At 34.4% G+C, this 72,089-nt stretch overlaps 1 long non-coding RNA gene across 2 annotated transcripts; it reads left to right on the top strand.

The window, feature by feature from the left end:
* Window positions 1-12,241: 12,241 nt before the first annotated feature.
* Window positions 12,242-61,538, top strand: LOC109613609 (uncharacterized). Of its 2 annotated transcripts, none has more exons than XR_002195101.2 (3): window positions 12,242-12,327; window positions 12,420-12,542; window positions 61,369-61,538. It is a non-coding gene; the product is annotated as an uncharacterized LOC109613609 (long non-coding RNA). The 2 variants fall into 2 exon arrangements; XR_002195100.2 differs by lacking the exon at window positions 61,369-61,538 and adding an exon at window positions 27,665-27,808.
* The last annotated feature ends 10,551 nt before the right edge of the window (window positions 61,539-72,089 follow it).

Genomic DNA, 72,089 nt, shown 5'->3' with positions numbered 1-72,089 from the left:
TTCTAAAATACTCCAGACACAAAAGTCCAACGAATTGGTATCCGGAGATTTTGGTGGCCATTGTGCGCTGCAAACGAAGCGAGGAACCTCATTTTGTAACTATTCTTTTGTGGCGCGTGCTGATTGCGATGGTGCTGAGTCCTGCTGGAATGTCCAAGGTCTGTGGCCAAAATATTTGCGTGCCCAAGTCTTTAATACATCCTCCAGAATATTTTCGCGATAACATTCGGCATTTATGATACGAGCGGAGAGCGACCATCGACTGTTATGGGGGCCCACACCATCACCATGGCCAGCGCTTGAGTTCTGGTGGTCAACCGAAGGTAAACATTTTCAGCTGACCTCTTTGGCAAATAAACACGATCATTTTGTTTGTTTACAAACTGCTGGACAACGAATGTTTTCTCATCCAAATTCAACAGTTCTCCACTTTCGGCCAAGCGAAGCAACTCTTTAGCCTTTTTGAGTCTATTTTCTTTTTGTTGCGGTGTAAGTTCTTGCTCTTTTTGGAATTTCAATGGCTTTACCCCGGGCTCATTTTTCAATATTTGCTGAATGGAATATAGTGATATGTTCAGCTCACGAGTCATTTTTCGGCCACTGCGACGCGGGTTTCGATTAAGTCGCTTATTTACTTTTCGATCCATTTCTGCTGATCTATTCACATTTAAATACTGTAGTGCTCTAATGATAGCCACTTGTGGTTTTCCAGCCAAATATAAAGAAATCACACTATCACGCTTCAATTCCATCACGAATAACTTTTTTTCTGGAAATTTCTCAACAAAATGCTTTTGTACGCTTGTAAATAATATAATTAGCTGTCACTGAAATAATTTTAACAGTTGTCGGACGAGTGGCTTAGAAATGACGCAGTCTGAAGTTGGTTGCAGAATTTTCAACTCACCCTGCATGTTTCATCCGATTTGATGTTTTAGTTCCTCATATTCGTAATATGCACTGCACAACAATGTCTGTCTATCTGTCCTTCTGTTGAAATCGCGATACAGCCCACATTATTTGACCTAGAGATTCAAAATTCGGCAAAACAATTTATATTGTGTCTATTGAAAACGAGATATATCGGTCAACGTTTTGCTATAACCGCCATATATCGGTTCCATCCAATATTCGCTATTTTGATTATTTTCGCCAATTTTTTCACGGATTTGTTCAAAAATTGGTATTTGTAGTTCATAATGGGCGGAACATAGTATGTATAAGTTCACGTTTTTGTATAGCCCCATCATAATGGTACATCCCTATATTCGGTATTTTAATGATATTAGCCACATTTTTCCCAGGAATATGTCTAAAAAATAAAGTCTTGATCGACCCGATGGCGGAATAACACTTTAAAACACTTGTTTTACGTAATTTCACTTTCGTTAAGTTAAATAAAATTGGAGCTGCTTCCAAATTATTTTTGTTTAGTACATTGATATTTCACAAACGATATATCAACTTTTTTTAGGCATACCTTAAATATGCAGAGTCAAATTAAATAATAATTTCATGCGTGCTTATGGCAGCATTTGATGTGTATCTGTTGAAGAACATCCTGTTTATCATTTCTTTGAAAAAAATTATGGATGTTTTTTCAACAGCAGTCCATTCATTGTTTGGCAGTATGTTAGGTCATTGAGTCTACTTAATGTGCTTGACGTCAGCTGTCGCCATTTTTTTTTTTTTGGTTCTTTTTTTTGCCGGATGTCCGAGCATGTGTCGCAATTACAAAGCTAACATATTACAATATATAACAGTAGTTTATATTTTTTTGTTCCAAATCCAATATAGAAGGATAATAATGAAAATGATATCGTTGTGTATGTGTTTGATACATCTTTTACGTCATTTTATAAGTTCGATAGCCTTTATAATTGGACATCATAAAGTGTCCAGTAGCGACGTCTTCTACACACTTCTTCCAGAGGGCAATGTGATCTTCTTGGATAACTTGGATTCGATGCAAGAGAGCGAAGTTTCTAGTTTTTTTTTTTTTTTTTTTTTTTTTTTTCAAATAATACATTACGACTTAATTTGAAAAGGTATATAGATGTTACATTTCATTACCAAAAAAATTGTCAATAGATGGATTGCAGCTACAACATAATAATGATGAGTAGTGTTAAATGTCGAGCCAATATCATTTTACCACGACACTTTTATGTAATCTTATTTTTGCTCCGATTTTTTAACATACTGTTTATAGTTTTAGATTTTGACATTCATAAGGAAAAAATGTTTGTGGAAATATAGCACCAGCAGACTTCACTCTGCTTAACTTTATTTTTTGACCAATCTGGCTTAAAGTTTATAATTAACCAATCACAGTAAATTTGACTGTGGAAAAAATACCATCAATTTTGTTGTGATTGGTCAGTTATCAAGGTTAATCCGGATACAAATTCTGTATGCAAATGTAATTTTAACATATTTGTACTCGGTTAAATTTGTCCAGTAAACAGCTTTTAACCTATACCACTACGCATATTTAGTAGAGCTCCTGTAACAAAAGAATTTATTTGAATTAGGCTTTAGAACAGTTATAGTTTGGTTTCTGAGGAAACTAATATACATATATTAGGGATATCCAATTCTGAATCGATTTTATACCAAATAACATTGCTATAGAGTGCAGGATATCACTTCGAGAGGGATTATATTAAAAAAAAAATATATCGGAGCTGAGTTCCACAAAATGGAAACGTAAGCCCCGAAATTCACTCCAATTGCACAATAAACCTGAAATCGTATTAAGGATATATATGGTAGCTATATTCAGATCTTAGCCGTTCTCTGTAAAATTTAGCAAAGGTATTACTGAGCTATATAAGATATATGGTACCAAATATCATTGTTGTCGAATAAATATTACGAAGAAGAGGGACTTAAACAACAAAAACATATATATGGATGCTATAGCTATGTCTGAATCGATTTTGATGTAATTGCTTCTGGACTGGACTGAATATTCGACCGAATGCACCAAAATTAAGGTCCTTTGGACTTATATTGGACATTTATGCACAATTAACCCGAAATCGGTTGAAAATATATGTGGGAGCTATATCCAAATCAGAACCGATCTTGATAAAATTTGCTGTGCCGTTTCTGATATCCAGTACCAAACATTACTTTTTGTCGAATGTATATTACGAACGTGAGGGCTTGAACACCAAATCACCGATCTTCTCCAAATTTGATGTATTTGCGTCTAGACTGAATTCAGTGGGATGTACCAAAATTCAGGACATTTGGACTCGGCAATTTGGTGCACAATTAACCCGAAATCGGTTGAAGATATATGGGATTTATATCTTGATCTGATTCTGACTAATTTCAATATGGTTCGTCCTTGGGCCGAACAAATATTGTTTGCAAAATTTCATCTCAATCGGATAATAAATGCGACCTGCATTTTGTTCACAAGAATACATGGACGGACGGACTGACATGCATAAATCGACTCAGAAGGTGGTTCTATGAATATCCTCAAAAGTAACTATGGTCTGTCTCGCTTCCTTTTCCCTGTTACAAACAAATGCACAAAGACATAATATCCTAACCACTATGTGGTGTAGGATATAAAGGGTAGGGTGTCATTTCTGGTACACGTATGGAGCCTACATAAACTGGTTTCGCGCAAAAAGTTAAAAACTTATAAATTTTTGCACATTCTGGAAAGGAGTATACTTAAAGTAAAATCCCAGCTGATTTTACTTTACTGTAATATTAATGTCAAATTCGGTACATTAGGAATATAATTATTTTATAAGAAAATTCACGTAATTGTAATAACAATTTTTCGTTAATTAAGAAGAACGCTTCTTTACCCAACATCACCACCAAAACTAATTCACGATAAAAACGAGGCCGCATTTCTTAATAAGTCATACATTTTCATGTTTTCTATAATTGCAAAATGTTATATACCAATGTAAATTAGCATTTTTCTTGATTTTGCACGAATAAAAAAATACCGAGTGTAGCCGTTATATTTGGGTCTATACGACAACGTAGACCTCCATACGCAACTTTTGTCATAAGCCATTACAATATATTTAAATGCGAAAAATTAAAAAAATCGGCGAATAATGTAGCTGAAATCATCAAAATACCAACTATAGGGAGGTACCGTTATATGGGGGCTATACGAGGACGTGGACCTGCCAAATTTGAAACAATTTCGGCGAATAATGTCGCTAAAATCATCAAAATACTGAATATCGGGAGGTACCGTTATATGGGGGTTATACGAAGACGTGGACCGGCACAGACAATTTTCTATCATAGGCTGCAGTACCCACTACGAACAAACAAACTTCATAGAATTCCGGTTAATAATGTCGCTAAAATCAACAAAGAACCGAATATGGGGACGTACCGTTATATGGTGGCTACACGAAGACGTGGACCTGCACAGACAATTTTCTGTCTTAAGCTGTAGTATTCATTGCGAACTTCAAATAACAATTCCGGTGAATGATGGTTATGAAATCACCAAAATATCGAAAATTGGGAGGTACCGTTATATGAGGGCTATACGAAGGCGTGGACCTGCACAGACAATTTTTGCAATAAGCTGTAGTTTTCATTCCAAACTTCATATACCATATTTGAAACAATTCCGGTTAATAATGTCGCTAAAATCATCAAAATACCGAATATAGGGAGGTACAGTTACATGAGGGCTGTGCGAAGACGTGGAACTGCAAAGACAATTTTTGTCGTAGGCTCTAGTATCCATTACGAACTTCAAATACCAAATTTAAAGCATTTCCGGTGAATAATGTTCCTTAAATCTCCAAAATACCGAATATCGGGATGTACCATTAAATGGGGGCTATACCAAAACGTGGACCAACATCGCCCATTTTCAATAACAAAAGTCCTGCAGACATAATATACATTTGAGTAAAAATTTATCAACATACTTCATTTCGTTCGGAAGCTAGAGTGATTTCCACAGACGTATGGACATCGCTAAATACTTTGTGGGGTCTAAAATGTATGTTTCGAACGGTTACAAACGGAATGAAATACTTAATATATCCTCCATACTATGGTGAGTTTATAAAAAAATGATTTTACTTTGACACAACCAAATGTGTAACTTTTAAAGGTTAGCTTTTTGTTTGGGAAAAGAAAGAAAGTTCGCTTGAATTTGAAATGTATAGTTACTTCTTGTAAGTATTACGGAAAAATGACCGCATATTGTTCATAGCAGTTCTCGATACACTCACAATTTCATCACAATCAGCCCTAATTTAGTGAAGTTCTATGTAGTGTGTTTCTTCATTTAAATGACTATTGCCGATGTACTGTTTTCGCTTAATCATCCTTTTCCCATTTGCTCTAGACTACCGATATTTCTAAAACACAAATAATTTTTGATTCCGGCAATTACTTTGAGTTCCATTCTAATCACTACGCTTTTTTTTAACAAGATGTCAGCGATTTCAATTCGAATTAAATTCTAAATTCTAAGCATTTGCTGCTACACATATACATCAGCAGTCCGATTTTATCTGTTGAATCTGATTATAAAAACAAGTAGCTTTTCGGTAAAACAGTCGGTTTTCAAATTGAAACTAATTTGTTCATGTTTTTCGTAATATCGTAAATATTTAATGATTTCTGACAATTAAATAAAATATGTAGCCCGCAATTATTACATTTGTTATGTTCAGCTTATTATGTTCGTATTTTTTGCAGACATCCATATACATACAGACGTATGCATGTACATATATCCTGTGTGAATTATATTATCCTTTTGGAATGAGTAATTTTGGTGGGAAAGGTAATAAATATTCTTGGCGCTGCGTTGTTTTTAATGGTTGCTAATGAAAATATGGAGGCAGATTATTTAAATGTATACGTACATATGTTATGGATGATTAATGAATATTCAAGGGAAGTGAAATGTTGAGGAAATTATGTGGGTGGTGCTGGGTGATAAGAATCAATCATTAGTGAGATTATTCATTAATTTAGTCAATTTCAATGTTACATTAGTATACTTTAATAAATTTTAAAATCATTTGTGTTTGCTTTGGACGAAAGTAGAGGTGTAATGTATTTACAGTGCAATTTGTACATTTTATATTATTTTCCGCAGCATTTCCTTTTTGAGCCAAATAGTATACGCAAAGCCTCAAACGCATGCATCTTATTTTATCTTTACATTTTTATACCCTTCACCACATAGTGGTAAGGGTATTATGTCTTTGTACATTTTTTTGTAAATGGAGAAGGAAGCGAAATATAGAATCTTCATAGAATCATTATACCCTACACCACATGGTAGTAAGGGTATCATGTCTTTGTGCATTTGTTTGTAACATGGAGAAGGAAGCGAGATAGACCCATAGTTACTTTTGAGAATCTCCATAGAATCACTTTCTGAGTTGATTTATGGATGTCAGTTCGTCTGTCCGTCCGTCTGTTCATGAATTCTTGTGAACAAAATGCAGGTCGCATTTATTATTCGATTGAGATGAACCCTATTGAAATTGGTGAGAATCAGTTCACATTTAGATATCGCTTCCATATATATCTTCAACCGATTTCGTGTTAATTGTGCACCAAATGGCCAATATCAGTCCAAATTACCTGAATTTAAGCACATTCAAGTGAATTCAGTACTTGCACTTGCATTAAATTTGATGAAAATCGGTTCAGATATAATTGTAGCTCCCATACATATGTTTCATCCGATTTGATGTCTGAGTGCCTCACATTCGTAAAACACACCCCACAATAATTGATATTTTGTAACAGATATCAAATGCAGCCCAGAAATACCTCTGACAAATTTTATCAAGATCGGTTCAGATTTGAATATAGCTTTCATATATATTTTAAACCGATTTCGGATTAATTGTACACCAAATACTCCAAAATCGGTTCAGCTATAGCTATAGCTCCCATATATATGTTTCATTCGATTTGGTCTTTAAGTGCCTCACATTCGTAATATGTACTCCACAACAATGACCTCCACTTCCGACGGAATTCAGCCCAAAAGCAAGCACTTCAAATTTTTGTGAAAATGGGTTCATATATTGTTATACCTCCCATATATATGTTTTATTCGTTATGTTATTAAACTCCTTCAAATGCATAATATGCACTAAACAACAATGATATTTAATAGCCTCTGTGGTAAATTTTATCGAGACCGGTTCAGATTTTTTAATTTCTTTGTTATACATCTTCATCCAATTTTACGGTTATTGTCCACAATGTATTTAATATCAGCAAAATTGGATAGTTTTTTTTATATTCAACCGGATTTTTCTATGTGGTGAAACTTGGTCCGGTATGTATATTACTCCAACAAATATTTATACCCTACACCACATAACGATATTTGGTACCAGATAACAGATACTGCTCTGAAATATATGTATCAAATTTTGTGAAGATCGGTTCAGATTTGGATATAGCTCCCATATATATCCTCAACCGATTTGAGGTTAATTGTGCACCAAATGGCCAATATCAGTCCAAAAATTCTGAAGTTTGGTACATCCGACCGAATCAGTCTAGAGGCAAGTAATTCAAATTTTATCGAGAACGGCTGAGATTTGGATATAGCTTCCATATATACCCTTAATCCGATTTCAGGTTTATTGTTTTGCTTATTGTGCAATAATGGCTAATATCAGCCCAAATTGAGTGAATTTTGGGACGTACGTTTCCATTTTGTGCAATTTGCAATATAATCCTTCTCCAAGCGATATCATGCACTAGAAAATTATAACTGCTCTACAGCTAAATGTTGATGGGTGGTATGATCTATTTGAAATATTACGGTAGCTATTCTTTTGTTAAGGGAGCTCCACTTAATATGCAAAGTTATGTAGGGTGTCACATATTCGGCCCCACCCGACTTTTGATTTTCCTTACTGATTTTTAATATAATTCTTATCATAGTCATATCATGCACTACACTGCAAAGTAATTTTGTAAGCCTCAGTCACATTTGTTGAAAATTGATTCAGAGTTGGATATAGTTCCCAAATTTTGACTACTCTGAAGCCTCGATACGCATTCAAACAAGTTTCTTAGTATGATCTACTTCACACAAATTCCCAATATAAACTTTTTCTGTTACGGGAGGTCTAGATATAGTCGGCCCTGCTCGATTTTTGACCTTTCCTTACTGGTTAAGTTTGGCATTATTTATTCGTTTCCATTCCAAAGGTATTTATTCAGTACATCTTGAAGCTTTTCATTGTTTCTAAATAATTGATTGCCTACTGTGATGCCATTTACATCATTCTTGTGGTACCACAAAATTAAATGTTGACAATACTTTTTTGTTCCGAAAAATTAACAATTTCCATTATCGACAAAATCTTTATTTTAATTTGAATACTTAAATAGAATAATAAATCAGACGCAAATGTAATCAGTGAGAGGTTATGTAATCAGTGAGATCAAAAACCAAATTACAGGCAAATGTAGAAGAAAATGCGGTCATGTCCTTGAATATCGTGTTTAACCACAATCAAATACCAAATTTTTAAAAATGTAGTGAAAACCTGCAAAATGTGGATCCATCTATCCAATTTCTTGAAAAAAGTTCTCGGATCACTATAAACCCGAAATTTTAAATGTCACCTCACCTGTTGGAGAATGTTGCAAAAATCACTATTTTTAGCCTTCACCCTTGATTGTAAAAATAAAACAACAATCCTGTGTAAAATCAGTAAAAGTGCAATGTTAAAAAAGTTTAATACGAAGATAGCCATGTTACTTTAGTTAGTTACAAACAAAATGACAAATATAATAGGCCCCAGGACATAAAAAGAGATTTGAGTTTGTCATTTGGTAAGTATTATTTATATAAAAATTACGATTAAAACTAATTTGCCACTTTATTTATTTAATATTTATTGTGTTTGCTTGTATTGGTCATTGACAGAAAAATAGTGGCAAGTAATTATCTAATGATTTGATTTAATATTTGACAAATAATGGCTTGTAAATCCCTAGGTTGTATCGAATAAAATTAAAAAAAAAATAAATAAATTTTGGTCCAAGTTTTTAAGATTCAAAAATTATAGCTTCGTGATAAAAAAAATCACCGAACTTTATAGTTCAAATACCGCTTTGAGCACATAAACTGAACTCGTATTCCATACGACCTATTGTCAGACCCCCGGCATTATTACGAACAGTTATTTACACAACATTATTTGTGGTATTTTATTCAGCTATTCAATTTCCACTCCAATACCACCCACCCAATATTTGATTGGTTGTCTAGCAAATGCGAATTTGTTTTTATCATTTAACCGCAACTGGAATACGAGTATGGCAGACAATAGAGAGAATGTTAATGTTGTGGTTTACTGCCATTAGGATGGGTTATTTTACTGTGAAATGGAAAAATAAATTAAACATATAAAATAATTATAATAAAATCAAATGTAAAATAAATATAATAATAATTAAATATGTTATTCTCATTCCCTCAGCATAATATCGTCTAAAATGTATATTTGTTTATTTCAACGAAACCCATTCCAGAGAGAATTTGCTTACGATATTGTTCATAGCTTAATATTTGCAGATTCAAAACAATATCGAAACAAGTAAGGAAAAGTCAAAAGTCGGGCGGGGCTGACTGTATGATACCCTACACTACTATGCATATTTAGTAGAGCTCCCGTAACAAAATAGCTTATTTCAAGTAGATCATACCACCTATCAACATTTGGCTTTAGTGCAGTTATAGTTTTGTATAGAGTGCATGATATCACTTGGAGAAGGATTATATTAAAAATATATGTAACGGAGCCGAGTTGCACCAAATGGAAACGGACGTCCATTCACTCCATTTGGACTGATATTAGATATTATTTGCACAATAAGCCTGAAATCGGATTAAGGATATATATTGGAGCTATTTCCTAATCAGAACCGTTCTCGATAAAATTTTGCAGAGGTAGTTTCAAGTAGTATCTGGTGTTCGATACCAAATATCATTCTTGTGGAGTGCATATTACGCATGTGAGGGTCTGTTGAACCGGATTTGATTTATTTGCTTCTAGACTGAATTCGGAGAGATGTACCAAAATACACGTCATTTGGACTTATAATAGCCATTTGGTGCACAATTAACCCGAAATCGGTTGAAGATATATCGGAGCTATATCCAAATCTGATCCGATTATCACCAATTTAAATACTCTTTATCCTTGGCCCATACAAATGTTGTCTGCAAAATTGCATCTAAATCCGATAATAAATGCGACCTGCATTTTGTTCACAAGAATACATGGACGTACGGACGGACTGACATGTATAAATCGACTCAGAATGTGATTCTTAGAAGATCCTCAACAGCAAATTTGTGTCTTCGCTTCCATTTTCATGTTAAAGCACAAAGACACAATACCCTTACCACTATGTTGTGAAGGGTATAAAAAACAATGTGTTGTCGGACAGCTGTCAACACTATTCCAGTGATAGCTCATTATATTGTTTGCAAGCGTACAAAAGCATTTTGGTGAGAATTTTCCAACAAAAAAAAAAGTTATTCGCGATGAAATTTAAGTCTGATAGTGTGATTTCCTTATATTTGGCCGGAAAACCACAAGTGGCTATGGTTTGAACACTCCAGCATTTAAATGTGAATGTGGATACCAATCCGTTGAACTATTGTGTCTGTAGTATTGTGAGGAAAGCAAAGTTGGCACTAAAAATACCAAAGTGCCACCTCAAGCAAGCGTTTCGCTGGGAATGGGTCAAAATACCGCAGAGTAACATTCGGGCAGCGTGTGACGGTTTCATTGGCTTTTTGAAGGCCATATATCATGCCATAATTCATGTTAAAAGCGACCAAATCTAAACTTATTCTAAAATTGATTCTATTTCCGACACCGTGTATAATTAAATTTTGTGTTTTAGAAAAATGAAAATATTGTAATTTATGTTCTTGGGCGGCGTCTGCCGGCATGCTGACGTTTTTACGCGGCTATAGCTAGTCGGATAGGGGGTGGTTCTTGCCACTTTCGAACTTTTCGAGATCACTACTCGCCATGACACCTCTGCTCTGTGGTGTTCCAATTCTGACCATTTACTTACCTCGGCTATACCATCACCACCCATCAAGAGGGTTCTAAGCCGCGGACATTCTGCTTTTAATTGTCTCATCTTGTTTCTCCCCTTAACAGTCTGTTTTAGCAAAAAAGTTACTTTCACTCGCATCGTTCGTTTTAATATGGGCAATGCCTATATAAGGTCGGCCAGGAAGCGATTTGGTAAAAAATACGGTTCTTTCTATTAAGTTCAATGTCAATATTTTTTTTAGGCGAAAAAAAATGTTTCGTCCTGATATGTAATAATCACGGCAAATTTCTTTATTGTCAAAAAAAAAAAAAAACAGTGGAAAGGAAAACAAGTTAGAATGTTGAACTTTTCTATGGGAATGATCCAAAAGGACGATAAATTCCAAATTCACAAAATTTGAAAAGAATCGTTGATTCGTATTTGTTATGAGAGATAAATATTGAAAATTGTGCCACAATGTGGTGGAGGTACTTGTTAGAGAAGGGCGTTATCGTTCATTTTCGTATCTGACCTAGCACTGGTACTTTTATTGGGATGTCAGAATTTGATGAATCGATTTTGTTGTATTAGGAAAATCTTAAGTTTTTCATCGATATCTTCCAGTGGAAGTTCCATTTGTGTGCAAAGCTATAGGCAGCAGTCTAAATATCTTACTAGATTTCACCACATGACCAACGTTGAAGTTTTGAGATCATTCAGAAGACGTTGGTTTAAACTCTACCTGCCAAACATTACTCCTGGCAAACAAAGGATGCCTTCTTGAAGCTCTTTCCTTCTGCATGTGTTGCAAATTCTCATTTTAAGTTAAAACTCGCACAATTTTTCCTTTTTTGTGATATTATTTATTTAGATTTACTTTCAAAATCTTTAAATTATTTCTAAATTTTCTTGACATGAACGTTACAAATGTGCTTTTGTATTTATAGGTCGAATTGGGCGAATTCAAAATATATTTTACAGAAATCTTGGTTGTCAGATGGTCTTCCTGGTCGACCTTATATAGGTCTTGAATAAGTTTTAAAAAAAAAATAAATTTAAAGCTTTCGTCCATTTCCGATAAGCTTTGATATGTCAGAGTTTCCATAACCATTATTTTGTTAATTTTTTATTTAATTTCATTATGAGTTGTGCTGATTGGGGTAAGCCCAATAAATTCAAATTTTGTCATAAATTTGTAAAATAAAATTGAAAATGTAGAGGACATTTGAAGAATATGGTCCTGCAAGATCCCAATACGTAAGTATTCGTCCTTTTGTTTATTTGTATTAGTGGGATAATTATATTTCGCGATATCGTCGAATTGAATATTGAATTGTTCTTTTTTTAAGAAATAAAAAAGACAAACAAATAAAAGGAATAGCCTTGTACGGCTAACACACGGAAAACTATGAGACTTCCAAACCCTGAACTGAGCTCAATGCGTGCTTTATGCCTGTACCTCAAAAAAGAAGGTAATCATATACATTACAATTTAAACCTAAATTGTTTGACCCTCTTTAATTCCACATTTTTTCTAAAAAAATAATTTCGGAGGGGGATGTTGTCGACAGTTCGTTTAATTTTATTGATGCTGATATTGCGTAACTCAACTTTTCAGGAAGTTAAACAAATAACTTTCATACCTCCAGGCTTTAGACCCACGAATTTTGGTCAATCATCGAAGAAAACGATCAAATTTAAATAGAGACGGAGACGCCTTATCTAGTTCCGCTACTCATATGGTGGAAAACTCCTGAACAATCAAGTTGAGTATCGCGGTTTCTTCTTTTGAGGTTTGACTTTTGGATGTCGATGTGTGCCGGGACGTTCGCTGAGAAAAGGTTTTTTTCTTAATTTCACTACCCACTATTATTCCGAGTTGTGTACGGGTTTTTGATTGTATCTTGATTTTTATGCCCTACACCACATTGTGAATTTGTTTGCAACGTGGAGAAAGAAACGAGATAGATTCATAGTTACTTTTGAGGATCCTCGTAGAATCACTTTCTGAATCGATTTATGGTCCATCCTATCCCTCAATCTGTCTGTCCATGTATTTTTGTGAACAAAGCTCAGGTCACATTAACTGCCGATTGAGATAAAATTTTGCATCAATCATTTGTTTGACTCAAGCATAAAAATGGAGATAATCGGCCAATATTTGGATAAAGTTTCTATGTATATCTTCGTCTGATTCGCCTTTTATTGCGCACCAAATACGTAATATTAGCCCAAATAGGATGGAATGTAGCACATAAGACCAAACCTAGAAACAAGTATGTCAAATATCCCATGTATTGTTCATCCGATATGTTATTATTGTTCCTCAGAGCCGTAATATGAACTCCATAAGTACGGTACTCGGGAAAAGCTATAAAATACAGCTCAAAAATACCTGGCCCAATTTTTTTCGAGATCGGTTCAGATATAGCTCCCTTATATATGTTTATCCGGTTTATCTGGTTGAAATATCATTTCCCAGAATGGAGGTGGATCCATTCTTCTCGTAAATTGGTCTAGATGGTTGATTTTCTGGTACAGTATTGCAGTGTACAGCTTTCGAGACGTAGAATGTCTAAGTTCTTAGAATACAGACAGATAGTCCATGGAAAATTCCGCCCTAATTCAATCCACAACATGCTGACATTTATACTACGCTTTGTTGGAGATGCCACAATATATTTGTTAACCAGGCGCACTACGCCAACCTAAAGGTTTTTATTTAGTTTGCCGGAAATTCAGTTGGCTACTATCCCGGTTTCTTTGCAAAATTAGAAAAAGTAGTTTCCACGACCGTAATCGTCTTTAAAGCCCCCTGCCTCTCTTTGTTATTTCTTGGCTATTGTAACAAAGATTTTTTGTTTTTTTGTGTTCAGTCTATGGCATTCATCAGATTCTCCAGAATTGGAACTTTAAAATCTATCCTCTCAGGAATAAAAAATGCCAAGAATTCAAAATAATAAAAAATCTCTAAGAATTGCGAATTTTACTAACGAATATTGTATTCTTGAAAGCTCTCAAATCTAATCCGAAGTGTTTATTTTGTCGTGAATTATGTTAATAATTTAAAATGTCCATTTGACCCACATCAAATAATTTCAAATAGTCTTAAAGTATGTGTGTTTGTGGACACAATTTTTCATCAACAATTCTTGGATTTTATCATTCCATGACCTGTTCCATGTAACACCAACAATATGACCACTTGTAACCCTGTCATTTTCATGAAATTTATGAGGCTTTTGTCGTTTTTAGATGGTGTCAAAGACTTTCACCAGAACTCTGTAGCGTTTAACTCACAAAGAATACAAAGGAAAGCTGGCAAAATTTTTTTTGTTCCATTACTATCCACTTCCTTGTTTCAGTTTCAGTTTCTGTTTTTTTTCTACAACCATAAATGTGGTATTTTATGAGGATTTATCGTCATTTATGGTTTCCCAAAATGTCCCCGACATTAAAAGTAAACATTAGAACGAAACATATTTGAGGTTTGTGTTTACAGTAATGCCATTGTGCCGCAAAAATGTTTGCTTAAGAATACACACAGACTGCCCAGACCAACACTTAGGCACGTTTTCGAGCGAAAAGGCATCCTAAATTCTTAAAATAGAAAAAAAAAAAAACTGCTGACTAAGCTGAAGGAGCAACGTCACGGTGAATGTCGTGATATTGCTTATTTTCTTGAGCTCGTATTTAATAAATCTTTACAGATTTATTTACAAACATCGAGTCCGCAGAAAAAAACACGTTAAAATAAAACCAACGACATACCTAACGATAAATAATATTGTACCGGACATGTTGTAAAAAACAGTGCTATATAAGTAATTACAATTGTTTACAAAAAAGCGGTTTGATTTTCAATGTTATCTTACTACGGCAACATGAAAAGATGGATTCAAGTTTAGCCAGGAAGAGCGAAATTCTTAAACTAAACAATAAACATTGTTTTATTTTTTTTTGCCCCAATAAGTGTGAAATGCCATTATGTGAGGGTAACTTCAAAATATGGTTCGATATTGTTGATATGTACGAGCTTGAATGTCATTCATTTTCAAAATATTTCACTCATGACAATTCCATTTGTAGAATAAGACTATACATTACATTCAATGCTTATTAGAAACAAGTAAAACGAGTAAGAAAGCAGCTAAGTTCGGCCGGGTCGAACTTTTAATACCCTCCACAATTTAGAAGGAACTTAAAAAAAATAAAAAAAAAAAAATCCGAAAATTACCACTTAAATAAAAACTATTATATGGGGACAATACGGAGACGTGGAACTGCATACGAAATTTACAATTACGGTGAATAATGTCGCAAAAATCATGGAAATACCGACTATCGGGAGGTACTGTTATATGGAGGCTATACAAATACGTGGACCGACATAGCCCTTTTACGAACTTAGCCTTCCTACTGGTAAACTATATGTGTGCAAAATTTTAGTCTTGTATCTCAATTTCTTCGAAAGATAGCGTGATGTCAACAGACGGAAAGATCATCTAAGAATTTTACGCTGATCCAGAATATATATACTTTGTAAGGTCTATTGTGAATATTTCGAGGATATACAAACGGAATGGCAAAGTTTATATACCCTTTATAGAATGGTGGAGGGTATAAAAACACCATTAGCTAAAGAAAACATTTTTATACAAAAGTATACGGATTCGAACGTATTTCACGTTAAACTACAATCTCCATAAATATCGGTAGAAATTGCAGTTAGAGTTTTTAAAAAACAATATATAGGTTGAAGCTGTTACATGGGACCATAAATAACGGGAGTCTATGTGGACAATTTTATACTACAAAAATTATAATCTGTTGCGACTCTTAAATTCCAAATTGGAAATAATTTCGTGGGTAAATGTGACTAGGATTATCAAAATATCGAATATCAGTCTATATATTAAATAGCAAACCGTTGTATAGAAACCGTTGACTAATAAGGACAATGTTTTGGCACCGGTTGTAGAACCCATTATAAACTACAAGTACCAAATTTCACTTAAATCTATTAGTAAATGTGGCTTAACTCGTCAAAATACATAATATCCGAAGGTACTAGATTTTTAATTTATTTATATTTTAGACAAATCCGTGGAAAATGTGGATAAAACTCTCAAAATACCGAATATCGGGAGGTATCGGGGGCTATGCGAAAACGTGAACCTACAATGTAAATGTGCAATGTCCCTCTATCGGAGCTAGAACCTATTACAAACTACATATACCAATTTTTAGACAAATCCGTGGAAAATGTGGGTAAAACCGTCAAAATACCGAATATCGGGAGGTACCGTTATACGGGGGCTATACAAAAACGTGAATGTACAATGTCCCTCTATCATAGCTGAAACCATTACATACTACAAATATCAATATTTAAACAAATCCCTGGAAAAATGTAGGTAAAACCGTCAAAATACCAAATATCGGGAAGTACCGTTACATGGGGGCTATTCGAACTCGTGGACCTATATAACAAATGTTTTGTCACCGAAGCTGGAACCTGTTATTAACAACAAATATCGTTTTTATACCCTCCGCCATACTAGGGAGGGTATATTAACTTTGACATTCCGTTTGCAACTCCTCGAAATACTCATGTCAGACCCAACAAAGTACATATTCTTAATCAGCGTAAAATTCTAAGTCGATTTAGCGATGTCCGTCTGTCTGTCTGCCTGTCTATCTGTTGTAATCACGCCATCATTCGATTGAGATAGAAGGCTAAAATTTTGCACACATGTTTATTTTGTCAGTAGGCAGATTAAGTTCGTAAATGGGTCATGTAGGTCCACGTTTTCATATAGCCCCCATATAAAGGTACCTCCCGATATTCGGTATTTTGATGATTTTAGCGACATTATTCACCGGAATTGTTTCATATTTGGCATTGGAAGTTCGAAATGGATGCTACAGCCCATGACAGAAAATTGTCTGTGCAGGTCCACGTCTTCGTATAGCCGTATATAGATAGAAAATTCGTATACGCCCATATATCAGTACTTCCCTGTATTCGGTTATTTGACGAGTTTAGGTACAATACCCGCCGATATTGTTTGATATGTCGTATTTAAACTTCGTAATGGATGCTACAGCCTCTGACAGAAAATTGTCTGGTTGGTCCAGGTCTTCACACAGCTCCGATATAACGGTACCTCCCTATATACGATATTTTGATGATTTTAGCTACATTATTCACCGTATATTTCAAGTTATCGAATTTGAATATGGTAATGGCTTATGACAAACAATGCCTTTGTAGGTTCACGTCATACAGACCCCAATAAAACGGCTATATTCGCTATTTTTAAAATTTAAACAGAATTTTTAAATGATTTTACTTTTTGAAAATATCCAAATTCATTCCAAACTGTTTTAAATTAACCCGTGGAAAAATGTCGCAAAAATCATCAAAACACTGAACATCGGGAGGTATCTTTATATGGGAGCTATACGAGAACCTGGACCTATATATACAATGTCCCGCCATGGAGCTAGGCCCCATAACAAACTACAAATACCAAGTTTAAGATAAATTGTTGAAAAAATGTGGCTAAAACCATTAAAATACCGAATATCCGGAGCTACCATTATAGGGGGGCTATTCAAAAACGCGGGCCGATATTTCTCATTTTCAATACCAACCATCCTAGACACTATACAAACTATTGTGCCAAATTACAGTTAAGCGATGCATACTGAAAATCTGTAACAGGTACGCGAGCTGTGATAGTACCCAGGGAGAGAGAGAGGTGTGAATAATTTTTTTGGAAAAACTTCCAGGGTGAAGAGTAGAAGAAATGTAATGATCAATATTAGCTTTCCTAATGGTCTGTGAGTATGTATATAAATCAGATCGAGTTTAAGCTTCCCAAATCTCCTCATTCTCCACCTCCGGGTTTTGCCCGAGTCTTGTAAGCACAAATAATCTTTACTGTATTATTTGAGCATAAGTTGCTATCGGCGTACTTCTTAGCTGTTTATATTTTTTGAAATAAATGATAGCTAAAAGCATGGTACAATGATATCAAGGTAGGGCTATGATACCATATGATTTCACTTTTTTTTATTTTCTTGTCTTAATATGTCATTTTTATTTGTTTATGTATGTGTTTTCTTTTCAACAACAAAAAAATTTTTCAGAGAACATTCAAATTCGGATGTTTTCAAAATGTTTATTTCAACGTATGCATCGACAAAATCTAGAGTTTTTGTAGCGAAATAATCCTTTAGAGATATATAGAACTTGGTTTTGAAAATAAGTGTTGACCTTTCATTCAGTTTTCGCGGTTTTCAATTATTTATTCAAAATAAATGCAACAAGTTGTTTAATTTTTTTATTGTTTTGATACTAATTCTGACATTACAAGCCAAACAGGTAGACCTCTATACTTGCAATTTTTTCATTGTACCATGGCTAAAAGTAAGTAGTAAAAATAAGTATTTATGCAGTCAAAAATGTTTATAACGAACATTTTTTGTTCCACTCCTCAGTTATTATTTTACATACATGTGTTTGTATCCTAATTTCTAATTAAAACCAGTAAGGAAAGCTCAAAAGTCGGGCGGGGCCGACTATATGATACCCTACACCACTATGCATATTTAGTAGAGCTCTCGTAAAAAGGTTTATACAGGGCATTTTAGAGCTCTATAAGATATTTGGTACAAAATCAAAATCTATCGTGCATTTTACGAACTATAGCTATCTTTGAACCGGGTTTCTCCAAATTTGACGTATTAGCTTCTAGACTGAATTCGGTCTTATGTACGAAAATTCAGGTGATTTGGGCTGATATTGGCCATTTGTTGCACAATTAACACGAAATCGGATGAAGATACATATGGGTGCTATATCCAAATCTGAACAGATTTTGATAAAATTAAAATCGACTATTTTTGGGCTTTATCTGATATCTGGTACCAAATATCATTCCTGTGAAGAGTATATTACGAATGTAAGGAACTTAAAGAGCAAATCGGATGAAACATATATATGGGAGCTAGAGCTATATCTGAACCGATTTTTACTAAAATTTGTGTACTTGCTTATAGGCTGGTTTCGGTCGGATTTGCAAAAATTGATGCTATTACGGCCATTTGGTGGTCAATCACCCGAAATCGGATGAAGATATATATGGGAGCTATATCCAAATCTGAACCGATTTCGATAAAATTTAAAACAGCTATTCCTGTGCTCCATCTAATACTTGGTACCAAATATCACGGTTGTGGAGTGAATATTACGAATGTATGGGACTAAAACACTAAATCGGATGAAACATATATATGGTTGCTATATCTATATCTGAACCGATTTTCACTAAATTTGATATACTTGCTTCTAGGCTGAATTTGGTCCGATGTACTAAAATTCAGTCCATTTGGATTTATATCAGCCATTTGGTTCACAATTAACCCGAAATCGGATGAAGATATATATGGGAGCTATATCCAAATCTGAACCGATTTCGATAAAATTACAAACAGCTATTTCTGGGCTGTATCTTATATCTGGTACCAAATATCATTCTTGTGAAGTGCATATTACGAATGTGAGAGGCTTAAAGATCAAATCGGATGAAAGATATATATGGGAGCTATAGCTATATCTGAACCGATTTTCTCCAAATTTGATATACTTGCTTCTAGGCCGAACTCGGTTGGGTGTGCCAAAATTCAGGTAATTTGGACTGATAGTGGACATTTGGTGCACATTTAACCCGAAATCGGATGAAGATATATATGGGAGCTATATCCAAATCTGAACCGATTTCGATAAAATTTAAAAGAGCTATTTCTGTGCTCCATCTAATACCTGGTACCAAATATCACGGTTGTGGAGTGCATAGTAGGAATGTGAGGGACTTAAAGATCAAATCGGATGAAAGATATATATGGGAGCTATAGCTATATCTGAACCGATTTTCTCCAAATTTGATATACTTGCTTCTAGGCCGAACTCGGTTGGGTGTGCCAAAATTCAGGTAATTTGGACTGATAGTGGACATTTGGTGCACATTTAACCCGAAATCGGATGAAGATATATATGGGAGCTATATCCAAATCTGAACCGATTTCGATAAAATTTAAAACAGCTATTTCTGTGTTCCATCTAATACCTGGTACCATATATCACGGTTGTGGAGTGCATAGTAGGAATGTGAGGGACTTAAAGATCAAATCGGATGAAAGATATATATGGGAGCTATAGCTATATCTGAACCGATTTTCTCCAAATTTGATATACTTGCTTCTAGGCCGAACTCGGTTGGGTGTGCCAAAATTCAGGTAATTTGGACTGATAGTGGACATTTGGTGCACATTTAACCCGAAATCGGATGAAGATATATATGGGAGCTATATCTAAATTTGATCCGATTCTCACCAATTTCAATAGGGTTCGTCCTTGGGCCAAAAAAATATAGTTTGGAAAATTTCATCTCAATCGGATAATAAATGCGACCTGCATTTTGTTCACAAGAATACATGGACAGACGGACGGACGGACGGACAGACGGACTGACATGCATAAATCGACTCAGAAAGTGATTCTATGAAGGTTCTCAAAAGTAACTATGGGTCTATCTCGTTTCCTTCTCCATGTTACAAACAAATGCACAAAGACATAATACCCTTACCACTATGTGGTGTAGGGTATAATGAACACGATTTATACAAAACCAAAATTATAGCTATTATTCTGCGCATATTAAATTAAAAATACTCAATACTAATAGTTTACATACGTTTCATTCACTTAATTAATACCGAAAACTTTTCAACAACTTAATGTTTCAGAGTTTTCCATAATATGTTTAGTTTAGATAACTTATTATTTTCAACCAGTGTTCTAAACACTATTATCCATCTGATCCATATAAATTGATAGCACTGACAATAGGCTGGTGATAATGCTACAATTCTCCATCAATAATCCCTATACTAAGAAGAAGAAAAAAACAGATTGCTCAATTCAGTCTTAACATAAAAATATAAGTGGGTATAATGAATGGCACAAAAACATTAACGCTGAAGACATTATTTATTTGACGATGCCACTTTTAAGGCTTTTAAGGACATCCTTCTTGAGGGGAGACATAAATTATGACTTCAATGCTAAGTATTTATATGGGCTCTAAGTGAGTATCTGTCCAAACGAAACGTTTTCAATTTAGATAAGTAATGTTGGCGTGTATAAGCGAACATTCGCAATCGAAGCCTTATGTGAGTATGAATGTACATCTGTATATTATTTTTTTATCGACATTATTGATGTATTAAATTTTATAGCGTTTTGAATGCAAAATAAGTCATGTCATTCCAATATCACTTAATCTGCATTGAGCAGGATATACACAAACAAATTTAAAAATAATGAATTATTTAAATTTTTCCAATACTATGAAAAAGGCAGAATATAATGCAGCTAAGGAAATTCCTTACTGAAACCAACAATATTCTCCTATATCTATAAATGAGTAAAATGTTTGTACATTTGATTGTTTGTTTGTAATTTGTGGACTCGAAAACCACTGAACAGATTCTCCTGAACATTTCCAAGTATACTACAACATTACCTGAGAGTAACACAGGCTACATAAATGTTTGAAACTCCACTTGGAACTGGGGATATAGCATCAGAATCGGAGGTAACTCCAAACCAGAAAGGAAAAGTCATAAGCCGGGCGGGACCAACTATATAATACCCTACACCCTACACCATATTTAGTAGAGCTCCCGTAAAAACACCTATCAACCACCTATCAACATATGGCTTTAGAGCAGTTATAATTTGGTTTCAGAGGGGACTAATATATGGGAGGTATCTTCTATTCCGAACTATAATAATTCTACAACAGTACAATATGCTACAAGCCCCCTTATGTCCAAATCCATTTTGGAAGATTTCGCTTTTGGCATTTTGAGCAGGGACATTTCGCCAATATTTACGCACTCCGTCGTGCTGTTAGTTGTTGTGGTCCATTTTACAGCTAAATATAATGCTGGAATTCTTCCCTGTCCTTAACTCTCTTCTCAGCCGTGTCGATTGGCTTCAATTGTGTTATCAGGAATTTTTTCTGTTTTTTGGTTGATTTTAACCCCTAAATATTTTGCGATCAGCTCCACAAGCAAGAGGCCCCTCCAAATTTAGACTCATCTATATGATTTGCTTGTCTATGAAATTTGGCTCTATTAGCTAACGAAATCAGCACAAGTCAGAAGTTCGCCTTTTGTGTATTTCAGATATCGACTGTAACTAATGCTGGTATTTTCTCACACAAAAGTAGGGGTCCATTCTACCCGCTGTCTTAAACTCTAACTTCATGCGAGATTTCGTGTCCTTTGGTTTCTATTTGTGGCATTTATAACGGCTGCAAAATCAGGAACATTTTTAGATGTTGGTCCATTTCTACCCCTAAACAAAAGGCCTAGCCCTTGGAACACTTTCGTGAAGATCGGACGATAATTGCAATCTATAAAGTAACACCAACCTGTGTTGGAAGGTGAACAAATATTACAAAATATACACTTAAATATTATAAGTCAAATTGAAAAAATCGCATGCGATAAAAAATATGGAAAAATTAAAAATGTCACAAATTACTACATAATCTATATTAACATCGATATTGGCAGCTTTTTATAAGATGTCTTAAGATTTTATACTTTTATGCCAAGAGGGCTTCTGAATTGACAAAATTTGTCAAAATCAGTCCAGCTATTCTTGAGATATATATCATTTTAGCTTAAATCATCTTCCTTTGTATATACACATTGTATATATTTCGCTATATATATCCGATATATTTACCTGTTCGTCTGTTTGTGATTTCGCCGGGATTAAACAATTTTGCGGTTTAATGGAAAATTTGACTTTCATTTAAGACAAATGTTATGGTCTATTTCAGCCACTAAATATTACCTGATCAGCATCCAAATGGTCATCGGGCAATAGGGTCCAGCCCTAAGCTCTAGCGCCATTCTAACTTCCGCTTCGATTGGTCTATAATTGCGACCTGTAGAGCAACTGCAAAATATTATGCGATCATCTCCAAAAGCAATAAGCTTTTATTCTGGCCTTAGCCCCACCTCCCACCTCCATTCTAAATTTCCTGAAAATCGGGCCATAATTGCGACCTGTAGAGTGATTACAAATTAACATGTACAACGGATATACATAGCTAGATCGACTCAGCTCGGCAATATACTTTCCAAACCAACATTTCAAACAACCAAACTTATTATACCCCGAACAAATAGTGTTGTAGGGAATAAAAATATATATCGGAGCCAAGTTCCACACAATGGAAACGACATTGACAGGTATTGGTCATTTGGTGCACCATTAACCCGAAGTTGGTTGAAAATATATATGGAAGCTTTACCCAAATCTGAACCGAAATCGATAAAAATTGACAGAGGTATTCCGAGCAGTAACTGAAGTCCGGTATCAAATATCATTCTTGTGGAGTGCATGTTACGCATGTGAGGGACTTAAAACCCCAAATCGGATTAAACATATATATGGGATCTATAGCTATATCTGCACAAATTTTCTCCGAATTTTATTTACTTGCTTCCAGGCTGAATTCGGATCATTTGGATTTATCCTGGTCATGCATTGGTGCACAATTAACCAGAAATCGGTCAAAGATATATGGGAGCTATATCTAAATGATCCGATTATCACCAATTTCAATAGGGTTCGTCCTTGGGCCAAACAAATATTGTTTGGAAAATTTCATCTCAATCGGATAATAAATGCGACCTGCATTTTGTTCGGACGGACTGACATGAATAAATCGACCAAAAAGTGAATCTATTAAAATCCTCAAAAGTAACTATGGGTCTATCTCACTATCTTCTCCATGTTACAAATAAATGCACAAAGACATAATACCCTTACCACTGCACGTATCTATTGATCTATTACAGATACAGTTTCCAAATTTGGAATGTATAAAGGAATTCAGAAAGAACATACATTTGCCAAATTATATTGAAATCGGTTCAGATTTGGATATAGCTCCCACATATATTTTCGGCCGATTTAATGTATTTAATGCATCAATGAAATTTGGAATGTGCAATAGAATTTAAAACGAACATGGATTTGCTAAAATATATTAAAATCGGTCCAGATTTGGATATATTTAGATTTTAGGCCGATTGCATGTATTTGATGCATCAGACATATTATTTATCCCCAATTCCAATGAAATTTGTAATGTGTGATGGAATTTGGTCTTAAAATTTATTTGCCAAATTATATTGAAATCGGTTCAGGGGTGGATATAGTCATACGTATCTACTGTTTCTCTGTGTCCCACTCATCTAAAATAATCATGACTATCTTATACTCCGCTATATTTAAATATATCCCTTTTTCCCTTTTTTGCCGCGAGTCTCAATTTGTGGGAGATAGAAATATTGTCATGTGCGAAATATGAAGACAATCGGACTATTATTTCACAAAATTTATAATTATTATTTATGGTGGTAGGCCCATAGTTAAAATTTTGGCCGTTATGTAATATTTTTTATTCCTATGAGGTAAATTACTTCTTTTTTTACCCTCCACCATACATAGCATGGAGGGTATATTAGGTTCGTCATTCCAAATCGTTTGAAATTCTACACAAGTAGTTCTTTGTGAGTACTTTACCCCTAAAAGAGAATTGTCTATATAGGTCCACGATATCGTATATCCCCCATATAACGGCACCTTCCGATAATCGCTATTTTGATGATTTTAACCATATTTTTCAATGGAGTTCCTTGTTATAACTTTATCTTTTATAACCTGGAAGAGAATTATAGGGTACCTCCCGATATAACGCTACCCCCCGATATTCGGTATTTTGATGATTTTTGCAATAATTGTCCATGGAATTGTCTAAAAAACTGCACAAGGGGTTCTTTCTGAGTACTTTACCCCTTTCTGAGTCTATATAGGTCCACGTTTTGCATATAACGGTATCCCCAGATTTTCGATATTTTCATGATTTTCGTATATAAAGTTCAGAAGCGTTACTACAGTCTATGACGATGTCCGTCCGTCTGTCTGCTGTAATCACGCTATCTTTCGAACGAATCGAAGTAGAAAGCTAGAATTTTACAAACGTGTGTACTTTGACGGTAGGCAGGTTAAGTTCGGAAATGAGCCATATCGGTCTACGTATAGCCCCCATATAACAGTTCCTCCCGATATTCGGTATTTCAATGATTATAGCGAAATAATTCATAATTCAATTTTCTACTTGAAGATCTGAAACTACTGATTCCCAACTGTTTTAACCTATTGTTTGTTGATATGATTTTTGCGTGGGTAATTTTCTACGCCCTTACATGTAATTATTGCAACATTGGACTTACTTAATTATTTTAATAGTGCAGTCTATAAACAACATTACACCTTTTTCAAAATCGACAAAATTGAATAAATTTTTATTCTTCGTTACATTTAATGACACATTTACTTTCAAGATTTTTCAGTCTTAACATTCATGTTCTTCATCCTTGCCATGTCATTGAGGGCACATCACACATCCGGTATAAATCCTAAATGCGTGGTTCTAAATAAACACACACACACTCGCTAAATCACTGGATATTCATTAAATTTTTGACTTTCAAAAGAAAATAAAGGACACGCCAACATTTCAAACAATTTAAAACTCTACAGATTTGGTTTCTGGCACTTCCTCTATTGTCTGTATTAGAAACCAATTTTTTGTTATCTGCTCCTTGCGGAACGATATTTTTGCCCAATTAAACTTGTCAGGTTTTTTTTTGTATCTACGAATATTTCGTATGTACGTATGTGATTACGCCTGTGGTTGTTCTAAAAACTTTTCGACAGCAGCAAATTTAATTTATTTTTTATTTTATTGAATGGATATTGGAGGTTTATTTTTATGGTGTCTGTGAAAAATGGGGTTGACCCCACTTCAAAGAGGGGGGAAACTCATTTTGATTAGGATATTGGTTTTTCATCCATATGATATCTTAATACAAAACAAATTGATTGTAAAAAAGAATGTTCTCTCCAATAGGATTCTACATTGGCGAAAAGCTGCCTGTCATTAGCAACAAATAAAATGCTAAGACATATCGAGTGTATGTATGTGCGTACCCGAAATTTCCAATGCTGACCGTTTTGTGGTGATTGGATAACGAAATGTTTGTGGCCGTCAGTAATCCAGCGATAATACAGGCTTTTCATGCCATTTAAGCATTTATTTCTAAAAAAAAGAATGTAATGGCAGCTATGGCTTTTTGATTTAACAACTTTCCGGCTTTTTAGCGTTGGTTATTTATTTTGATCCCAAAAACAAAAAACGTATACGCTCCATATTCCTATTAAAGAAACATAAATATATCACACACGCAACACGAACAAAACACTTGCGTGAGTATTTCAAGGACTGTAAATCAATCATCATATTTTTATCATTAGACAAACAGCCTTGAAACTCAACATTGCACATTCACGGAACATAAATTAGCAGAACTGAGTGCGATTGACATTTGTTGTGTACATAATTAGACTGCAAAAAGTTGAAACGACTTCTTAACGCAAAGTTGGACAGTGTGTATAAATAGTGGTCAAACAATTGGTTTCACCAGGTCAGAGAAGAAGTTAACGACGACACTCTTGGAAATACGGTCGAACTTCTCAGTTGGAAATTGAGTAACAAACGAATATATCTTGATGAACAAACATAAATATTAATTGTGTTTAAATGTGAAATAAGATGTGATTTGATTTCCGATTCTGTCACAGTTTTAATCAACCAATATTTTACATTACCAAAAGGAAAAAAATAAGGTCAGGCCTATTTTTTCGGTTTTCCCAACTTCCTGTTAGCCACGGTGCCATGTTTCTTGGCGATTTCATCAAATTTTGAGAAATTTATGGAGCAAATATATTTCCTTGCGACAAATCTATTTATGGTATGCAATGGAAAACTTTACCATTTTTTTATACCCTCCACCATACACAGTATGAAGGGTATATAAAGGTCGCCATTCCGTTTGTAACTCATCGAAATAATAATTTTAGACCTAACACCTTGATCAGCGAAAAATTCTAAGATGATTTACCCCTGTCTGTTGTAATCACGCTGGAGTCAAAACGAATTAATATAGGAAGCTAAAATTTTACACAGATAAGTTTTTTGTGTGCAGGCAGGTCAAATTCGAAGTTAGGCTATATCGGTCCACGATATAGTATGGCCCCCATATAACGGTACCCCTAATATTCGGTATTTTGATGATTTTAGGCACATTTTTCAATGGAATTGTCTGAAATTGTACACAAGGAGTCGTAGGTACTTTACCGCTTGTAAAAGAATTATCTACATAAGCCTACGATATTGTATATCCCCCATATGACGGTACCTCCCGATATTCGGTGTTTTGATGATTCTAGCTAATTTTTTCAATGAAATTGTCGGAATTTCCTAACAAGCGGCTCCTTCTGAGAAATTTCGTATTTGAAGTTTGAAGCACAGAAACCTCTCTATTTAGATCCGGCTGAACTTAGCTGCTTTTTTACTTGTTTATTTTGCAGATGGCCCAATTATTCCTCTGGACCAAAATTCGTACCAAACAGTGGTGCATCGGCTTTTTTGTCGACCTAATGGTACTTCTCTTCTAGATGTGTAACTCTGTATAATATAAGTATTTTTAAGTTTTCAACAAGTCAAACTTAATCTTAAGTATTTGAGCTAGTAATAACTATTTCTCCAATACTATGTATTTTTAAATGTTGTTGTCTAAGAAATTCTGTAAATATGTGAAATAATAAAATTAACATATTTGTCCCATTAAGGTCGCAACAACGCTTACATTCGTTCTTCTTCTTTGAATTATTCCTCTGAAATGTAAAATTCTTAAGCTATTGCAAATAGCACACAAGCTTACAAAGTAAACTCAATCAAGCTCTTCGGACTGATAAATATTTCTTTCCACGAATTTTAATTGCCGTAATCGATATAGTAGATTCAAAGAACAAATAGCAGAATGATGAAGTTAGTAATATTAATCAATTTATTGTTGGTGTGAAAGAATGCTTATCGTAGGAGTAAATATCTTAAGTAAACACAAATCCGAATTAAGTCAATTATACTATTAGCAAACAATTTAAAGGATTTAAATGTAAATTGTTTAAAGGGGAAATATGAATCAGAAAGTAAATCTATGGCTCCCACAAATCACCATCGCATTTTACGTATTATATTTTAGCATCAATATTGACAAATGATTATTTCAAAGTTACGAAAGTTACAGGCCGATATTGATTCAAGTTTGATAAAAGTATTGCTATGATCGAAAATTGGAGTAGACTCCGATCGCTATATATAGTGGTGCTTGAAATGCATTTCGATATAGATACACGATATTTTAATAGAATTTGTGAATAAGTTGACATTTATAGGGAGAAGGGATACAAATTTGAACATTGTGAGAGAGACAGTACCAGTGGGTTGGTATATCCTATCTTTCCCTTGTGTCCAATAGAAAAATATTGGGATGTGAGCAGTTTGAATAATATCGCCTACCCATTTTACATTTTACTAGAGTCATGAACATTCAAAATTTTAACATTTTGTGAAAATGATACCAGAAAAAGTCAAAAAGTATCAATCGGTTCTGCCGACAGGCTAATACCCTCAGCCATTGTTCCATTATTTAAATATATTTTGACTTCTGTTATGATTATTTAAACTGTTGACCCTCAATGGAGTGGATTTTGAAGGAATTGACCAATATTGTCTATTTCGTATCGGACATAAATAAATACGAAAAAAATATTCACTAATCTATTTTCAATTCTTCATTTAATTCACATAAAAATATTGGCATGGGCAAAATTACAAGAATATCGAATATTGATATCCAATTTATCTGAAATCATAAATTTCATATTCATCTTAGATTTAGAAATATTTAGATATAGCAAGTTATAAAGAATCGCTAACTTGTTTCGCAAGTTATGACAGATAAAAGTATTGTAAATTGTAACCCTTTGGGATGGGATGTGTGAAATATAAAAAGAACCTGATGCTTATTTCCCGTTTTATAACCTTCATGGATATGACTCTTTGTAGAGGATGTACCCGGGAATGGTCCGATCTCTACCGTTTTTATAATAGATCCTGGGTTGATGGAAATATTCAGATTACCAAGTCCAAATGGAATCGGATGTTAATTTCGCGTTTTATGAGATTTGATGAGTTGAGCTTGAGATGAGCTGGATATTCGACCTTTTGTGGGGAGGTACCAGAAGGAGTGGACCGGTATATTCCATCTTAGCACTTCTTGAGTTTATAAAAATATTGGTGTGTGTGAAATTGTCCATTGTCCATTTCCGCACCTGACCTAGAACTAAAGCAAATATTAGGATTCTCAAAGATGGAGCAAAATAGGATTATCATTTCTCTATCTGTGCAGAAAATATATTTTTTGAAAATTTCGATCTTTTGCCAGAAGGAGTGGACCAATAAAGCAAGTGTGGACCAAATCGGATGCTCCGTACGAGATTTATCGTGCGCACAAGACAGAAAGACGGACATCGCTAGATCGACTCCAATTGTCCTGAAGCAGCGTCCAAACAGACCTAGGGTCTAAAACGGTTCTTTCGTCTAGGAAAGGCACCTTGCTTTCCAAAATATACCACAAACAATAGTCCAATGGATTGGTATTCGGAGATTTTGGTAGTCATTGTGCACTGGAAATGAAGCGAGGAACCTCATCCTGCTCAGTGCGATGGTGCTGAGTCCTGTTAAAAAGTCCAAGGTCTGCGGCCAAAATGTTTGGGTGTCCAAGGTTTTAATACACCCTTCAGAATATTATCGCGATAATGTTCGGCATTTATGATGCCTGATGCCTCGGTCGATTAATACGAGTGGAGAGCGACCAGCTGTTATGACAGCCAACACCATGGCCGGCGCTTGAGTTCTGGTGGCCAACCGAAGGTGCACATTTTCAGCTGACCTCTTTGGCAAGTAAACATGATCATTCTGTTTGTTTACGAACAGCTGGACAACGAATGTTTTCTCATCGGAGAAACCCAAATTCGGTAGTTCAGCACTTTCGGCCAAGCGAAGAAACTCTTTAGCTCTTTTGAGTCTATTTTCTTTCGGTTGCGGTGTAAGTTCTTGCACTTTTTGGAATTTCAATGGCTTTACTCCGAGCTCATTTTTCGATATTTTCCGAATGGAATATTTCGACGCGGATTTCGATCATGTCGTTTCTTTACTTTTCGAGCTATTTCTGCTGATGTTGCTGTTTTCTTCCGACCACTTCCTTGACGTCGGGCTACGCTACGGTATAACGCAGTATCATGGTAACGAGCGATGGTACGAGACACAGAAGATTTATTCACATTTAATTGCTGGAGTGCTCTAACGATAGCCACTTGTGGTTCTCCAGCCAAATTATAAAGATATCACACTATAACGCTTGAATTCCATCACGAATAACTTTTTTTCTGGAAAATTCTCACCAAAATGCTTTGGTATGCTTGTAAACAATATACTGAGCTATCACTGGAATAATTTTAACAGCTGTCGACTTTTGCCTTTCTAATCTGGTGTTTTTGGTTCTAACTAGGAAATAGATTTTTTCCAAAATTTATGATTTCTATGGGACCGCGTTGTGCTACAGTTCTCATATAAGGCAAATTGATGGGTTTAGCCATATTTGGTACAGTTTGGTATCTTAAGTTTGATGAATATATAGAGTGAGCGACAAAGTCAAACGCCATATATATATATATATATATATATATATATATATATATATATATGGAATAAGTTTATATTTGCACGAATTGCACGAAAACAGTCAATGAAACCGTCACACGCTGTTCGAATGTTGCTCCGCGGTATTTTGGCCCATTCCCGGCGAAACGCTTGCTTGAGGTGATCGACACTTTGGTATTTTTAGTGCCAAGCTTGGTTTTCAAAATACTCCAGACACAATAATCCAACGGATTGGTATCCGAAGATTTTGGTAGCCATTGTGCGCAGGAAATGAATCGACGAGCTTAATTTTGTAACCATTCCTGTTGGAATGTCCAAGGTCTGCGGCCAAAATGTTTGAGTGCCCAAGGCTTTAATACACCATCCAGAATATTTTCGCGATAATATTCGGCATTAATTCTGATGCCACGGTCGATTAATGCGAGCGAAGAGCGACCATCGGCGACCACCATCACAATGGCCGGCGCTTGAGTTCTGGCAAGTAAACCCGATAATTTTGGTTGTTTTTTTTTTCATCGGAGAAAACCAAATTCGGCAGTTCACCACTTTCGGCCAAGCGAAGTAACTCTTTAGCTATTTTGAGTCTATTTTCTTTCTGACGCACTTTTTGGAATTTCAATGTCTTTACCCCGAGCTCATTTTTTAATATTTGCCATTTTTCGGCCACTGCGACGCTGTTTCGATCAAGTCGCTTCTTTACTTTTTGAACCATTTCTGCTGATGTTGCTGTTTTCCTACGTCCACTTTCTTGACGTCGGGCTGTGCTATTTATTCATATTTAAATGCTGGAGTGCGCTAACGATAGCCACGTGTGGTTTTCCAGCCAAACGTAAAGAAATCACACTGTCACGTTTGAATTCTATCACGAATAACTTTTTTTCTGGAAAATTCTGATAGCAGTCTGAAGTTTGTTGCAGTTCTTTCACCTCACCCTATAAATGCATAAAATCTATAAATAACAACTTTGTCAATTGTTATTTTATATTCCCTAAAGAGACTACACATCATGCTTGAGTTAAAAAAAAAAACACAACAAAAGTACATTCTAAGAAAAATTATGCTGTGTAAGACTATACAATTGTACATTTCAAAAGTCAAAATGAAAAATATCACATTTTTCGCGATTTTTTTTTTTTTTTTTTGGAGTTTATCCTTCTGAGACAATTGTCCGAATCCTTAAAATCAGACCAGCGCACAGTGGTCGAGGTCGTATGGGAACAGCGGCCAAAAATACTTTCAGTGCAGATATCAATATGATTCTTTGGTTATGGTACCCTGATGGGATAAAAATAAAAAATGTGACAAAATGGATATGGTCGATGCATGTTTTGGCATGGTCGCCTTACAACGTACCTCCCGAATAAGGGTTATTTGCCCAATTTTTGTCACATTTCTACACTAGATTGTTCTGTTATTTTACATTTTACGTTCTAAAGAGCTAAAAAATAGTCTTACTGAAAATTATTTAGAACGGCCCGCCTTCAGGTAGAGTCCCCCTGTAAAGGTACCTCCAAAAATAGAGGTATTTTTTATACAAATCAATTCCAAATTTGATTATTTTTGTAAACAAAATAGACAATTTTTTTTGTAAACAAACTAAACAATTCTATATAAAATTAAATCAAAGTTACCAATGGATATTTATAAATTTCAGTGTTATTTAAGTAAATCAAATGCAGATTTTAATAATATAGATTTTTTATTGATTGTTAACGTTCGCTGTCCCGTTATAAAAGGGTCGGAGCTCAGAAGAAGGCGGTTAATAAGGTCTGTGTTTGTTGAAACACGAGAATTTTTTCGGGTATGATTTAGTCGAAACTTGTTTATAACTTTGTTTCTAGACTCCACGGCCACCTCCTATAATTCTCCAATCGATACAATGACAAATTTATAATGTCGGGTGCATGTATTAAAATTTTATTAGCTGCGGGTGGAAGATAGTGCCTTGGATATCTACTTTTTTTAACTCTTTAGCCGTTTCTATTTGTTAACTCTTTAGCCGTTTCCAGTGCAGAGGCCTTAAATGCAGGATAATGCATGCAAAATTATTAAACACCCCTCAATTATATCCTTATCAATCCCAAACAACAAAAAAACTAGCACCATAGAACTGACAAAATTGGAGCGAAGTCACTTCAGTATATTGGGCATAACATACAAATCTGACAAAATCTGAAAGTTAAATTAGCACTTCTAGAATCTTAGGACCATTACTAATGGCGTAAAAAAAATCACATTGGAGGATTCAGGGGGGAAAACAATTAAAACTTCAACTGAAATCCAATTTCATTTTCAAAATTAATCTTAAAGGCCACTTAAAACACTCACATCGTCTATATTATACACAACTACCAAACACACAAATTACTGCACTAAAAATAAGTCAATACCTTGCTTTTCAATAATAATGCCAGGATTTGTCATTTTAAAATGTATTTAATTTTGTAATACAGATCTATTTTTACTCCACTCTTTCACTGATCCCACTGAAAAAAGCAACCAACTACATTTCCCGTTAGAATGAAGGCAAGATTATTATGTTTTCTAAAAAGCTTAACCTCTTAAGAGTTCATGTGTACACATTTTACAATAAATATCTGATTTTCATTTTTTGAATTTTGGCCAATGGCAGCGACCACTGTGCAGCGGTTATTTAGTATAAGCGTAGTAACTAACACAACCTTCTTGTACATATATATTTATTGGCACATTCATCAACTTTAATATTCAATATACACTACATAGACGATTCACTGGTCGGTAACCCCTGATTAGTGCAACCGTCTCGTAGAAGCTTGCTATAATTTTTTTATTATTATTTTTTTTTTTTTTGGTTCTCGCCCTGTCGACCGAGTGGGCCAGTGTATAAAATACATCGGCAGAAGACAGCAAACATGAATTAACAAGATACAGATTTCTACAATCGCTGCTCATTGGCTGCGCCTACTGCACCGCAAAGGGAAATGTAGATCAAGTTCCAGATGATCAAGCAGCTTAGTAATGTATAAGCGAATTTCAATCTAATATCAGAGACAAATAAAGGTATAGACTAAAAAGTTTTAAAAGGTACCCCTTCCGTCAGATGTCACTATGATTGTTCTTTGGCCAGTCAAGTCACTCAGGGCTAGTGAAGTCACTCGACTTCGAAAACAATTTATTCATTTTTCTGCTATTTTGGTTCTATATTTTTATATTTCACGACATATTTGGATAATGTAAAAATAAACAAAGTCACCGTTTCGCTTTTAATTGATAATAAAGAATTGATAATAAAGAATCATAAAAATATTCAATATTTTGTATAGTGAGAGAATTGAGTGAGTCTACTGAACCCCTCTCTCACAGCATGCTCGACATCTATTGAAGCGTTTTTTTTTCAGAGCTAACAGATAAGACAACTTTTTAGTCTATACCTAATTTGTCTATGCTAATATTTGCAACTACTACTCAAATGCGAGTTCTACTAGGGGAGATGTAGATAAAATGCCGTCAAATGTGTTTGCAGAATTAAGAACAAACACATAAAACATTTAACGAATACTCATTGAAGAAATATAAAATTACATAATAGAATAGAGTTCCTTATTGTAATTGACGTATTACTTAAGCATATAGTAATAAATAAACTGTTATAAATAACACAAAGTGACCTCATAGTTAGTTCTCGCAAACGATAATTTTAAAGGTTCGAAATTAAGAGTTCTTCGAGAAGGAACATTATTGTTTATATCACCTTAATTTTCCTTCTCGTAGAACTCGTAATTTCGAACTGTTTATGTAGAGAAATGGGGGGAAAAGAAAACAATAAGAAATAAAACAATTAGGATTAGTTTCTTTTCTCAGGAAGTGTGCTGATTTATTGAATTCCTTTTGAAATTTTTTTCAAATAGGATTGTTGGCGACAGTGGACGTGATGGGTTTTGTTCCAAAGACTAAAGACAAGTGAACGCCGAGGTTCATGCAATCACAGAGGTTTGCGGCGATCGCCGAGAATCTTTGTCGGTTTCTACTACTACATTTGCAATTGTTTCCAAATGTATCAAAGTGAGCTAACCAAAAACAACCACCGCCCAGTGGCTTCTGCGCTCTACGGTCTCCGCTGAGGGAAGTTGCCGAGAAAATGCCCGTGGTGTCGATCAGCATCCGTGATTGACCGGACTCGGAAAGTTGAAGGCCAACTTAAACACGAACCTTTAAAGTTATCGTTTGTGAGAAGTAACTAATAGTTAATGAATATAACGTAGTTTCCTTACACTTCTTTATAATCAGTAATGTACCTAAAAATTTCGCCGGAAAGCGCCCACTTTGTGGCAAATATTTATTTGGTTATCATAAGCAAATACTTTTCTTGATATTTGCGCATTGAAGAATTTTTTCCGTTTAGAAATCACACCATTCTTCTCATGGTTATGCTTTGCGGCGAATAACAATGAAACGACAATAATGTGGTTTCATGGGGAATCCGATATTGTTTTCAGGACCCATGTACATGTTTGTATTCAATTAAACGGCAGATGACAGGCTGTGACGCATGAATTTGCATTTCATTGTTTCTTAATTTCAAAATTGAAATTCTTCTCACAGCCATTGCGTAAAATGTCACAAATCATGTCAACAAATTGAGGCTTTTCCACATACACACATTATCTGATGGAAGGAATGAAAATCATGACTGAAGTCACCATCTTTGGCACTCATTTGAATAACAAAGGCCGCTTTGGTTGGGGGGATGTACCAATTACATGAAATGCCATTGTAGGCATGAGTGTTTTGGAACATTAGAGTGGATCTAATGTTTACGTATATATACTGAAAATTACGAATTGATTTATTTGTATGTAAAGTATTTGGTAAGAATTGTGTTCCACCCTAATGTGAGTATACATAGCAATACTTAAAAAAATCTGAAAATCTTTTTCTTGAAATATAGGAAAGCTAATATACTTTGAATCTGCACTCATGTAGACAAAAATATTCATTCAAGGTTATTATGTAGATGACTCTCTTTATCAGCTCAAAAAATTAGAAACGTACATTGTTAACATTAAATGACGGTGGTTGTTTAATTTCTCTTTTGTGCAAATGGTTAATTAAATACACCGAGCATGTCAATGTGAGTGTGGGTGCCAACTTCTTTTGATGGCACAATAATGTTATGAAGATAAAATAGGAATAACTAAGAAAATTATAGATGATTTTCCAAGCAAAAAGTAATTTGATAACATTGGCATGTATGCGTGATATAGTGTAGGGTATCACACGATCAGCCCTGCGGTTACAACAAGATTCATCAGTTTTTCCATTTTTGTTAAAGATCAGAATTTGTTTATCATGGCTCTGTATGTCTCGGAAATCTGCTAGAACATCTTTAATGCTCCGTTGGACGAGAACTTCAATCAAATCGGCGTCTTGCAATGCCAATATTTTGCTCCACAGGGCTAAAAAGCTCTATAGTAATTGGATTGAACCTCTGTGTTCGTCTTTCAGCAGTAAACATAGGAATAATAACATGGGTCTTCAGGGGTATGCGACTTCGTAAATTCAATGGTACTTCAACAATGGTTTCCGATGACGCTTGAAATTTACCATATTTTGTTTCTCAGTAATTGTCTATAATTCAGAAAATACTGAATTATCAATGTTCTATCCAAAGTGATAAATTTAATTCAAAGTGAGGTAGAATAGAACGACAGTTGATCATCGATTTCCATTATCAATGTATCATTTTGTTTAAAGATTATGTGCTCTTTTGAAAAAAATACAAAACTTTTTTTCCGTTTTCGATTTATATAATCAAAAATGTTCATATATAAGGTTAAATGTTTATACAATTAAAATGTTCATCAAGTTTCTAAATCTGGTGGATTTCCATTGTCAATTCCATTGCGTCATATGAAATCCTCTCTTAAATACTGTGGATTTCTTTTAACGAATGCGAAGTGGAACTGACACTTGAAATCCACTAGATTTAAAAGTCCGAACTTACTTCAAGGGGGTCATCGCTGATATTACTATGTTTGCTCTTCATAGTATTTGGGTACTATTTCTGGGTTATACTCAAGTTACGGTTACATTAAATCCCTCCACGGCACTTTTTACCAGAGAGTTAGACAAAAATGCCATCACTTTTCTATTTATAGACAAGACATCGACGACGAATAGATTTTGTTATTAAACACAAAACCTACTTATTTATAAACACATAGCACGTGAAGGCTGAAAGATTAGGAAGAAAAGCCAAAAATTTGTTGGTTTCTTTTTCTCCTTGCTTCCTCTTCCAATCGGTTTAAAATCGTCGCTTGGTTATACAAAGAGATAAATTGTGACGGTAAAGGGGTCCAATGTAAACGTAACTTAAATATAGTTGTTTTTTATCGACACATAGCACAATAATGGGTAAACGGCTGCCTATTTTGGAAAAAAAACGACAGAACTTATTGTTATACCCTCAGCCATATGGCTACAGAGGATATATATCATTTGATACGGTCAAAAGGTACCTAGTCGAAATAACGGTCTTAGAACCTAGGTCTCTTTGGACCAACCACACCACAAAAGGTCGAAATTTTGAATATCCATTAAGCCCATAAAACGCGAAATTAACATCCGATTCAATTTAAACTTGGCACATCTGAATATTTCCATCAACACAGGATATGTTTTAAAAATAGTAGAGATCGGACCATTCCTTGTAGTACCTCCACCACAATCGGTCAAGGTTTTGAATAACCATGAACGTCATAAAACGCGAGATAAGCATTAGGTTCTCTTTATATTTTACAAATTCCATTATTTTAACTAACACAAGATCTGTTATGAAAATGGGATATATCGGTCCACTCTTTCTGGTACCTATATATATATATATATATATATATATATATATATATATATATATATATATATATATGTGGCGAGGTACCAGAAGGGATTCGTAGATATATATCATCTTCATATATATCTGATCTCTACCGTCTATATAACAGTTATATATATATATAAAGTTTTTTACCTTTCTTTTATAATTTCATCCACATTTTCAAAGGAATAGCCGCCACTTAATGGTACCCTCTGACATATTATATGATATGGTATTTTGATTGTCACAAATTTGGCATTGAAGGCTTGCAATAGATAACAATCCCAAATGGGTACCCTTTGGACTCACTTTTTGTGTTTTTTGTTTTTAATTTTAACTGCATTATCCAAACGGTCTTGCTGGTATTTGTAGTTGAAAGTGGAACACTCTTGAATTAAGATACTTCTATATAAAAATATTTTTTCTCTACCCAATGGTGGTGGTATTAAAAGTTCGAACCGGCCGAACTTAATGTTTTTTTTTTTATCGACTCCGTTAAATGTATTATTTGAATCTATGTTACAGCAATTAATAACAATACATTTATTCTAGAACTAATCCAAGTCTGAAGACAATGGTACCCAAAAACTTTTTTGTTAAATATACCTTGACTGAGTGTTGTAAGTTATTAATAATAACATTTTGAAAAATTTGCTTTTGTACCAACAAAATCAAAAGGTTGTCGATTTTATTGTCCCAAAAGCGACAAAACTAAAATTTTCCAAAACAAACATTGACAACAAATGGCCGTACAGTAATTTAAAAGGTTGACAACTTGTTCTTGAAAATCGATAGTTTTATCAACGCTTTAAATTATTTATAATAACAAGTGTTGTAGTGCAAAAGTGTCATCAAATTATCAATGGACTTTCAAAACTATTCGGCTTTTGAATATCTAAGAACTAAAAAGATAAGCGACGAAGACGACTATTGTTAAAGAGAGGAAGGTATTAGAATAATATAATGTATATAAAATACAAAAAGTTAACAAATGACAAATAAATTCCAATTAATGAATAATTACACGCAAACATTTTTGAACAGAATACCAAATTGTTGTTAAAGGGAAAATATAAAAATGAAACTTATAGCCTGTACAGCAAACTTATTTTTCTACCATTTGCAATCTAAATGGCAGACAGATGTTTTGGTTTTCGTACGTAAGTAAACAATAAGAGCTTTTTTCTATAGCCAAATTATGGCAACCAATTCCAACACAAACAAAACGAAATGTCAAATTAGACAATCAAATATATCAATCGTATATTCACAAAATTTATATACAAATATGACCCTTTGTCCAATCAAACTTGTGCGCTTCTTCACTGTTGTAAACTCTAATCCCATACAAAATTCCGGGTCGATTGGTCCATGGACTGTTTGGTCTCTTTCAATTCCTAGAGGCTTCTGTCTCAAGCTGACACAACGTAAAATTTCGTAAGGTTCGGGTCATAATTGTTATGTGTAGCGTGATTGCAAATAAAAGTGGACAGACGGACATACATATATAAATCGAATCAGCTCACCGGCGAGATAGGTATATCCATGGCCCAATAAGAAAGGTTGCTCAACTTCAAAGAAACTAGAAAAATGCAACTCTGTAATGGAGTCTTATAGTGTCAAATAGACTTTTAAATATGCACCAGTTGGCTTTGTTTATTTTTACTTTTTATACCCTACACCACAAGGTGGTCAGGGTATTATATCTTTGTGCATTTGTTTGTAACAGGCAAAAGGAAACGAGGTATACCCATAGTTCCTTTTGATGATCTGCATAGAATCACTTTCTGAGTTGATTTATGCATGTCAGTCCGTCTGTCCGTCCGTCCGTCCGTCCGTCTGTCCATGTATTCTTGTGAACAAAATGCAGGTCGCATTTATTATCCGATTGAGATGAAATTTTGCACACAACATTTGTTTGGCCCAAGGATGAACCCTATTGAAATTGGAGATAATCGGTAAAAAATTAGATATAGCTCCCATATATAACTTCGTCCGATTTGCCTTTTATTGTGCACCAAACGTGTAATATCAGCCCGAATAGTAGAATTTTGCACATACAACCAAATTAGGACTGAAAATAAGTTTGCCAAATTTTATCGAAATCGGTTCAGATATAGCTATAGCTCCCATATATATTGTTCATCCGATTTGTTATTTTTGTCCTGTAACAACAATATTGGGGAAATATATCAAATGCAGCTCAGAAATACCTTTGCTAAATTTTATCGAGATCGGTTCAGATTTGGATATAGCTCCCATATATAACTTCGTCCGATTTACCATTTATTGTGCACCACACGTCTAATATTTGTCCAAATGGGATGGAATTTGGCACATGCGACCGAATTTAGTCTAGAAGATAGTATGCCAAATTTGGTGAAGATCGGTTCAGATATAGTTATAGCTCCCATATATATTGTTCATCCGATTTGTTGTATTTGTTACCTACAGCCGTAATATGCACTCCGAAACAACGATATTCAGGTCGGAATCGACCTGCATTTTGTTCACAAGAATACATGGACAGACGGACGGACGGACAGACGGACTGACATGCATAAGTCAACTCAGAAAGTGATCTATGCAGATCATCAAAAGGAACTATGGGTCTATCTCGTTTCGTTTTGCCTGTTACAAACAAATGCACAAAGACATAATACCCTGACCACCTTGTGGTGTAGGGTATAAAAAATTCAAAATCAACGTACGCAATCATTTTTAGAAATATAAACCAATTTTCATTTTTGAAACATAAACAAATTTTTGGCAGAAGGGCAACAAATAAAAGGAGCTTTTACTCCCAAAAGAAAAAAGGAAATGAACTCAAAAAAAAAAAAAAAAAAACAAATTGCTTATCTGCCCTGAACAAAAGTTCTGTGAACAAGCTATTATATGAATGTTCAACCGAATAGCAATGTCACTAAAAATTTATGGATAGTTCAAAACAACCGGTTCCATTTTTATGTGGCGTTTCCACTACACTTGATTCGCTCTCTATTCGTTGTTTGACCCTTAACTATGAAAAAACTACTTAATTCTTCACACAAAATTTCCTGAGCGAACACTCATATTTGTACATTGTTCAAATCAAATCACTCTCAGAACAACGAAAAAATATGTCCCATCCCTAACAAATGAGAGCATTTATCGAAAAAATAAATTATGACATTAAAAAATTAAAACTAGAAAAATTTAATGAAATTTTAAAAATTTTTAGGAAGACGGACATTTATGAATGAAAACTACAATGTTGAATGGCGTTTGTACATTCAAACGAAAGTAAAAGAAAGCTAAATTTCTCTCTCATTCGAGGTACGCATTTTGTCCACGAGTAGAAATTTCCACAGAAAACTGCAAACAAAAGAGACAATATTTTCAAAATGTTTGTATCGGCAGAAAAAATTTTGACAAGTGTCTCTCCAGCAGAATTTAAAAATAGAAAAATACAAAAATATGTTCAAACTGTCAATATTAACACAAACGGTTGAAAACATGAATGAAAATTGTAAAATTAATGATATCATTATTCTTTGGAAGAAAAACAATAATTTCTTCCATTCATATTAGTGAGAATTTTATGTATTTTTGTATAAATTCCCATTCAAATCAACAAACAAAATTTGTGAAAAATGGAATTATTTTATTATGAATTACGAATCGTGCCGTATGAACGGGTTAATTCGTGTACCTAATTCTGAGAGCGAACAACGTTGTTCGGTTTCCAATGGAAACATGCTATTAGAGTAATTTCATTAAAATTAAAAAAAAAACATGAAAATTACACTGCTACAATAGTGAAGGGAAATTTAACAAATTTCCAGTCTTAAAGAGAGGTATGTTTTATTGGGAGCTCCCAATTTAAATCTGAACCAAAAGTTCATATTAAAACTCATACCCAATAACAGATATAGTAATATATAATCTATTAATTGTCTTTATATTTGGGAGATTTTTTATGAAAAATGTTGTTCAATATTTTAACACGTGGCGTTATAATAGTAGGTTGATTGAGATAACAATAGGGCGGTTAACGAGAAAATGTTATAATCAATTAATTCCATAAAAAGCTACTCAGGCTGCAGTCTCTCATCTAATATCAGAGGGTGCAAACTTTTGTTCCAAAATTAACAGCTTTACAGATGGACAAATATAATTTAATCCAAGACGACAGAGCTGAAATTTTTTAATGAAGATAGAGTCGAACATTCATCCTTTTATATTTTTATTCCCTCCACCTTGAAAACATCCCTAAATATTCGTCGTAGACCTCATAAAGTATATATGTTTTCATAATCAGCATAAAATTCTAAGTCGATGTCTGTCTGTCCGTCTGTGTATCTATCCGTCTGTTGAAATCACGATACAGCTCACATTTTCGTATAGCCCCATATAACGGTATTCGGTATTTTGATAAATACCGAATTACTAAATACCCAATGCAAAAATTTTGATGCATGTTCACGTACCGGTCGATTTAAAGTGATTTAAAAACGTGATCATATTTTCAGCCATAGGCTTTAATTTGAGAGTTACAAACCTAAATTTTCCTTTCAAATGAGCTCTAATTTGGAATTTGCATTGCTTAGAAAATCGTGCCATTTCATGAGTTCTATTTTGTTTTGTCCATTTCATAATTATGGGCAGAATGACTTGAAAATAGTCAAAGTTAAACACTTTTTTACACTCATTATCAAAACACCTCAAATTGTACGTTAGAGTCCACATAACGTCTAACGTTTGTCCGCCTATCGGTAGAAATCACTATCGGTGGACCGGGAAGATATTTTTAAATGGGGATTATACCAAAATATGTACATATATTATTCCTGTAAGACGGTTCTCTAAATCCAAATCTACACGTTTTTAGCCAAAGTTTTATATGGGTGCTACTTCGAAAATTTTCGAAAAATTGATGCCAAGTAAGGGCCAAGTCCCCCCGGAAATAGCCAAAACGTGGACCTATACTCATAATTTTTCGAAATGACGCTTTCTTTTTCCAAAAGCTCATATTATTATTAGGTTGAAAAAAATGGCTTAAATATAAAAAAATACTTGAAATCGTGGTCCACATTTACATGGGTGCTATACCAAATCGTAGACCGGCATGGCCCATATTTTGTACAAATGATTCTATTTGTAATTTAAATTTATATCGCAAATTTTGCGAAGTGTAGAGAAACATATTTGAGGACCTTTGTGTATAGTTAGGGTTTTATACAATGAGCTCTAAACAAGTTTGGCCTGGGAACTCAAAACCCTTTCGGAATTTTGATCTGCTAACCGAATACTATTCACTTAGAATTTCCCAACCACCAAATTGGGTGTTGCACAATGCCATTATTACTTGCTATTGCGCATAGACCCCCGTACAATGGTAAAAGGAGGATATGAATTCTTTTCTCACTAAATTTTCATTCGATCTACCATTTTGTATAGTCCGCATATTGCAGTTCCTCTAAATATTCGGTATTTCACTGATTGCATTTCCAATGATTCTGATTTTCGAGATAATGGGCCAAGAGACCATTCCGAAATGGTGTCAATTGTCAAAATCAGGCCAGACGTTCTTGAGTTGTAAGCGTTGTAACAAATATATTGAATAGAAAAATAATAATAACAAAAGATTGAATTTAATATTATAAGTCAAATTGAAAAAAAAAATTCTCACCAATTTTAAAATAGTAATTATTTTTTAACCTATATGTGATAGCGTTAAATTCTGTCGACATCACCTATTCAGTTTCTTTCTCAAAAAATCGTCAATAAAATTCATCAAATTAAAAAAAAACAAGTAAAAAAGCTGTAAGTTCGGCCGGGCCGAACTTTTAATACCCTCCACCAATTAGTACAAATTTGGTAATTTCCAAAAAATAAAATCCGTTAAAAATTCTGTTAATATCTTAAGAATGCCGAATGCTTATACGACGACGTGGGCCTGCATAGGCAACTTTTGTCATAAGTTATTACAATATTTAAATGCGAAACTTGAAGAAAAATCTGTTTATAATGTAGCTAAAATCATTAAAATACCGAATATGGGGGGTACTGTTATATGGGGCTATACGAAGACGTGGACCTGCACAGACAATTTACTGGCATGGGCTGAAGTATCCATTACGAACTTCACATGCGAAATTTGAAACAATTCCGGTAAATAATGTCGCTAAAATCATCAACATACCGAATATTGGGGGGTACGGTATATGGGGGCTATATGAAGACTTGGACCTATATAGCCCATTTTCTGTTTTATGCTGCAGTATCTATTACGAACTTCAAATACCAAATTTAGAACGATTTCGCTAAATAATGTCGCTAAAATCATCAAAATACCGAATATCGGGGTCTACCGTTATATGGGGACTATATGAGGACGTGGACCTACACCTTTGGATTACGAATCCATTACGAACTTCAAATACCAAATTTGAAACGATTCCGGTAAACAATGTCGCTAAAATCATCAAAATACCGAATATCGGAGGGTACCTTTATATGGGGGCTACACGAAGACGTGGACCTGCACAGATAATTTTCTGTCTTAGGCTGTAGTATTCATTACGAACTTCAAATGCCAAAATTGAAACAATTCCGGCGAATAATGTCGCTAAAATCATCAAAATACTGAATATCGGGGGGTACGGTATATGGGGGCTATACGAAGATGTGGACCTACATGGCCCATTTTCTGTTTAATGCTGCATCATCTATTACGAACTTCAAATGCCCACTTTGAAACGGTTCCGGTAAATAATGTCGCTAAAATCATCCAAATACCGAATATCGGGGGGTATGGTACATGGGGGCTATACGAAGACGTGGACCTGCACAGATAATTTTCCGTCTTAGGCTGTAGTATTTATTACGAACTTCAAATGCCAAATTTGAAACAATTCCGGCGAATAATATCGCTAAAATAATCAAAATACTGAATATCGGGGGGTACGGTATATGGGGGCTATACGAAGATGTGGACCTACATGGCCCATTTTCTGTTTAATGCTGCAGCATATATTACGAACTTCAAATGTCAACTTTGAAACGATTCCGGTAAATAATGTCGCTAATATCATCAAAATACCAAATATAGGGAGGTACAGTTATATGGGGGCTATACGAAGACGTGGACCTATATGGCCCATTTTCTATTTTATGCTGCAGTATCTATTACGAACTTCAAATACCAAATTTGGTATTTGTTAAATAATGTCGCTAAAATCATCAAAATACCGAATATCGGGGGGTACCATTATATAGGGGCTATACGAAGACGTGGACCTACATAGATTATTTTCTGTCTTAGGCTGTAGTATCCATTACGAACTTCAAATGCCAAATTTGAAACAATTCCGGTGAATAATGTCGCAAAAATCATCAAAATACCGAATATCGGGAGGTACCGTTATATGGGGGCTATATGATTTCTTGGACCTACATGGCCCATTAACGAACTTAACCTGCCTACTGGCAAAATATACATGTGTGCAAAATTTTAGCCATCTATCTTAATTTGCTCGAAAGATAGCGTGATTACAACAGACAGACGGACAGACAGACAGACACACAGACAGACAGACGGACATGGCTAAATCGTCTTAGAATTTTACGCTGATCAAGAATATATATACTTTGTTGGGTCTGACATGAGTATTTCGAGGAGTTACAAACGGAATGACAAAATTAATATACCCTCCATAGTATGGTGAACGTTTGTACACGATTAAATATTTTTTTTTTTTTTTTTTTTGAATGTCGGAAATAGCATCAAATTTTTAGAATAACCTTTGGCACGAATTATGGCCTTCAAACGGCCAATTAACCGTCACACGCTGCCCGAATGCTGCTCTGTGGTATTTTGGCCCATTCCCGGCGAAGCGCTTGCTTGAGGTGATCAACACTTTGGTATTTTTCAGTGCCAACCTTGCTTCCGAAATACTCCAGACACAATAGACCAACGAATCGGTGTCCGTAGATTTTGGTGGCCATTGTACGCTGGAAATGAAGCGATGAACCTCATTTTGTAACCATTCTTGGGTGGAGAGTTCTGTGTGCGATGGTGCTGAGTCTTGTTGGAATGTCCAAGGGATGCGGCCAAAATGTTTGCGTGCCCAAGGCTTTAACACACCCTCCAGGATATTTTCGCGGAATAATACGAGCGGAGAGCGACCATCGACTGTTATGGCGGCCCACACCATCACCATGGCGGGCGCTTGAGTTCTGGTGGCCAACCGAAGGTGCACATTTTCAAATTACCTCTTTGGCAAGTAAACACGATCATTTTGTTTGTTCACAAACTGCTGGACAACGAAAGTTTTCTCATTGGAGAAAACCAAATTCGGCAGTTCCCCATTTTCGGCCATGCGAAGCAACTCCTTAGCTCTTTTGAGTCTATTTTCTTTCTGTTGCGGTGCAAGTTCTTGCCCTTTTTGGAATTTCTGTGTTTTTACTCCATGCTCATTTTTCAATACTTGCCGAATGGAATATTGCGATGTGTTCAGCTCACAAGCTATTTTTCGACGAGCAACTAATTTTGTATGAGATGCTAAAATCCTATACTATAAGACTTACTTAAATTCTTAATTTCACATACATGCTTTTTTATTAAATTGTAGTGCAACTCAAAAACACTATACTCCCTCTCTCTCTCTCTCTCTCTCTCTCTCTCTCTCTCTCTCTCTCTTCAAAGCGAATATGAGTGCGTATCACGTGAAATGTAATTACATGAATGGTGTATCTGATGTCATGTTTCAAGCATTTATTTGAATAATGAATTCTGATGAATGGAGGGCATATAAAGATGGCATCCTTTATTCAATTACATTGATGCCATTCATCAGACGGAGCGGGGTTGTGTTGGTGTCGACGATACTTATCACTTAATTTACATGGGCTATGTGTGAACATCCTTGTTCCCATGTATGGTGCATTAGTTTTATCTCGTTAACGAACAACAAATCAGTGTTACATACATGTCAGGACTGATTTCCTTTGTGTAAAAGCAGCTACAACCATTTCGAAATTGGATTACATCTCAACATGGAAAATGATTTGTTGGCAATGGTTTATTTTAGGTAAAAATCTGTTATTTAAATCCGTACAAGGCAGATGAATTGATATTAGAATTGGGTATAAATTCAGATATTTTTTTATTATTTATTGATAAGGTACGGTAGTAATGAGAAAATGTTACATAAATTTAAAGCATACAAAAGCATACAAGCCCTGTAAGTTCAAGTAATGCATTTTCTTCGAGGTATCTGTAGGTCTGTAATCCAGGTATAATCAGGTTATTTACAACAAAATATATTATTCCCAAAACCGATATTGCAGTCGATATTTAGCGGTGATATGGTATTTTGAAGATGTTTCAACAGAATGAAATATTATTATTTTTGTTAGGTACAACGCACCCTTGCCAGAATTAGTCAATGTATATCTCATAGATATCACGCAACATAACCGCGTAGAAAAGGGCCCTTCAGACCATTGATTCTGATTTCCTTGAAGTCGGATAAGTGCCAAAATATATGCATAAATTTAATTTTTTTAATTATTGTTTTGAATCCCCATTAACATGACAGATGGCTTAAATATAGATCACTTGATGCGAAATTTTGCATGGTACAAGGCTCCGGTAAAAAAAAAAAAAAAACAATAATAAGGGTTATCATTTCTTCTTGAGAACACTGTTTTCTGGAAAATAATTGTTTAAGATCCATAAGGATTGTTCATAATTGTTCGGGAACGTAATATTGACATCATCTGACATTTAAATTGAAAATTAATACATTATTTATATCCGTAACAATCGAAAATCGGATACAGCATAAAGGATTCATTCATTCTAGTCAAAAGGGACAGGAACTTTAACGCAAACTAAAGTTAGGTGGGGTATCACCGGGTCGACCCGTTTGTCTTCCTTGTTTTATAATTTAACTAGCTGAACCCGGTGCGCTTCGCTACTTCTTTTGATTTTATATGCATTCAAAATTTTATATACGAATATTTTGTTGTTGCAAAAAAATAAATAAAACAAATTCAAAAATATAAAAAAAGTATTTATTGTAAGACTTGAATGCGTAAACAAACAAATCTATCGGTCTACCAACGCGTGAACATGCCAGGCACAGAAGTCCACGAGAAAAGCAGGAACATGCCAAATTTAGTCCGCATATACGAAGAGTTTGTCCTTCGTATTTATTAATTTCATAGCAAGTGCCAAGCGTGCAGGAAACTGCAATCTTCTAAAGTTGAGCTCTGTAGCAGTTAAAGAATTCGAGGTAGCAATTAATAATCGTATCCTCAATTATATTGTTGTGTAGTTTTTTTAGCCTAATACCATTGCAAAGGCGATGTGAGTCAATGCTTCTTAATAAAATTATATCCCACTCTGAACGATTTCAATATAATTTGACAAAATTTACTTTTACACCAGATTCTGCCACACCTTCTGCCACAAGGTACATACCGTGTTTGGTTCATCATATATGTGACATCGGTCGAGAATATATATGGGAGCTTTATCCAAAACTTAACCGATTTCTAATTAATTTGTCAAATTTATTATTGTAACCAAATTCTACCACACATTCTGAATTTCATTGGAATCGGATATGCCTATCGTGTTTGGTGCAAAACATGCATGAAATCAGCCGAAATATATATATATATATATATATATACCGCAACCGATTTCAATAAAATTTGGCAATTTATTTTGGTACCAAATTGCGTCTCTCAGTAATAATTTCATTGGAATGGGACATACATATCGCGTTGGAATGGGACATACATATCGGTCGAAAATATATTCCAAGTGAACCGACTTAAATATAATTTGACAAATTTATTTTCTGATCAAATCCCGTCACACATTTCAAATTTCATTGGAATTGTACACACATATAATGTTTGGTGCATCAAATAAAGGAAATCGGTCGAAAATATATATGGGATCTATATCCAAATCTGTACGATTTCAAAATAATGTGGCAAATTTTATTGGTTGGACTTTATTGGTTGTTATTGTTATTGGTTCAGATTTGGATATAGCTCCCATATATATATTCGACCGATTTTGTTTATTTGATGCAAACACGATATGTATGTTACATTCCAATGTAGTTTGAAAAGAGTGACCGAATTTGTTAAAAAATAAATTAAATTAAAAAAATTTTATTGAAAATATATTTTCAACCGATTTCGTTTATTTGATGCACCAAACATGACATGTACAGGGTGAAATGAACAAACTGCAACCAACTTCAGACTGCTGTAATTTCTGAGCCACTTGTCCGACAGCTGTTAAAATTATTCCAGTGACAGTTCATTATATTGTTTACATGTGTACAGAAGTATTTTGATGAGAATTTTCCAGAAAAATATTATTCGTGATGGAATTCAAACGTGATAGTATGATTTCTTTATATTTGGCTGGAAAACAACAAGTGGCTATCGTTACCGTGATACTGGCAGCGTAGCCCGACGTCAAGGAAGTGGACGGAAGAAAACAGCAACATCAGCAGAAATGGTTCGAAATGTAAAGAAGCGACTTGATTGAAACCCACGTCGCAGTGGCCGAAAAAATGGCTCGTGCTGACACCACAACAGAAAGAAAATAGACTAAACAAGTAAAAAAGCTGTAAGTTCGGCCGGGACGGGAATACCCTCCACCAATTTATACAAATTTAACAATTTTCAAAAAAAAAAAAAATCCGTTAAAAATTCCGTCTGTGGAAATCACTCTAGCTTCCGAACAAATTGAAGTACATTGATAAAATTTTACTCAAATGTATATTATGTCTGCAGGTCTCTTGGTATTGAAGGTGGGTCATGTAGGTCCATGGTTTTGTATAGCCCCGATATAACGGTTAAGTTTCGCATTTGAATTTTGTAATCGCTTATGACTAAAGTTACCTATGCAGGTCCATGTAGTTCTATAGACCCTAACGTAATAGCTACATTCGGTATATTTAAGATTTTAACAGAATTTTTAACGGACTTTATTGTTTTTGAGAATTGCCAAATTCGTTACAAATGGTGAAGGATATTCCAAGTTCGGCTCGACCGAACTTACAGTTTTTTTATTTGTCTGTCATAGGCTGTAGTATCCATCACGAACTTCAAATACGACATCTCAAACAATTGCGGTGAGTATTGAATTTTACGCTGATTTGTTAGGTCTAAAATTATCCTATTACATACTATGTACGGTGGAGGGTATAAAAAACAAGTGAGCAACTGCAATAGTCGTGCGGGCCTGACTATGTGGTACCCTACAACTCCATAAAATTTTAAACCCTTACGTCTAAATTCATTTTGTCAGATTTCGTTTTCGAAATAATGCCATTAAGCCCTGCACACGTTCATTTGTTTTTTGAATGGGGAAACTTATATATCCTATATATACCGAGGAAACGTATATATCCTATCACTTAAACCGCTAAACATAATCCAATGGTTATCCAAAGTGCTGCACCTCCGCCCTGTTCTTAACTCTCTCCTCATGCAAAGCGGACGATAATTTCTACCTGTATATAATAACCTCAACACATTGAAAATCAAATTAAGAAAAAATCGCATGCGAATTTGCAAATTTTGGTATTTTCTTACATAAAAGTTAGGGCCTATTTCACACGCTTCGGGTCTATTGATCTATAATTGTGGCCTATAGAGCAACTGAAAAATCAGGAAATTTTTCTGTTTTTTGGTCCATTTAAACCACTACAATTGTACTTTTCTAAAGTAAAATGAAAATGTTCAAATTTCACATTTGTACGCGATTTTTTGGATTTTATCCTTTTCTGCCAAGAGACAATTCAGAATTCTGTCTGAAGTCTGAATCTTTAAAATCAGATCAGCGGTTCTTGAGTTATAAGCGTAGTAACTAACACAACTTTCTTTTATAAATATAGATTTATGTAGGTTTCCCAATATAAGTTAGAAGCTTCCTTGCCCTAATGCTCCATTGTAGACCATAAAAAAGCAGTTCTGCCGAATCATGCTGATGCTGTGTTAATAATGGTGGCTACACATATTAAGTGCATTGTATACAGAAAGTGTTAAATATTCCTATAATAAAAGTATTTTCTGAAGGACATGAATCCATTTTACTCTCCAATAGAATATAGTCATATAAATATTTCACTACCGTAATTCATTTTAATGTTCATCTATAGATTCATCCAAGCCACCCTTAGGATGTCATTGATTAATGGCTGTTTGAAAGTTACAAGAACACATTACAAGTTTGTGTGTTTGCATGACGACATGCAATAAATTGAGTAGTATCGAAATTTAATTCTGAAAAGCATAAAAGTATTAAAACAGTGTTATTATTTAAGGGATATGTCCTTATATTAATAATTCATGTTAGCAAAAATTAGCATCCAAGAGTTGAGGATGGAAGTAGAGTGTTTGTTCATAACTTTTCGATTTTTTAAATAGAACTTCGAAATTTGCAGTATAATACCTATTTTCAGCAATTTTTTATTACATTGTCTTTTTGTGCTTTGGAACAGGGGTGTGAATGATCTAAACATTATTGATATACGCACCTCGCTTCCAATATAAAACCAGAAAGGAAATTTGACATACCTGCTTCTAAGCTAATTTCGCCCGTACATGCTTAATTCAACCCTCTTTGAGCTGATATTACACATTCGGTGTAAGCTTTGTCTAAATCTTACAAGAATGTGTAAAGAACAGCAATTATACCATGATTGTCAAGCTGGATACAGAATCATCTTTTAATAGACAAAAATTATGTCCAACATTAAGATAAATAGTAAAAAGCTCATTCCATTACATGCTATATAACCAGATGCGAACAGACAATTACTATTAATTGAAGTCCTAGGTTAATACAGAACATTATCAAGTTAAAATCCATATTTACAGCTATTGTAGGGAACACACTTGTCAGGATTGTAATAAAACAAAATTCTTATCATATTAGAAGCTTGATATTATGATATTCCGTTTTTTATACCCTACAACACTATGTGTTGGGGTATTATAAGTTTGGTTAAAATTATGTAACACATCGAAATATTATGTAACGCATAGGAAAGTATGCATATATGGATCTTCCTATCTCGCCGAGCTAAGTCGATCTAGCTATGTATGTCCGTCCGTCCGTCCGTCCATGTTAATTTGTAATCACTCTACATGTCGCAATTATGGCCCGATCTTCACGAAATTTAAAATGAAGGTGGAGATAGGGCCAGAATAGAACCCTATTGCTTTTGGAGATGATCGCATAATATCTAGGGGTTGAAATGGACCAAAAAAGAAAAATTTCCTGGTTTTGCAGCTGCTCTACAGGTCACAATTATAGACCAATCGAAGTGGATGTTGGTTCTAGAGCTTAGGGCTGAGCAGAAACCTTCCAATTTTGATGGTCATCGGGCAATATTTAGTGGGTGAAATAGGCCAGAACATTTGAGTTAAATAAATGTCAAATTTTCCATTAAACCGCAAATATTTTTAATCCCGGCGAAATTTATACAACGTATATATACAAAGGAAGGGGATGTTAGCTAGAATGCTTATATCCCAAGAATGACTGGACCAATTTTGACAAATTTTGTCAGAATTTCCTCTTTGCATAAAAGAATATAATCTAAAAAAATCGCATAAAAAAATACCAATAATGATGTTAAGATAGATTTTGTAGCATTTTGTGACATTTTTTATTTTTTCATATTTTTTATCGCATACGATTTTTTCAATTTACTTATAATATTGAAGTGCATATTTTGTAATATTTTTCACCTTACAACACAGGTTGGGGTTATTATATACAGATTGCAATTATCGTCCGATATTCACGAACATTTTCGCAATGGTAGGGTTAGGCTCAGAAGGGCTTGGCCTATTATTTTCAAAGATGTCCGCAATGTTTTTAAGGGTTGAAATGGACGAACAACCAAAAATTTTCCTGATTTTGCAGCCGTTATAAAGGTCACAAAAGGACACGAGCGGGTAGAATGGACCACTACTTTTGTGTGAAAAAATACTAACATTACTTACAGGTGATATCCGAAATACACATAAAGCGAAATCTTCCAAAATGGTTTTCGACATAAGGGGTCCTCTAACGTATTATAGTTTTGTAGGGTATCACATGGTCGGCCCTCACGACTATAGCATTTGCTTACTTGTTTTTCTCATCACTTTGTGTTTAATTAAAATAAAACAAGTAAAAAAGCTTGTATACCCTCCACCATATGGACAGATTTTGGCAATTTAAAAAAAAAATTCCTTTAAAAAATTGTTAAAATCTTAAAAATACAGACGACGTGAACCTGCACAGACAATTTTCTGTCATAGGCTGTAGTATCCATTACGAACTTCAAACACCAAATTTGAAACGATTCCGGTGAATAATGTCGCTTAACTCACAAAAATACCATTATACCATTATATTTGAGTTTTATCAACCTACTTCATTTCGTTCGAAATCTAGAGTGATTTCCACACACGGAGAGACGGATAGACGGAGGGACATCGCTAAATGGACATAGAATGTTATGCTAATCAAGAATATATATACTTAGTGGGGTCTAAAAAGTATATTTCGAGGTGTTACAAACGGAATGACATACTTAATATACCATCCATACTATAGTGGATATTGTACTAAAATCTGGACTCAAAAGTTACGAAACCTTTAAAATGGAAAGGTTTCTTTTTTTTCTTTTAAATGATCTTTGTATCTCCTTTTTCCACAATTAAAGTAGCGTATCATATATAGTGGGGTGTCGTATTTGTATACTGTTAAATTTTCTAAATTATTTTGTGTTTGTTTACTATTCGCATCAACCTATAATGAACTTTTCAAATGGTCACTTCATTTTAATGTCGTATCTTCATTCGTTATTTTTACGAAGAAGTGTCTCATTTTAAAGTGGTGTTTACATTGTCGTACATTTTTGTTGGGTTGTCTCATGCTCTTTTCGTTTTTGTTTCTTCGTAAGTACTTAGGACAACAACACCGTAGGAATGTTTCCCTCAGGACTTTGGCCGTTCGTTTGTCTGGGTATGTCGTAGGACAAACGTCGTACTTTCAATGACATCCCATGTGAAACACAAACAGAAGAGAAATCAAAACTTAATTAAAAAGAAAATATTTGAATTTCCCTCATTTACAGTGACATTTGCAACACAGACTGAAGACGCAAGTCCTATGTGAGTTTGTGTGTGTGTGTGTGTTTTCCTGAACGTGTGTTGTACTCACCGTTCAATACGTAATTCCCCGCAGAGACAATTTGCGAAAACAGTCGGTTAGGTGAACATTGCAGATTTCAATGAACATTTGGCTTCCTGTTCCTGCTGTTGCTGCTGGTCAGATAGGTGTTTTCATAAAATTCCCCTGTTGGTTTAATTAAAATATTTAAGTTTAAATTGTTGACATATTTTTTATTTAATGTTTATGAGAAATAAGTGACCGAGATTTCTAATGAAATAATGAGAATTAAACGTAGCACAATATTAAAATCTAAATGATTTGGATTCTGCGGAAACTTTTTATTGGTTTAATATTTAGTAATAAAATATTTTCGCAGAATCCTCATCATTTAGATTTTAATATTATACAATGTTTAAATACGACGAATGTCAAGTACATTTTCGATGATTATGCACAAAATAGTCAAGCATTTTTATTTCTTTCAAACTGAATGGTGCGATATTTTTATGATTTTACGAACATTGTACAACCTATTTGACTGTGATTCGAACGTTTTTACAGAAATGTTTTCCACATGTGATATTTGGTACATACTCACATAACAGCAACTCTCAACTTATCTATTTTGCTGTACTTTAAAAAATTGAAAATTTTGGGTAAATTTCTTTTTTTCCATCTTCGTTCCAGAAATTTGGTATTTGGACTCAACATTTTGTAAAAATAATTTGGGACGACGGAAAAATTTTGCAGAATTGACCAATATAGGTACCATTTAGTCCTAACAACTAAACCTTATCTCACGATTTGCACCAATATCGCATACGGATACAAATGAAAGATATTTTCTAATCGATTTCCAATAAATTTACTATACAGGGTGAGATGAAAAAACTGGAACCAAACTTCAGTCAGCTTTCATTTCTAAGCCACTCGTCCAACAGCTGTTAAAATTATTCCAGTGACAGCTCATTATATTGTTTACAAGCGTCCAGAAGTATTTTGGTGAGAATTTTCCAGATGGACACAAGTGGCTATCGTTAGAGCACTCCAGCATTTAAATGTGAATAAATATTTTGTGTCTCGGCCCATCGCTCGTTACCATGATACTGGTAGCGTAGCCCGACGTCAAGGAAGTGGACGGAAGAAAACAGCAACATCAGCAGAAATGATTCGAAAATTAAGGGAGCGACGTGGTCGAAACCCGCGCTGCAGTGGCCGAAAAATGGCTCGTGAGCTGAATTTATCGCAATATTCCATTCGGCAAATACTGAAAAATGAGCTCGGAATTCCAAAAAGTGCGATAACTTACACCACAACAGAAAGAAAATAGACTCAAAAGAGTTAAAGAATTGCTTCGCTTGGCCGAAAGTGGTGAACTGCCGGATTTGGTTTTCTCCGATGAGAAAACATTCGTTGTCCAGCAGTTTGTAAGCAAACAAAATGATCGTGTTTACTTGCCAAAGAGGTCAGCTGAAAGTGCGCACCTTCGGTTGGCCACCAGAACTCAAGCGCCAGCGAGAACTCGGAAGGGCCGCCATAACAGCCGATGGTCGCTCTTCGCTCATATTATTCGACCGTGGCATAAGAATAAATGCCGAATATTATCGCGAAAATATTCTGGAGGGTGTATTAAAGCCTTGGGTATGCAACATTTTGGCCGCAGACCTTGAATATTCCATCTGGACTCAGCACCATCGCACTCATCACGCGACACCTAAGAATGGTTACAAAATAAGGTTCCTCGCTTCATTTCCAGCGCACAATGGCCGCCAAAATCTCTGAATACCAATCCGTTGGACTATTGCGTCTGGAGTATTTTGGAAAGCAAGGTTGGCACTAAAAAGTTTCAAAGTGTCGATCACCTCAAGCAAGCGCATCGCCGGGAATGGGCCAAAATTCCGCAGAGCAATATTCGGGCAAAGTGTGAAGGTTTCATTGGCCGTTTGAAGGCCAAAATCTTGCCAAAAGTGACCAATTCGAAAAAATCTAAATTTATAGTAAAATTTAATGCTATTTCCGACATTTTTTGCTTTCATTCAATAGAATTTTAAAAAATGTAAAAATTATGGCATTTGACTTTGTTAACATTTTTTTCCACCCTGTTTATATTGCAGCATTATATAAATTTGAACCAATTGTCTACACCTTCAATAAGTCTCGTCCTTGGGCCAATAAATGAACTGTTTAAAATGTTGTCTCAATAAATACGACCTGTACTTTGATGTACCGCATTATGGCGTAGGTTATACAAATATTTTACTCCAACAATATTGTTCAACTTCGACTCGTTGAATTTAACTACAATTCCGCAAATCTGTATGAATGTATGTTTAATATATTTTTTCTACATGGGAAATTCACATATATGTTAAGAATTAAGTGTGTTTTCAAAATTTATGATTGCTTCCACCAGCTTCTAACATCGAAAGGCTCAGTGCACAGCAGGTATTGTACTATTATTTATATGTATAAACAAAACTGTTTCATAAAATTGTATATTATTACTAATATATTAGAGCGGTGAACTATAATATATTCCATGCAAATATATTGTTTTGTATCGGAAACAAAAAGAGTGCCAGGTGTGTGAGAAAATATGTGTGTACACTTATTCCAAATATCTTTATTCTCTATGACCTACAGAATGTTGCAAAATATTAGATATGTATATTAAACTAATACATTTGTGCACAGTATTAAAAATAATAATAGGACAGTTGCAACCAAGGTTAGGTTATAAGGTAGAGTACCTTAAATGAAGATGAGACAAAAGAGAATTATCTGTATGTATTTTACAGTCAGAATTACAATAAATTCATATGCAAAGCATGGTATAATTATAACAGATAGAAGCAAACCCCAGCTGATTTGACTCTGTAGTAATACTAGTGTCAATTTCGATATGACCTTTTGTGATTTAGTTCCATTTCTTCACATACAATAGGTATACACTTTTTTGATGTAAAATTTCACTGCAGGGCAATGTGAACATATTTTTGCATAATAATGGATAAATTCGCTGTTGTGCTTAACAAAACGGCGATGATGCGGAAACTTTTTTCGAGGTTATGGAACTGCGACACTACATTAGGTAATATAGTCATGTTTCCTGAAATTGCAAAATGTAGAATCCTTTATGTATATACGAGTATGCAGTTTGGTTTCAATTTGGAAGGGATGTAGCTTTTTCCTCGATTTTCTAGAGATTGCATGAAGTGTTGAGAGATTTTAACCTACAGATAACAACAATACATTCAGGGAAATGATATGAAAACAATTAAATTTAGTAATTGAGGAACTATTCTTCTGCATTTTAAATTTAATAATCCAAATTCCAAAAAGGTATATTTTTGAAATTAAAATAATTTGTTGAAAATTAGTTGTTTTGTTTACATTTTGAGACATATAACTCTGACACTTATATTACGTACAAAAACAAATTTGTATGTGGTTGTTGTTACGTTTGTTGTACAACAACACTTTCTGTTACCTGTATTATTCTATTGATTCATTTGATTTTTCTTGAATTAATAAAAAATGCGAAAACATTTCTTCTTTAAATTTTTTTTTACATCTTTAAATTAAATTTTGTCCACATAAAGTTGTGGCATCTAATTTTTGTAAAACCCTACCAATGTTCGATTATTTAAACATATATTGACTTCTGCTTTGATTATTCAAATTGTTGACGGATCCAATTAGATATGAACTATGTGGACTATAGGTTACTTCCTTCACTTTGTATGAAATATGTGATAACTTTTAGAAAACGTTGAAATGTCCGTGATGCACCAGATATATAATTGACCAAAGTATTCAATTTTCAATTCTTCATCTAATACAGATAAAAATATTGTATGGGCAAAATTACAAGAAAATCGAACATTAATATCAAATTTTATGCGAATCCATAAATTCAATATTCATTTCAGGTTTCTGGTTGAGAGAAATATTTAGATATAGCAATTTGTTCAGAATCGCTGACTTGTTTCGCAAGTTATGACATATAAAATTATTGTGACCCTTTGTGAGTGAGGTAGCAGAAGGGGTTCGCAGATATATATCATCTGTACAGCAGATCTTGTGTTAGCCAAAATGTTTGCATATTTGATATTTGTTTTTTAAATCTTGAACCCTATATGGGGGAGGTACCAAAACAAATAGTTCGATCTCTGCCATCTTTATAACAGATCTTGTGTTGATGGAAATATTGAGATGTACTAAATCTGAATGGAAACTGATGTTAGTTTTGTGTTTTATGAGCTTCATGGTTGTTTAAACATTTGACCCTTTGTGGGGGAGGTTCCAGAAGGAGTGGGCCGGTATATCCCATCGTCATAGCAGATCTTGTATTAGTTGAATTAATGGGATGTGTCAAATATGAAGAAAATCGTATGATTATTTCGGATTTTATAATCGTTTTGGTTATTCAAAACTTTGTCCCTTTGTAGGGTGGTACCAGAGGAATAGTACTATCTCTACCATCTATATAACAGATCTTGTGTTGATAGAAATGTTGGGAAGTGCAAGTCTGAATGGAAACAGATGTTAATTTCACGTTTTATGAGCTTTATGGTCATTCAAAATTTGGAACCTTTGTGGGGGAATTACCAGAAGGAGTGGACCGATATATTCCATTTTCTCATCAGACCTTGGGTTAATAAAAATATTGTGATGTGTGTTATTTGAAGAAATCGGACTCTTACTTCACATTTTATAAAAGTAGTAACTATTCAAAACTTTGTCCCTTTGTGGGGGAGGTACTTGATGGAGTGGACCATTTTCGCACCTTACCTAGCACTGATGCAAATATTGAGAATTGCAACATTGGAACGAACTCACAATATCATATCTCTTTCCGTACAGTAAAATATTTTTTGAAAATTTCGACCTTTTTTAAGTAAGAAGAATGGACCGATATTGCCCATCTCCGAACTCAATCTAAATTTGATAATAATATTACGATGCACCGAGTTTGGCCCAAATTGGATACTCCCTTCGAGAGTTATTGAGAGCACCAACCAGACAGAGAGACGGACATGGCTAGATCGATTCCAAATGTCCTGAAACGGCACATTTTGGCCGTATCAAGTTATATATATCCTCTCAAACCATGTAGCTGAGGGTATTAAAACATTTAACTCGAATCGTTCATATTCATACGTATTTCTTTCATATTCCCGGTCACTTATTTCAATGTCATTGGATCTTTGTTAGGGAGGCACGAGAACGATTGGGCGATATTGTCCATTTTCATACCACAAAGAAGCGAAATATAATTATGTTGCATACCATAAGCATTAAATGAGATTTCACCAAATCATCGGAAGAATTTTGTCTACATACATCGATATTCGGAATACCATTCAGTTATAAATTGTGAAGATTTTGCTCAAGGATACGAAGCCCAGGCTAATGTATTCTTGCACCAAAAGTGATTCTAAGAAGATTATCGAAAATAATTCTTGGTACATTTTCATTGCCTCTTTGAGTTACCAGCATACATTGCTCTATACTAAAGTATGGTGAGAAAACTTGTCTACAAAAAAAAAACAAGTAAGCAAAGGCTACAGTCGAGCGGGGCCGACCGTTGAATACCCTACAACACTATAATAAACCGTACAGTTTATATAGGCGAAATACTCGACAGAATTCCACAAGATATTGTGACAAATAATTAAAGAAAGCCATCAGGTTTCGTTCTCTAATTTTCGAAATATAACAACTTAAACTAATTTGCTCATTTCCAATTTATTGGTAGATGTTGCACGTAAATGGTCTTCCTAGATCTGGAACCAATATTTCCAAAGACCTATAATCTCTCAGAAGTGGCAAAAGATTAACATTTATTATTGGTTTTGACTGAAACGCATCTATATTAGATACAGACATTTGACTATATTCTTCAACGAAATAGTCAGAAGTGCGTCTTTCCTGTATTTGTGAATTCTCCAAAAAGTCTCTGGAATGGACATTTTCGTATTTTGTCTACAAAAGTTGGATGGCCATTAGAAACTGATTGGCTTTTGCAATGTTCGGTAACCCCATTCAAATGTGCGTGAGGATCGGGCGATAATTACGACCTGCCGACAATTTTGCAGTTTTTTGGTCCATTTCAACCCCTAAATATATGGCGATCATCTCCAAAAACAGTAGGCTTCTGTTCTGACCCTCATTTTATCCCCATGGAAAATTTCGTAAGGATCGGTCCATAAATGCGATCTGTATATGATATCCTGATATCTCAACTACTTAGTTTTGTTAGCTGTACAAATATTACCAAATGTTTAATTCAAAATGAAAATATGCCAAAAATATGACAAAATTGAAAAAATATGAGAAAATTTTACAAAATCAATATTTTCATCTTTAGAGAGATATTTTTATGCGATTTTTTTATGACGTTTTTTCTTTCATGCCAAGAGGCCATTCTGAATTAATGAGAACTGTCGAAATCAGTTCAGCCGTTCTCGACATATAAGAGATCTTTCAAGCATATCTTCTTTGATAGGCATATATATGGCACATATTTTGCTATATATTCGATTTGTTGGATGTTAACATCAATGTAAAGGTCAGAAGTAACCTTGTCATGGCTTCGTGATTTCGCCGGGATTTAAAATATTCACGGTTTAATGAAAAATTTTGAATTTTTTCAACAAAAAAGATATGGTCTATTTTACCCGCTAAATATTATCCGATGACCACCCAAATTGGTAGGCTTCTTCCCCTCCCTAAACTACAGCTACATGCGAAATTCCGCGTCGATTGGTATATAATTGCGACCTGTATAGCTACTGCAAAATCCGACATTTTTTCAGTATTTGGTCCATTTCAACCCCTAAACATTTGGCGATCATCTCCAAAAGCAATAGGGTTCTATTCTGGTCCAAGTCCCACCTACATTCTAAATTTCGTGAAGATCGGACCATAATTGCGACCTGTAGAGTGATTACAAATTAACATGGACAGACGGACAGACGGACGGACGGACATACATAGCTAGATCGACTCAGCTCGGCGAGCTAGGAAGATCCATATATACTTTCCCATGTGGGAAACCAATATTTCGAGGTGTTACATAAATTCTGGCCCAATCAAACTTATAATACCCCCAACTCATAGTGTTGTAGGGTATAAACAGCATTCCATTCTACCTTTTCTAATTAGAAATTTTGGCCAAGGCAAAAATAAATCTACAAAACAACTTGGTATAAAATCTCTGCCTACTTGAAATAAACACAGATCTCCCCGATGACTTTTGTTTTTATTTCGGTACAAATTTAAGATTGTTTGTAGCTTTTTCTTGTCGACCTTCGTTCCTTCTTCAAATTAAAAACAAAAAATCTGACGTGTGCTTCCTACGTTCATTTGTATTGTTGTGTATTCCTTACAGTTTTCCTTTTTATTGATTAATTGTATAGATTCCCTTTGTTTTCCCTTGTTTATTGCAGGGTAAAGTTGGCGAAATCTTGTTTTCCAATTTGGGCGATGTTGGCTGTAAACATGTTTCAAAAGATTTCTTCAAGGTTTTAAATTTTCTATGGATACGGATAATTTAATGTTTTCCCATTCTATGTGTATTCATTGAATAACATCGACTATATAATTTTAAATGGTTTAATAGCAGTACCACAAGTATTCGGAGAATGCTCCAAGTACATGGCGTAGTAGTAGTAAAAAGGTGCCAAATTAAAAGTTAATGTTAAACATTTAACATCAATTCAAAGTTGAAGATGCTGAATTTCAAGGAAATCTGTAGGAAACGGGGGCCATAGTCAAGGAAATTCAAAAACGTATTGGGCGTTACAAGTACAGGGTGAGATGAAAAAACTGCAACAAATTTTAGACTACTGTCATTTCTAAGCCACTCGTCCGACAGCTGTTAAAATTATATAGTTTTAAAGCCTTGGACACGTAAACATTATTCCGCAGACCTTGGACATTTCAACAGGACTCAGCACCATCGCACTCAGCACGCGCCACCCGAGAATGGTTACAAACTGAGGTTTCTCGCTTCATTTCTAGTGCACAATGGCTACCAAAATCTCCGGATACCAATCCGTTGCACTTTTGTGTCTGGAGTATTTTGGAAAGCAAGGTTGACACTAAAAAATACCAAAGTGTCGAATACCTCAAGCAAGCGCTTCGCCTGAAATGGCAAAAATACCGCATAGCAACATTCGGGCAGCGTGTGACGGTTTCATTGGCCGTTTGAAGGCCATAATTCATACCAAAGGTGGCCAATTCAAACAAACAAACAAATCTAAACTTATTTTGAAATTTGATGCTATTTCCGACTTTTTTCTTTCATTCAATAGACTTTAAAGAAAAATGTAAAAATTATGGCATTTGACTTTGTTAAAGTTTTTTATGGTACCCTGTATGTAGGTTTGGTTAGCTATCGGTCTAATTGAATTATTATTATTATTATTATTATTATTATTATTATTATTATTATTATTATATTATTATATTATTATTATTATTATTATTATTATTATTATTATTATTATTATTATTATTATTATTATTATTATTATTATTATTATTATTATTATTATTATTATTATTATTATTATTATTATTATTATTATTATTATTATTATTATAATTATTATTATTGTTATTATTGTTATTGTAATGTTTATTATTGATTTCATTTCGGTTCATATCATTAAATTAAATAAAGTTAGCACAAAATATTAATCAAACAGACTTTTACCTACACTTCTACACAGCAACAGTCTCTGTACGTTTCATTTTTGGCATTAGATGCAAGCTCGTCAATTCGCATGTGTCTATGTTCAATAAGTCGTCATGTGGTCATGTTAAATTGTTATTTACATTAGAATCAGTACATTACGCAACAATCTAATGTAACCCGAGTGCATCACCAGTTCCCACTTATACATCCATGTCCAAAAATAAAAATACGATCGGTTGCGAAAGTCCTACAGTATTGTACTCAAATTCTTGAAGAGTTCATTAGTTTGGAAGATAATGTATTTTTAAAGACGGAGGGTGTGGGATTAGCCAAGCCGCCATCAAATTTCTAAAAAAAAACACAAAACAATTCCTGAATGTTATGTAAAAATATCAAAAAAATCAGTTCAGCTTGTTACATACATACAAAAATTGAGTTTTATCGATATGGAGAGATAAATAGGTAGATAGCCTAGAAATGTTTGACTTTCTATGGGAAATTTAATTCAAATCGGAGTTTTACCATTCGGTACCTTAAATGACAAATAAAAGCAAAGTTTTAGTCACCATAAGATCGATCGATTTCCACTATTAAATATTTTAAATATTGTTTAACACTTACTTAACTTAGATTCCATTTTCAAACATGTCATATTAAATAAACTATATCCAGTTATTAAATTATTACCGTTACAATTAACAAGAATACACACCTTTAATTACTTTGCAGTAACAATAACAAGAATACATTCATGATTGTTAATAAAATTGAACGTTTCCCAGGAAACATTTAATTCTAATCCTTCTACAATTTTCAGATACAATCCGTTTGTAATTAGTTGGAAATTCATTTGGTTAATAAAATTGCTGGATAAAGTTTCAATTACATTTTGCCAGTATTTTCCACTAAATATGGTGGTGTTACAGTTAATGGCAAATGAAATATCTACACAGATTAAACAACTCGTTTCCAATTTAACATTTACACGGAAAAAGTAAATTAATGAGTACATGACATCTTAGAACTTCCTCGTCATATTTGATAGACATAGTTCAATGAAGTGACAGAGGATAATAGAGTTTAAATCGTGTGCCGTTTAACGCAAATTCCATGAAATTAAGTCCAACTAAAGTGCTAGCTCACTTCAACTACCGAAAGGAATGTAGTAGGTGAACGAAATTTCAAATAAAAGTACAAAAATACAAAATATGCAATATAGATATAGCTCATATATAAACGATTTCCTAATTATGAGGATTTTCAACCTAGCCCAGCTGAACGTAGCGACGTTTTTACTGCTTGCATTGTTGGGGGTCAATATTTACACGTTTTATTTTAACGTCACAAAGAATATAATTTAGAGCCTAAAACTTTTATTCCGATGCCACAAAACGCGCTCAAGCTATACCGAATATCAGGCGACACAGTTATATTGGGGGTATACGAAACCGTGCACCTGGATGGCCAATTATCTGGGAGAAAATACCAATCTACAAATTCCGGAGAAATGCTGAATATTGGAAGGTATCATATGGTGGATATGAATTTTAAGTACCAAATTTGAAACAATTCCGCATTTCGTTAGGTACACTTACATTGGGGTTGTACGAACATTTGCGTCCATGTAGATAATTCTCTATGAGAGAAGATAATACCTGTTATCAACACCAAATACAAAGTTGAAAATAATTCCATTGACTCTTGTCGCTACAATCATCCAAATACCGAATACAGGGCGGTACCGTTATACGGGGGCTATAGGAAGATGTTTACCTGTATAGACAATGTTCTGTTAAAGAAAGTAGTACCCATTACAAAATCAAAATACCGTATTTGAGAACATTCCTGTGAAAAGTTTGACACAAGTCATCAAAATACCGAATATCTCTACCTTAAACGTGCCAGTGAAGTTATATGGGGGCAATACAAAAAAATTTACTTCAAATATATTTGAGTACAATTTTGTCCATTTACTTAATTTCGATCGGAAGCTAGATGTCCACAGATGGACAGAAAGGCGGGTAAGCAGGTGGACGGGCATGGCTAAATCGACATAGAACCTTAGGTAGATTAAACAACTAAAAATGCTGTGTGTTCGGCCGGGCCGAACTTTGAATACCCTCCACCATTTGGAACGAATTTGGCAATTCTCAAAAACAATAAAATCCGTTAAAAATTCTGTTAAAATTTAAAAAATACCGAATGTAGTATGGATGGACCTATATAGGTAACTTTTGCCATAAGCCATTACAATATTCAAATGCGAAACTAAAAAAAAAACAAATAAAATAGCTGTAAGTTCAGCCGGGAGGAACTTTGAATACCCTCCATCATTTGAAACGAATTTGGCAATTCTCACAAACAATAAAATCCGTTAAAAATTCTGTTAAAATTTTAAAATACTGAATGTAGGTGTTATGTAAGGGTCTATAAGACGATATGGGCCAGCATAGGTAACATTTGTCATAAGCCATTTCAATATTCAAATGCGAAACTTAAAAAAAAAATCGGTAATAATGTAGCTAAAATCATCAAAATACCGAATATCGGGAGGTACCGTTATATGGGGGCTATACAAAGAAGTGGACATGCACAGACAATTTTCTATCTTAGGCTGAAGTATCCCATTTTCAATACCAAATGTTCTGCAGACATAATATACATTTGAATAAAATTTTATCAATCTACTTCATTTTGTTCGGAAGCTAGAGTGATTTCAACAGACGGAAAGACGGGGGTTACCAACGGATATGACAAACGGAATGACAAACTTAATATACCCTCCATACTATGCATAGTGGTCGCTGCCATTGGCCAAAATTCAAAAAAATTAAAATCAGATATTTATTATCAAATGTGTACACATGAACTCTTAAGAGGTTAAGCTTTTCAGAAAACATAATAATCTTGGCTTCATTCTAACGGCCCACTTCTAGAATAGCATCAAAAAAGAGAAAATGTAGTTTTTTTATTATTATTATTTTGTCCAGTGGGACTTCCTTTATTTATAATAATTTCATTTACATTGTCCTACGAAGCCAAAAAAATAGGCTTGTCTGTAGGATATAAATACAATTTCATTAATACAAAAACACAGCTGTAGTCTTCATTATCATTGGGATCCATTACTTATTTCTAATAATTTTTTTTTACATTTTTCATTCTAACATTTTTATTTCTTATTTTAATAACATCAGATGGTAGTTCATTAAGGACCTTCGGGAGAGTCACAGCTAGTGAGAATTTTCCATATTCATTTGAAAATTTTGGTACTTTGTAACATCCTTCCGCTCTTCTTCTTGTGTTTTGTTGATGGTCTAGTTTCTTGGCTACGCTAGGATCATCTGCAAATTCATTGGCGACAGATATTGAGTACAGTTCATTTATGTTAAATATGTTTTGGGTTTTGTAAATTTGTTTTATTGCGCTTGTATGAGTGAGAGAGTGTCTTTGAGTCTGTGTTGGATTTCTTTTGTTTATTGATTTGACGATTCTATCTCGGCTGTCCTGTAGTGCTTTACAGCATCGCGCGTTTCCCCATGCTGTTATACCATGTCTTAGGTGAGATTCAACTAATGAGTAATAAGCTACCTTCAGAACATGGTATGGTGCGCAATTACCAAGGTGATATAGTGCGAACGCTGATTTACGTAGTTTCTTTTGTAAGTTTTCTACATGTATCTTCCATTTAAAGTTATGATCCAAATGTACTCCTAAGTATTTATATTCATCAACAAGTTTTAATTGCGTTGTGCATTTTTCCAAGTTTTCGTGGTTTCTTTCGCAGCATTTTGTATGTAGGCAATTATTGTCATGAAATGTAATTCGAATATCGCATTTTGGCATGCTTCTTGACCTTATATGCATGATTTTGGTTTTGTTGGGGTTGATAATTAGTCCACTATCGTGGCACCATTTTGTTATTGTATTAAATTCCCTTTGCAAAGTGTGTGTTGCTTGTTGTATATCTTTATTTGATACAATGATGGCTGTGTCATCTGCATTTCATTTGTGTATATGACATAAAGAAGTGGCCCTAATTTCGAACCTTGCGGTACTCCATAATGTAAAGGTAATTTATTGCTGGTTTCGTTATCGATTCGGACTCTAAATGATCTGCAGGTAAGATAGTCCTTAAACCATTTCAGACAGATCCCTCTTATTCCACACTTTTCTAAAACTTGTATTATCTTTTTATGGGGTAGGGTGTCAAACGCTTTGCTGAAATCAATAAAAAGCGCAATACAACTACTTTGTTGATCAAGTTGGTTGTTTATGTAGTTGGAAAAATGTCCAAGCATTTGGTTTATGTTTTTGTTTTTTTGGAAACCATACTGGCTTTTTCTTATTATTTTGTACTTGGTTAAAAAACCATTAAGTCTTCTGACGACAATCTCTTCCATGACTTTTTCTAGCACTGGCAGTATTGATATTGGTCTGTAGTTTGTGTAATCAGATTTATCACCAGCTTTATAGATCGGTCTGATTATGAACTCTTTTAATATTTGAGGTATAGAACTTTCATTGATTGTTGAATTAACGAATTGTGTGATAATTGGTGTCATAATATTTGCGTTGTTTTTAATGTCAATTGATCTAATATTGTCTATTCCAGCGCCTTTTCGCACATTTAATGTTTTGAGTATGGAGATTATTTCGATTTCTCTTGCATATTCCAGATACATAGAATTGGGAATAATTCTTTCAATACTTGTTTCTGTAGTTGTTATATCACAAGAATGTATGATATACCTCACATTTTGGTTAAAGTTTATAGCAAATTTATCAGCAATTTCCTTTATATTTTCCCCAGAAAAATTTAGTTTTATTTGATCGTCTACATTATTTGTTTTTTTACCAGTTATTTGATTTATTAATTTCCATGTTCCCCTTATATTATTTTTATTTTGTACAAACTGATTGTATATGAAATCATTTTTGGCTTTGGATATTTGCTTATTTAGTTTATTATTAAAATGTTTGTATATAAGTTCGTTTGTCTTGTTATTTTTATTTTTATGCCATTTCTTATACAATTTGTCTCTTATGTCACACGATTGCAGTAACTGTTCTGAAAGCCATGGGTATGGTCTCCGTTTCTTGATTTTATTTTCTGCGCCATTCGAGTTTTTGTATATTTTGTTAAAAATATTACATATGTTGTCATAAAGTTCTGATGAGTTGTTAGACGTTGTAATAATATCATGCCAATTTATATTTATACCCTACACCACATAGTGGTAAGGGTATTATGTCTTTGTGCATTTGTTTGTAACATGGAGAAGGAAACGAGATAGACCCATAGTTACTTTTGAGAACCTTCATAGAATCACTTTCTGAGTCGATTTATGCATGTCCGTCCGTCTGTCCGTCCGTCCGTCCGTCCGTCTGTCCATGTATTCTTGTGAACAAAATGCAGGTCGCATTTATTATCCGATTGAGATGAAATTTTCCAAACAATATTTTTTTGGCCCAAGGACGAACCCTATTGAAATTGGTGAGAATCGGATCAAATTTAGATATAGCTCCCATATATATCTTCATCCGATTTCGGGTTAAATGTGCACCAAATATCCACTATCAGTCCAAATTACCTGAATTTTGGCACACCCAACCGAGTTCGGCCTAGAAGCAAGTATATCAAATTTGGAGAAAATCGGTTCAGATATAGCTATAGCTCCCATATATATCTTTCATCCGATTTGATCTTTAAGTTCCTCACATTCCTACTATGCACTCCACAACCGTGATATTTGGTACCACGTATTAGATGGAGCACAGAAATAGCTGTTTTAAATTTTATTGAAATCGGTTCAGATTTGGATATAGCTCCCATATATATCTTCATCCGATTTCGGGTTAATTCACCACCAAATGACCAATATCAGCCCAAATGGCCCAAATTTTGGCACATGTGACCGAGATTAGCCTTAAAGCAAATACAACAAATTTGGAGAAAATCGGTTCAGAAACAGCTATAGCTCCCATATATATCTCCATCCGATTTCGGGTTAAATGTGCACCAAATGTCCACTATCAGTCCAAATTACCTGAATTTTGGCACACCCAACCGAGTTCGGCCTAGAAGCAAGTATATCAAATTTGGAGAAAATCGGTTCAGATATAGCTATAGCTCCCATATATATCTTTCATCCGATTTGGTGTTTAAGCCTCTCACATTCGTAATATGCACTCCACAAGAATGATATTTGGTACCAGATATAAGATGCAGCCCAGAAATAGATGTTTGTAATTTTATCGAAATCGGTTCAGATTTGGATATAGCTCCCATATATATCTTCATCCGATTTCGGGTTAATTGTGCACCAAATGGCCGATATAAGTCCAAATGGACTGAATTTTAGTACATCGGACCAAATTCAGCCTAGAAGCAAGTATATCAAATTTAGTGAAAATCGGTTCAGATATAAATATAGCAACCATATATATTCACTCCACAACCGTGATATTTGGTACCAGGTATTAGATGGAGCACAGGAATAGCTGTTTTAAATTTTATCGAAATCGGTTCAGATTTGGATATAGCAAATTTAGTGAAAATCGGTTCAGATATAAATATAGCAACCATATATATGTTTCATCCGATTTAGAATTTTAGTCCCATACATTCGTAATATTCACTCCACAACCGTGATATTTGGTACCAGGTATTAGATGGAGCACAGGAATAGCTGTTTTCAATTTTATCGAAATCGGTTCAGATTTGGATATAGCTCTCATATATATCTTCATCCGATTTCGGGTTAAATGTGCACAAAATGGTCAATATCAGCCCAAATCACCAGTCTAGAAGAAGAAGAAGAATACGTAAAATTTGGAGAAACCCGGTTCAGAGATAGCTATAGTTCGTAAAATGCACGATAGAATTAGATAGATTTTGATTTTGTACCAAATATCTCATAGAGCTCTGAAATGCCCTGTATAAACCTTTTTACGAGAGCTCTACTAAATATGCATAGTGGTGTGGGGTATCATATAGTCGGCCCCGCCCGACTTTTGAGCTTTCCTTACTGGTTTTTATTTGGGTATTCACTTTTTTGTTTATGATTTTATATTTCGGGGTATCCTGTATGTGTTTTGCTCTTTCGGAGTTATTTTCGTCTATACATCCATAAATTGCATGATGATCGGAAATTACAGTCGTAATTATGTTTGAACGAGCCTCCTCAAATGCTTATTCCATCTTACAAAAATATGATCAATGCAAGATCTTGTATTATTATTTGCATCTTCTCTTGTAGCTTTGTTAACCATACAGCGCAATCCGTTTGTTGAGAGTATACTCAGGTAGTTAGTTGCTTTTTTCAGTGGGATCAGTGAAAAAGTGGAGTAAAAATAGATCTGTATTACAAAATTAAATACATTTTAAAATGACAAATCTTGGCATTATTATTGAAAAGCAAGGTATTGACTTATTTTTAGTGCAGTAATTAGTGTGTTTAGTAGTTGGGTATAATATATACGATGTGAGTGTTCTGAGTTGCCTTTAAGATTAATTTTGTAAATAAAATTGGATTTCAGTTAAAGTTTTAATTCTTTTCCCCCCTGAATCCTCCACTGAGACTTTTCTCGCGCCATTAGTAATGGTCCTAAAATTCTTGAAGTGCTAATTTAACTTTCAGATTTTGTCAGATTTGTATGTTATGCCCAATATACTGAAGTGACTTCGCTCAAATTTTGTCAATTCTATGGTGCTAATGACGTAGAATATGTTTTTGTTGTTTGGATTGATAAAGATGTAATTAAGAGGTGTTCAATATTGTTACAAGGATGTCATATTAATGTCGAAAAATTTAAGGAGTTTACGCTGGAACCTCCTAAAGAGTTAACAAATAGATATCCATGACACTATCTTACACCCATAGTTCATAGAATTTTAATACATGCTCCTGACATTATAAAATATGTCATTGTATCGATTGGAGAATTATAGGGAGGCCGCGAAGTCTGGCAAAATGATATAAAAAAGTTTCGACTAAATCATACCCGAAAAAATTCTCGTATTTCAACAAACGCAGATCTTATTAACTGTCTTCTTCTGAGCTCTGACCCATTTATAACGGGACAGCGAACGTTACCAAGCAATAAAATATACAAATTATTAAATCTGCATTTGATTTACTTGAATAACACTGAAATTTATATATATCCATTTGATTTAATTTTATATTGAATTGTTTATTTTGTTTACAAAAACATTGTCTATTTTGTTTACAAAAATATAATCAAATTTGGAATTGATTTGTATAAAAATACTTCTATTTTTGGAGGTACCTTTACAGGTGGACTCTACCTGAAGGCGGGCCGTTCCAAATAATTTTCAGTAAGACTATTTTTTAGCTCTTTAGAACGTAAAATGTCAAATAACAGAACAATCTAGTGTAGAAATGTGACGAAAATTGGGCAAATAACCCTTATTCGGGAGGTACGTTGTAAGGGGACCATGCCAAAACATGTCTCGACCATATCCATTTTGTCACATTCTTTATTTTTATCCCCTCAATGTACCATAACCAAAGATTCATATTGATATCTGCACTGAAAGTATTTTTGGCCGCTGTTCCCATACGACCTCGACCACTGTGCTATGGTGGAGGGTATAAAAATGTTATTATATAATTTCCGTGGTAGAAGAATATAAGTAGACGCGTCGACACAGCTGCTGGGACAATAAACTGCCAAACCAATTTTGGAATTGAAAAGGTTGAATGAAAAATTATTTAAATTTGTAAAAATTATTGTAAAACGCGAATTATAAAATCTTCCGAATGACGTCGTATAAGAAAACATATTAAAATCTATTTATATTTGAAAGAATAATCAAAATATGTTGACATATCAATGTTCCCAAGCGCTGATGCGTCTACCTGTATTCTTCTGCCATGATAATTTCGATGAGTTACGAACGGCATGACAAACTTAATGTGGTATGTTGGAGGGTATAACAAGTTAAAAACATTAAGTTCTACCACCATGAAGTAAAGCAAACAGTTATAAATAAAATGTATATTTCGAACGAGTTTCGTCTTCAGAAACCATAAGTGGGCTGCACCATTCGATGTACCTTATACCAAAACGTGAACCTACGTATACTATATTTTGCTAAAGGGAATTTCATCTGTTGCGAGTTTCAAATGCAGTGAAAAATTTGGCTAAAATTATCAAAATGTGGGAAACCGTTATTCAATATACACAATGTTCTGACATCGGTGGTAGAGCCATGTACGAAATGAGACTAAAATTGACCAGATAACGCTTATCCGAAGATACCATTATATGGAGCCTATACGAAAACGTAAATCAAAATACTACATTTTCAATGCCCAAACCATTGCAGACAGGATGCTAACTATTATGCCAAAGATTAAAGCTCTACATCACATAGTATGGACTGTATCTTTATTGCAGAAGGGCTGAAATTGTTGAGTCGGCTTATGACTTCACTGC

Source organism: Musca domestica, unplaced genomic scaffold (assembly GCF_030504385.1).
Source record: "Musca domestica strain aabys unplaced genomic scaffold, Musca_domestica.polishedcontigs.V.1.1 9, whole genome shotgun sequence".
NCBI classification, from domain to species: Eukaryota; Metazoa; Arthropoda; class Insecta; order Diptera; family Muscidae; genus Musca; species Musca domestica.
Note: the sequence above shows the minus strand (reverse complement) of the source record. Positions and strands in the feature narration are given on the sequence as shown.